The sequence below is a fragment of the Oculina patagonica genome, chromosome 8 (assembly GCF_052425735.1).
Source record: "Oculina patagonica isolate OP01 chromosome 8, crgOcupat, whole genome shotgun sequence".
Lineage (NCBI taxonomy): Eukaryota > Metazoa > Cnidaria > Anthozoa > Scleractinia > Oculinidae > Oculina > Oculina patagonica.
In genome coordinates this window covers 2,620,577-2,680,492 of record NC_135765.1, presented here as the reverse complement: position 1 = coordinate 2,680,492, position 59,916 = coordinate 2,620,577, and the positions used below count along the sequence as shown (strand labels likewise).

The 59,916-nt window shown below is 39.7% G+C and overlaps 4 protein-coding genes across 4 annotated transcripts; 2 read left to right on the top strand and 2 right to left on the bottom strand.

The window, feature by feature from the left end:
• Positions 1-8,332: 8,332 nt before the first annotated feature.
• Positions 8,333-21,050, bottom strand: LOC144662433 (glycogen synthase kinase-3 beta-like). Its single transcript, XM_078523234.1, has 9 exons — positions 20,635-21,050; positions 20,310-20,503; positions 20,103-20,186; positions 13,640-13,750; positions 13,022-13,152; positions 12,060-12,166; positions 11,429-11,622; positions 9,844-10,030; positions 8,333-9,407 (listed from the first exon to the last, which is right to left on the bottom strand). Exons 1-9 carry the CDS (start codon positions 20,711-20,713, stop codon positions 9,250-9,252), a joined length of 1,245 nt encoding a protein of 414 aa, XP_078379360.1. The 5' UTR covers positions 20,714-21,050; the 3' UTR covers positions 8,333-9,249.
• A 136-nt stretch (positions 21,051-21,186) lies between these two features.
• Positions 21,187-45,090, top strand: LOC144662430 (double-strand break repair protein MRE11-like). The gene is made up of 18 exons (XM_078523233.1): positions 21,187-21,373; positions 21,458-21,501; positions 21,642-21,742; positions 22,299-22,459; positions 23,023-23,110; positions 25,656-25,912; positions 27,058-27,249; positions 27,636-27,795; positions 28,687-28,767; positions 38,542-38,665; positions 39,175-39,281; positions 40,141-40,386; positions 41,412-41,517; positions 42,081-42,236; positions 42,518-42,564; positions 43,105-43,187; positions 44,020-44,086; positions 44,767-45,090. Exons 1-18 carry the CDS (start codon positions 21,363-21,365, stop codon positions 44,830-44,832), a joined length of 2,097 nt encoding a protein of 698 aa, XP_078379359.1. The 5' UTR covers positions 21,187-21,362; the 3' UTR covers positions 44,833-45,090.
• On the top strand, positions 33,118-37,403 carry LOC144662436 (uncharacterized). Its single transcript, XM_078523240.1, has 2 exons — positions 33,118-35,128; positions 36,317-37,403. Exons 1-2 carry the CDS (start codon positions 33,324-33,326, stop codon positions 37,290-37,292), a joined length of 2,781 nt encoding a protein of 926 aa, XP_078379366.1. The 5' UTR covers positions 33,118-33,323; the 3' UTR covers positions 37,293-37,403.
• Positions 45,091-47,255: 2,165 nt separating the features above from the next.
• On the bottom strand, positions 47,256-57,578 carry LOC144662185 (follistatin-related protein 1-like). Its single transcript, XM_078522942.1, has 10 exons — positions 57,439-57,578; positions 57,188-57,295; positions 55,978-56,020; positions 55,245-55,505; positions 54,337-54,539; positions 53,383-53,512; positions 52,841-52,861; positions 52,432-52,495; positions 52,197-52,243; positions 47,256-47,562 (listed from the first exon to the last, which is right to left on the bottom strand). The coding sequence occupies exons 2-10, from the start codon at positions 57,254-57,256 to the stop codon at positions 47,318-47,320; spliced, it is 1,083 nt and encodes a 360-aa protein (XP_078379068.1). The 5' UTR covers positions 57,257-57,295; positions 57,439-57,578; the 3' UTR covers positions 47,256-47,317.
• Positions 57,579-59,916: the final 2,338 nt, after the last annotated feature.

The following is a 59,916-nucleotide window of genomic DNA, read 5'->3' as shown; positions in this document are numbered from 1 at the left end:
AAATCACGTTAATTATTTCCTCTTAATTTTCATTCGATGGCAGTACAAAATCATTCATCGTTTCAAATCAGGACTCTAGTCAAATTCATAATATGTAAATTTTCCTATGGCATTTTTTGTTCGTGACTAAAAAGGAAATCTTAAAAATGGGATGCAACACGCAATCCTCTTAATATTGTTCCTCGTAAATAAAGTGAGCATGCGACCCTATTTAATAAAAATCGTAATAATTACAGTTTCTGTTGTGCAGTTCTTTGATTGTAATGTGATTTATAAATTCGTTAACCCCTACCACCCTTTTTCCTTTTTTGTTTAGTTTGTAATAAACTAAAAAAATGGAAATAATATTCCAACTTAAGACTGGAAATACGGCGCGCAGTGGAGCGTGCGCCGAACTTTAGAGAGGAAGGGGAAGGCTACATTGAAATTTTGAAGAGTCACGGAGGAAGAGGTCCTCCCCTAGAAGTCCTAGACAAGCAATCCATGCATGAGAAGGTGCCCAACTACCTCAAAGGGGAGCTTTAATTGACGGGCGTTTTATGCCAGGAATGATAAAGGAAGAGGTTCAAATCTTTCAGATCTTTAACTGCACTGTGACAGAAAGATCTGGTACCATGTGCAATGGTCACGCCACATTACACGTTAATTTTGGACGATTGTGTCATGCTATATTAGACACTTGTATCACGCTCAGTCGTGCTTTTTTGCGATTCTCAGTTGAATGAAGATTCCTTCGTATTTGTGGAGATGCTTTTCTGCTGTCAGTTTTGGCGAGTTTCGCACAACTGTACTGCTTTACGACTTCCAAACATTTATCGTTTTAATTATTAAGTTCGTAGCTGTCACCGGGGGCAAGGTGTCCGGTAAGGCATAACGGACATTCTTCTTTTTTCTGCTCCTGCACCTGCTCTTATTCTATGAGGGTTGTCCCCATTAGTCACCCATCCAATTTCAACCCCGCCCAGCAGGGTTTTACTTAGGTGATCAGATGAACAGTAAATAAACGAGAAAAGAGAACTGGGAAGTACTTGGAAGTACTTGATCATGTATTGTCTAAAGCTTTCCCCCTGTCCACGAGAAAAAATGTAAAATTTTGTGTTATAAAAGGGTCTGTCTGTAATAATCAGGCAAAGAAAGAAAAAAAGCGATTTCTTTCTTATTTCTTATTGTTCCTTATTTAAGGAAAATTAGAAAAAAAATTCTAGCGATAGATGGTGGTTTTTCTTCCCCAGCTGACCAAAGGGATCAGGTCGAAGATTACAGCATAGGAGTTGAGGTCCCAGGGTTATCACTGCTCGCTTCCTTCAGACTTCCTCCTTTAAAGCGACGGCCAACGAGTAAGACGAGGCTGGCAAGGGTGAAAAAAACGATTGTTTTTTGCCCTATGTCTTAATTCCTATTTAATTCAAGGAGAATTAGAAAAAAGAGTTAAATCGCTTTTTGTTTTTTGGTCGGGAATGGCATTTGATGTTTGATGAATTTTTTTATTTTTTGTGCGATGATGGCTTTTGATAAAAAACGATTTTATATATTTGCTAAAACGGTTTTTATAAATTTGTTAAAACGTGGAGACTATTGATATGTCCATTTGTTCTCGGAGCGATTCCTGGTATATCCTCCCTGATGATTCTTCCGAAATAATGTTCTTGAACGTACCGTAACAGTGGTTTTTCGTAGACGCAAGTGCTCTCGTTGAGTCGTGTTCAGATCGTCAAGATTCTGCTAAGTCTCACTTTCAGGTCAAAAATATTATTTTCGCAGCAAAAACGGATAAGAATCATCATGTTGATCTTAATTACGTGGATGTTAACAAATATGATTTAAATAATTCGAAGATTATTTAACAAAAGCCTATAAAAAGTACAGATAATAGTGATAATAGCTTAGTGAGCTCACTAAGAGAATAGTTATCGGTATAGATTGATAAAGAAAAAAACACGCATGTCTGCACTCAGGAAGCCTGTCATTCTCGTCAGGGGCACAGTGACAGACCAGTTAGAGAGTTCATGCATGATTATGAGGACGAACGTAGGGTGAAAGCGCGCGCGGGGAGACGTTACATTATCTTAGTATCCGTTCTGTTCTCAGGGCTCAAAATAACGGCCGGTCAACGGACAATGTCCGGCCAAAATGACGATTTGTCTGGACAAAATTTTGGTTCGGCGGTCATTTTGACCGGTCACGTACATGGCCACACCCAAAAAAAATTACGCAATTACAGTTTCAATTGTCAGGCGGGCCGAGAAAAATACAGGGGCACCCAACGGAATATTTCGTTAAAATATCTGTTCGGATGGAAGGTTGCCTAACAATTTCGGATTTTTCGCAGAAGGATCCCCTAAACTTTTCAAGGTTTTTCGGAAAACCAACAAGCTGCCCTAGAATTTTCGGCTCACGTTTTACAATGTCCCATAATTTTCGGATGTTTCTTTTTGTCGGCTAAAATTTTCGTGTGTCGTAATTATTCTAAAAGCTGCTAAAAATTCCCCCTGTGGGTCGTATTTAGGTGCGACAGAGCGTATAATTTACACCCCCTGACGTTTTCGGATGAATAGGTTATGACGCCTATAATATTCGGATGGGCGTTTGTATCACCTAGTATTTTCGTACAATGCAAAAACGTCCCCTAAAATTTTCTAATCAAATGATCGCTACTCCGTGTCCTTGAACTTTCGACAAGACCCATCAGGATAGCTAAAACTTTCGGATGAGAAAATTCATAGCCCCCTGGAACTTTCGAAAAGACCAAAGTTCCCCTTAAATATCCGAACAGATAAATATTTTTTAGGGCAACTCCAAATTAACCAAACAGGCTTCTCAAGCATAGAGACATCCATTTTAGACACTTCTGACGTATTTAGAAAAGATTCGGCCGTTGGGTGCCCCTGAAAATAGCACTCGCTAGTGGATTTAAAAAACTATATGCACCTTCAGAAAGTACGAGTTCGTAGCGTGTTTTTCACCAGCAAGATCATGAGAAAATAATAAAATCATTAAACGCTTTGAATGTTAAGTCAGCAATGTTTCTTAAAATTTTGCCTATTTCGCAACTGAACATGTCCCCATGTGTGCTGACAAGTTGACCACTTATTTAAAGACGTGGCGCTACTTTATTCAGTCAAAGAGAGTTCCGGTAAACGTTTGCTCGTACTGTACAAAATAAAAAAAATGGTCTCCGCGTCCGTGAAATGGGATATTAGTATCGCATACAGGATACATGATACAGGAAAGATATCTAAAAGTAGAGGACGTAAATCCTTTTTACTGACCACAGTTGACATGAAGCCGTTGGCGTTTCCTTTCTTCCTACATGCCGAGCAAAGGCAAAGTTATATAGTCTATCTCTTAGTGTTCGGTAGTAAAGACCAGTAAAGTTCGCCTCCACCCGTAAGTCGTAAACTAATGTAAAACTATGCAGAGTAACATAACATTACGGCTACTGAGCATTTTGTTTTATATGTAGAGTAGAACGCGGAACAAATGGAAATTCAAAAAGCGAACATGATAAAATGACACTTTTAGCGATCAAAACATTTAAGCTTAAGCCTTATACTCTTTAACAACGAGTGTTTTAGCCTATGAGGCGAAATATTTGGCAGAATAGGTTATTGCTTCAAAGTAAATACTCAATATTTTGACCGGTCAAAACGAGACATGACCGAGCAAAAATTGATTTGGCCGGTCAACATGACCGGTCAGTATCCAAAAATTATTTTGAGCCCTGTGTTCTGTAACGAACTGTTCAACAAAAACCCACCCATAAATATATAATATTTTTGACCTGAAAGTGAGACTTAGCAGAATCTTGACGATCTGAACACGACTCAACGAGAGCACTTGCGTCTACGAAAAACCACTGTTACGGTACGTTCAAGAACATTATTTCGGAAGAATCATCAGGGAGGATATACCAGGAATCGCTCCGAGAACAAATGGACATATCAATAGTCTCCACGTTTTAACAAATTTATAAAAACCGTTTTAGCAAATATATAAAATCGTTTTTTATCAAAAGCCATCATCGCACAAAAAATAAAAAAATTCATCAAACATCAAATGCCATTCCCGACCAAAAAACAAAAAGCAGATTTCAAACGTCTAGTTCCAAGTTTCTTATGTCTTTGATCTGCATTAGACTAATAGCATCACCTGAAAGAAAAAGGCGGATAATTGGACAGTGCAATAAGACATATAGACTGTCATGATGATTATTGAGATGGATGGATCAACACAGGAATGAGGAATGCATGAACGCAGCTGCCACACCCCAAGTATAAACAGCCCAAGAAGAGAAAACCCAAAAAGAGACCGCTCAAGAAAAGACGTCCCAATTGACTTTTTACCATAAATTAATTGCATATTGACTCTCGATCTTAAATTACATGTATATTACCACTATAACCACTACGAAGTAAATAAGAAAGATTTGTTGAGACAAAACTTAACTTTTTCTAACCGTAGCCAAGCAATGTTGGTTCCTAGCTAAACAATGTTGGTATCCTCAGGGTGCCTTTCTAACAATAAATGCCATTACCAAAAATCAAGAGATGTTTTTCCAGAAACAAAATCAAGCCTTTCTAGCAATGAATGCCATTACCACAAACAAGAAATGCTATTTCCCAGAAACAAAAACAACATCCCGGCCCGGCTAAAAAAGGGAAAAAGGAGGAGGGTAAAAGGAACAGAAAGTAAGGTCCTAGAGCCGTTGTACCATTGTTCTTCCGTCGGTATAGCGACGAGCAACGTCAGCAATGAGTTCAAGCTTGGCAAGAAAAGAAATGTCGAATAAGCGAATAAGGCATGGCGGACTGCCGCGGACTGCCGCGTTTCAGTAAGGTTAAGCTCCCCAGGGGATACGGTGAGGCTCCGCCCGAAAAGGGTTAGCCTGCGAACAGGCTTTCCGAAGAGAGCCGTCCGGCCGAGCGCTATCCGGAAAGCCTGTTCGCAGGCTAGGAAGGGGTATCTTTTCCAGGCTGAAAGTATTCACGTTTAAAAGGATAGCGATTACAAAAGGGTAGGAAAAACTGTCATTTAGGTATTTAAAGTGGCCTTTCAAAATATCTCGAACAGGCCAACTGAACTGTCGATTTATTTAAGTATTTTAAGGAGTTATTCAAGTGAAAAATTAAGAAAAGAGATGCAGAATCTCTTCTGTGATATGTGATAGGGGTACCATTTTACTTTCAACAATATATGGAAGGGTATCTTTTTCGTCTAAAATGGTATATGAAAGGGTAAGGGTTTAGACCTCCGGGCCTGGCCTCCCCATATGAACTTTATTTCGAGTAGACCCTCCAGGGGCAAGCCGCGGACATGCTTTACCATGATGGAACAGTTTGTTCCAAAATAATGCTTTTCTCCTTTTGTTACGTTGTTCTGTTTCGCTCCTTCGTTAACACAAAAATGTGGCTATCCTTGACTTACTCTGATCATGACAGTCCATTCAGGTATTCACCTGCACTTATGTCTAACGGTTTCCAGCAATTTTCAACTCTTATACTTTTGATGGGTCAGTACTACAAATCTTTATCAGTTGCTGCTATAATAATGATATCAAGCAGATGTCCAATCAGCGCTGAACAAGTGCTTATAACTCAAAAACGAGCTTGGTGACCCCTATTTTTATTATTGAGTAATGATCAGCATGCAAAGATACAACTTTTTGCAAAGTTAAAAAAAATTCCCTGGAGCGGTTCTAGAGTCACGTGCACCCTAATGATAACTCTGATAACTCTGGAACCTTACTTTCTATTCTGATATCCTCCTCCTTTTTCCCAAAAATCGCTTTCATTTTCAAAATTAACCCAATCCACCAACTTCTGGAGCCTCCCGTATGAATGGAACGGGCCCGGGGGGGGGACTCCCTATATTGGCCTATACGGGGAGGCTCCGCCCGAAAGGGGTACCTTTTTCATGCTTCAGGGTAATATAAAAGGGTAGGCATTTCACAAGTAAAGGTATATGAAAGGGTAAGGATATCGCTTATTTAGGTATTTAAAAGGGCCTTCAATTAAAATATTTCGAACAGACGCACCTTATAGAGGTATCAGTTAAATTTACATAAAAATGTCATCAAGACTTCCTGTTCTAGGCATATGACGTGTCTTTTCGGTATATGAAAGGGGTACCTTTTTTCAGTAAAAGGTATACAAAAGGGGTGCCTTTTTCTGTCAAAATGGTATTTAAAAGGGTAAGGGGTTGGACCTTGGGGTGGAGCCTTCCTGTACAAAACATTTTTGAGTAGCCCCCCCCCCCGGGGGAACGGGGATCATAGCTTGTCAGAAAATTTTAGCCGCCAATGGGAGATCAATCTGGGCGTGGCCGTTATAGCCCTAGAAAAAAACATTTTTGCCTCGCGTCACTTGTCTAGACACGTGACACGAGGATATGTGGTGATTTTCTGCATTCATGTGGAAGAATATCTTCTGGTTCTGGCGGATTAAGCCTGGTTCACACTTGAGAGTCAAGCACATGCTAGTATGTAGCGAGATGAATTGAGCACAAGCATAGAGCAGTTTTCAATTGAGTGTCGTAAAACCAAAACCATAGTAATTACTCTGGCCAATCACAAAGAACATAGACAATCCAGTGAACCAATCAAAACTCGAAGCAAATACATGTAGCCGACACGAAGCGCGGGAAAACGTGCGCGAGCGAGTCACGATTGGTTTTGGTTTTAGTTCTGATTGGCTGAGAAAGTGGCGCGAGATTTTTAAGCCAATCACTAAGCGTAGCAATGCAAAACCAAAGCAAACGCAATTTACTTTCGACACTCAAGTGAAAACCGCTCTAAGCACATAAGCACAAGGAAAAGACACATTGCTTGCGCTTATGCTTATTTCACTTGTGTTATGCGTATTTTACAAGTGGGAACTAACCTGCCATCAGGCGTTATTTTTTTTCGCCGCGGGAGGAAAGAGAACGCCTTATTGTAGGTTAAGTGTTTGGGGCTATGACAAACCCGCGAAAACGTTCTCACAAAGACATTCTACTTGCTGCTTTTGTGACAAGATTCTAGCTTGTGTGAAATGCTGTTTTAGAAACCCAAACTGTTTATGAAACAGAAAAATAAAACAGAAATCTTTAGCATCCTTTACCAAGGGGTATAAACAAGACAGCGATTCACCGTGCTCACGAGTTGCGAATTTCACGCTACAATATAACGCAACTTTTGTTGAGCAACAAAAGCAGTTAATTTTATTAATCAGCAAACCTTCAGGATAGCTGTTTAAAGGGTGGATAGCGCTTTCCACAGGATAAATCACTGTCCAGTGGATAAGTGTTGATAAAACATACTACACTGTCCACTGGATAGCGTTATCCAGCCTTTGAACAACCAGAGCCTGGAGATTAAGCTTCGTCGAGCTTCTTGGAGGAATAATGTATTTGGGGTGTTTAGTCTTCTTTTCTTTAATACAGCTATTTGCTTTCACCAATTTTCACCCCCCCCCCCACCCCCCGTATATGATTGCGCAACCCTGTGTCACGAAGGGGTCTTGTTGACGTTAAAATCTTATGTTAAATGCTGTTGTTCTCCCAGAGCCCACGTTCCCCTTTACCAGCAGTCGGGAAAAGTCGAGGTAGGTACGTCATGTATGGGGACACATTGTTTCCGTTCCGGTGGAAAGGGTCGCGCGGACCCTGGGATGAGATTGACTGAAGACTTGAAGCACCTATTAGCGCATGCGTAAGATGTGAATTATTTAAGACTTATTGATACTCATCATGTCGAGAGAAGCTCTGACTTTTATAACTTCACGCAGGCATGGCAAGGCAATGACCTTAAAAAACGAAATTTTTTTTACTACTGCTACTGATGAAGGCAGCACTGCCGAAACGTTTAGTTTTTTACATTGAACTTTCCAGCGTTAAACGTTACATAATCCAATGTGTTCAAGGCAATGACCTTGTCGACAAACCCCAAATGGCGTCTATGAAGTTGGTGTCGAAAGGCAGCATACTCTGAATGGTCGTGGTTGCTTAGTGATGGTAGCCATGAGTCCCAAGACATTGTTCCCAACCAAGCGAAAAGGGGCTTAAGCGTTCTCCTCGCAAGAGCCGCTTGTCCCTCTTAGCCGGTGAAGCCTGTACACGAGGAACAAGTGGCTCTGGGGACACGTTTTGATTGGCTGAATTTGTACCAGAGATTGTACAACCGGTTGAACCTTTTGTATTGGTTTCCCAATGGTTGATTAAAATCTAGCCAATTAACTCATGTGTCCCCAGAACCACTTGTTTCTGGAGCACAGGCTTCGCAGACTTAGAGGGACAAGCCGCTCTGGGGACGAGAATGGGGCTTAACAATAACAAATATCACTGCAAGTAACACTGATTCATTCTTGACAGCAATACTTTCATATTTTATCTTGGCAGAATAGTCACAAGTATGTGTACAAGAGTAGATTATAAATTTTACACATAAAAGAAGAAAACATAAAATTGCTTAAATTTACAAGCCCATAAAATTTTATACAGACTCAAATGTGACAAATGAAGCTCTTTCTACAGCCATGCGGGGAAATGGCCTTTGGCACAAGGTATGAGAAACGTATTTTACATTATTTAAATATTAATTATGGTACCGTCAGTATAAATACAGTATTCAGTACCACGCTGATGCCTAATAGGATTTGTTCAAATTTTAATCCCCCGTAAATGATTTACCGTCACTAATTTATGGTGCCTCACTATTTTACGTACAAAAGTGTATTAACATTATTGAAATGCACATTTGAAGTGCAGTGTCCTTAAAAATTTCTTGTTTTGGAAGAGTTCATATACATTGCAAAATAAAACAGCACCTTTTTTATTCCTAAAAACAGAGCACAAACTTTAATGAAGTCTGCAAACAAAGCCAGCCCCAGCTAAAAAGAACGCGACAAATGTAAGAAAGGGTACCTAAAATTGCTCCTGAAATAAATAGCACAATGATACTGCGTGGAAGTTCTTTTTTAGTTCTTATCGCTGGCTTTACTTGCAAACACCTTTAAATACTGTACTTTAATCTAACCTACACAAGTTGATTAGGCATGATTTGTACACGAGTTTCAGAAAGTAAAAGTTAAGACTTCAAGCAGAATGGCAACCCTGTGCACTCTCAAAATACACACAAAACATCTCCATTATCAACTTGATTTCAATGCTATTTACAAAAAAACCAATAACAATTGTGCTCATTTTTACAAGGATTAACTTCAGTGTAGGCTCTATGGACAGTTTATATTAATAATAATAATTGATAGTTCTCATTCAGGAGCCACCTGTGGACACTGAAGCCACCGCTCCGTCGACAACTGCAGGACCTGTACTTGACGAGGTCCCTGAGCCACTAGTGCCAGCCCCTCCAGAATTCCTCTGCACATGAGGGGGGATAAGGGTCGAATTAAGTGAGGGTTTGACTGAGAGCTCTGCAAAGGAAGATGACAAAACCTCATATTAGACAAATGCTAGTTGCTTGCTGAGAGAGCAACTTGAGGCTAATCACCAGCGTCAATACAAGATAATAGGGAGGTTAAGCATGACGTTTATTTTTCCCGCAAATGACAAAAATTCTACTTCTGTCATCTGCTGTTTGGCATTCGTATGCGGAAATGAGAAGTTTTTTGTTTGTTGTGAATGAGGGATTTTGTCCCTATTTTCATGAGGGATTAATTTTATTTGAATTGGATAAAAAGGTAGCAAAACAAAAGGCAAGCTCGCATTTGCTGTATAACGTCAAGCTTAACCTCTCTAATGAAGCATTTTCAAAACAAGAAATTAATTAAAAGACAGTCACCAATTACCTTCCAAGTATATTTTACTAAATAAAAACATCAACATTGAATTTATTGAAGCACTAATTACCTTGCGGTGTGAAATTAAAAAGTGGAGGCAGATCACGTCCATTTGGAAGTTTTGTACTGGGATCACGGAGTTCATCAAAGAAACAGTGTGCACAGGATTCCACCGGTATGAGTCTTGTTGACGGCGTGTACTCCAGTAATCTGCTACACAGGTTAATTGCTTCTGGTGGAGTCTTGGGTCTGAACACCTGTAATTAAAAATTTGTCCTTGTTTAAAGTTCTAAAAGAATGCCCTGAATGGTGTTTAGTAAAAAACACACTGAAAATGTTAAGACTTCTACCATAGAATCGGACATGTCACTGATCAACATGGGTCCCACAGTACAGCTCTACCACATGTTAATCAAGATTTCAGAGAAATAATCGTCTTGTAGAGCAATGCACAAATGGTTTCCCTTGTTCGCATACTCTGGGACAACTGAAAATGAACAAGAAGTTTACCCAGTGAATTTGTAAGATAATTGAGGGCAAAAAATGTTGAGGGGGGGGGGGGGGTTGGGTTTGTCCCCCCCCAAAAGGGAGGGGGGGCGGCCAGGGGGAAAAAAAAACAAACACGGAAACGGGAAAGCCCGGCGAGGGCCTCATTGCTTGGAGACAGACTTTACTTTACTTTAAGTATGACAATAAAGAAAGCATATTGCCAGGTGGACGCTACTGCCTTGATATAACAGCACTTACTGCACAGCTCATACCTACCTTACCCTGTCAAAAGGTTCTAAATGAATAAAATGGGAATCTGCAGTGGCATTTCCACAGAGTGGCTCTTCATCCACTGTTCCCAATCAAACTGGAATTTAGAATTGTTTGTTTTCAGGGAAGGAGGAAAACTGGAAAACTTGAATAAACACCCTGGGAGCAAGGAGGAGGGCCAACAACAAACTCAACCCATGTATGACACTGGGCCAAGGAATCCAACCCGGGCCACATTAAGTGGGAGGTGAGTGCTCTCACCAATGCGCTTCAACCCTGCTCAACGTAAAACACTAATTTACCATTACATTTTCAAAAGCATCACTAAAAGAAATGTATCACATCCCCAGGGGGGTACTCTGGCTTGTAAAGACGGGGATGATCGAATGGAGGCAAAACTCAGGACCCAAAATCCCTAGTCTTCCGACATTCCCAATCCCTGTACCAAAAATACCCCCAAAAATATCCCTTGTCAAATTACCCCTTAATTGCCAGGAGGGGCAATAACATAACACGAAGAAAATCATAAAAATTGAACGCTTGTGATTGTTTATTCATCATACCATAAATACGCCAAAGGCAGCACCAAGGCAATTTAGTTCGTTTTCTTCCCAAAAAATTCCCCTATTTAAATCAGTCACCCAAAAATACTTACAATTTTTCCAACCCAAAAATCCCGGAATCGAAAATTTCAACCCTAAAAATCCTTCCATCATCCCCTCATTTACACCGGAGTACCCCCCCCCCCCTGGGATCACATCTTGAAAGATTAACTAATAATTGTAGTTTACTTCCTAAAACACTGAAGTGGAGGAAAAAATACAAATACAAATAGCTGCATAGCATATAATTTTCAGGACAGATTCAATGTTCAAACTGAGCAAGTTTAGTTCTACCTTGCTCCATGGATGAGGTTTAATCTGTGGAAATTTAAACTCTGTGTAGTGTGGGTTCATTTCCTTGATCTGTTCCCTTGTTGGAGTACCTAACACTTTAATTATTTCCACAAGCTGATCAACGCCACTTGCCCCAGGAAAGATGGGCTGTCCAAGGAGAAGTTCTGCCAATACACAGCCCGCAGACCAGACATCTAAAAAAACAACAACAACAACTTCAACATTGGCTATCTACTTAAAAATAAACAGTGGAACTGTTTTAATAGCTTAAATTACACTCCTAACAAACTGAACTTCTGCAAAAATTGTGAGTATTTGTTACTGCTTACAACACTTCCTATCTACACATTAAAGAAGATATTTGTTCCATCAACCATCAAACAGATACAAAATGACAAGAAAAGTGCAACATTTTCTCCTTCTTTTAAATCAAACTATTTATTTATTATTTCAAATTGCCGTTATCACTGTTTTTGTATCTTGACCATGCTCTATTAAAAATTTAACATTACCAGCTAAAGAACTACTTATAACTTGTAAGAGTGCAATTTGCCAAGATCTACACAAGGAAATTAACAACAGAGTCTCGGAGACAAGAAAAGATAGAGGATTTATTGTGGAGTTTAATTACCAATATCAGGCGTGTAGTCTGTTGCTCCAAATATGAGTTCTGGTGCACGGTAATATCTTGAACAAATGTAGGAAACATTTGGCTCTCCTTTCACTAACACCTTAGCACTGAAACAAAACAAAACAAACCATGAATTTCACCCACTGAGCCAGGGCTGTCATAAGAAGCCAGTAGCACTGTTTTGACTAGAACTGCAATGGAGATCACTGGCAAATGGCCGAAAAACAGTAACTAAAAGTGGAGGCTATGTTGAAATCTGTGACCTATTTCTGTTGTCAAACTTTAAGTACAACTAGTCAAAACTAAAATGATAGCTCTCTGGAGAATACACACAATTACTTTAAATGGTCACACAAATTAAGATAAACGATACTGAAGTTGCAGTCAGGACATCTCATTTGTCTGTCACTGACTTTTCCGTTCCGTCTGCGGGTCTTCGGCCTCCGTCCGCTCCGGTCCGGGCGGGTCTCCCCACATGCGCGCGCCCTGCGCGAGCTTTTTCACACTGCGGCCACGCCATCCGCCCCAGCGACACTTCCACCCACACGTCCACCTTTCGTCTCCGTCCGTGGCTCTCCGCGTTCCTGGTGGCGTCTCGTCTCGCGCTCCGGCACCCGCGGTCTTCAGTGTGGTCGGCGGCAGGGCCCTGCCTGCCGGCAGTGGCCTCGTGGCCCAACACGCCGGTTCCACCGATCGGCCCCGTGGCTGGGGACTTCACAGCTCTCCTGGGCGGCTTCTCTGGCCCGGGGCATTGCATCCCGACATCTCGCTGTGTGACATTAGTTCCCGTCGCGCCGCCGTCGCGGTTCGTGGCACTCTCGCACCGCATATGTTCCGTGTGCCGTTGGCTTTTTCCCGAGGAGCCGAGTTCTCGCGGTCTGAGTTTCGTTGTTTCGTTTGATATAGTCAGTGACAGACAAATATTTGAGTTAAGTTAAATGATGTCTAAACCATCTTCTTACCTGCCAAAATCACACAACTTCAACACAGCAGTTTCCGGATCAAGTAGTAAATTCTGTGGTTTGATGTCACGGTGGCATATACCAACAGAGTGGATGTAAGCCAGGGAACGAAACATCTGATACATGTAGAGCTGATAACAAAAATACAGTAGAAAGGTTAGGGGTCAAAGTCTGCAGAAGAATCGTCAACATTTGCAGACAGAACATCACTGACAATGAAACAAGTTCTTTTTTGCACCAATAAGATACAAAGCAAAATTGCCTTGTATTGAGTTCTACCACGCTTTACATGTACATATTGCTAGTTTTGCTTGTGCTCATCCTGCAAAAATTCACTGCTATTTTAACAGCTTTTCTTGTATCTTCAAGACTTTATTCATTTATTCAAGCTAAGTTTTCATTTTTGTGTTGGGCAACTGCTGCAACACAATTAGTTAGAAAATTTAATCTCACCAGTAACAGAAACACACAAACTGCAAACAGTAATACACCATTTAGAGCTTTAAAACAAACCTTTTGCTAAAATGGGCATTGAAATTTAAACATAAAATTAGCTTATGTTGAACTTGTTAAAAAAACACCATCACATTTCTCTAAGACAACCTTCGTCTGGCTTACCTTAATATACAATATGGGGATGGTTTGCTTTGCTTTACTGTAGTGTCTTGCTACTCTATAAACAGTCTCCGGAACAAAATCAAGAACCAGATTTAAATAGATCTCCTCTTTCTGAAAAATAGATAAAAAACAGGGCATTACTTCATTAATTCATTTGATATATCTGTTGTAACGAATTGAGATGTCTCAGAACAGTTTTACTTCCAGGTCAATGGGTCAATCCGCCACTATTTTCGTTCAAATCTGAATCCATATTACTTGAAAACTGTGTGTGGAATAGTTTCACTGCCAATTTTTTAAGAAATTTCATTTCATTGCCTGTTTTTGTGACAATTCCACCAACAAACTGAACGAAGACCGACCAAAGTGATCTGAGATTCGTTTAGCATCCACAATCTGAACTTCCTGGCATAAAAAGAGTCCAAAATCTGGGCCAAAACTCTTAGCTAATTTGCAATCCGCTGTGTTTTAGAAATCCAGGAATCTGCTCAATGTACTGCAAAAATCAACAATCCAAGCGCTTTTTTAATGCCAAATCGTCAATCTGTGAACCTATTCACCCCCTCTATAATAAATGCTGAGTTTGTGGCAAATATAAAGTGATTTTATTTACTTAGTTCACTCCTATCACCAGTGGGGTGGATGGTGGTGACATCTGTGACTAAAAGTGTCACAAAATTTTAACTTGCAACTGTTGAAGAACTAAGCTGTTTACAGGTGGAAAATTTTCCAATTTACCAGCTGGCAAGGAAAGCACTGGTTTACCACAACAAAATTGCTCAATCAAGATAAATTCTTATCGGTAATCACCCAATTAATTTTATTACAAGTCCCTCTATTATACATGTGAAAGCTAATTAATGCATTTGCTACAAAAATATTCTTATCTAACATTCAAAACTTTTTATGACAACAAAAGCAATAATCAAATGCATATGGCAGAGTTGTTGTGGTGGATCTGGAATAACCCTGACTGCAAAAGGTGCCTGTTGAAAACCACAGTGGGTTGATACAATCACAACAACAACAAAAATCAAAACCAAAAGTGGGAAAGAAACAGCAACAAAGAAAAATTTGGAAGATTTCCCACCAGGATTTACTGTACTTCAACTAATTGAGTTTAAGTGAAAAATTTGGCAATTTAACATTTAAGATCAGTTGAAAGGCAAGCAGTAAACTCTGTTGAGGCAATTTTGGTCAAAAATTTCAATTCAAAAGGCTAAAACTGAAGTGAAAATACATTTTTTTATTTACACAAACATACAATGTATTTCCTCCATTGTTAGATCAACAGAACTTGCTTGTTATACTTCTTGTTCACGTCTCATTCTTGCTTCGCAGGGCAAACATCAAACCATTACTTAAACTTCACTATTCCACTACCTTAACTTATGGGGGTAATAGGGGTAGGAAGATGTGGTGTGCTAGCATGAGACTGCAATTCTATTTTATTATTAATATAGTTGGGTATTAAGCTTGATCGTGAATACATTGATTGTTGTTGTGATACAATGTTGTACAAGTCACATATTTGTTTAAAGCATAGTACCAATACCACTTGTGTTAGGAATCAGTGAAGATTTCATAATCAATAAGCAGAAATAATTGGATTGCCCTCATGCTAGCAGATTGTTCATCAATTATAATCAGATAAATCACACTCTTTTTTTGTTTGATGTCAGCAGCCATCATGTTTGATCGTCGGCAACATGTAAATGAGCAAAAATGTAATTTACAACCTACAGTACACATGAAGGACTAGTGATTTTTCAGGATTCTCATAAAGTGCGAGGAGCTTGAATCTTGACATACAAGGGAACTACCCATCCTGTAGGCTAGTTTATTTAAACATGACAACAAATCTGACAAAGAATGGTGACATGAGAATGGCAGTCTTCCTTTCAGCATGAGCGATTCATTTCATTGAGTAAGCAACTTTACATGCATTCCTGCTTTGTACTTAAACTAACCCACCCATTCCCCCTTAACCCCTTGCCTACCAAGGACGTATATATCGTCCCCTCTGTTGTCACCCGCCGAGGACGTATTTCGTCCTCACCAAAGACATCACTGAAGCCTGGTTGTTCGCGTCCTTTTCTCCCTGTTGTTGAGGGTCTGGCACTACTTCCCCTCCGAATTTGCGAGAAGATGGCGAGAGAAGCCTCGATCGTCGGCCTCCATCAATGGTCAGTTCGCCGGGAGCTGTCGGGCCTGTCAGTGAGAGAATGCGGAAGGAGAGAAATTCATTTTTATGCTCACCTAGGTGTACTTTATCTTTCTGGATGCCACTTAGCCAAATTGGAATCTCATTATTCATGGCCACCGGTTGCTTAGTGTGTTTGGCTCTGGTAGGAAGGGGTTAAAGCACCATCATTTCTTCGCCAGGGTAGGTGCATGGTTCTCATTTAAATTTAGTTCAGTTTAATGAGATATAAGGCAAACAAGTTAGATTTCTCTTCTGTTGGTTTAGTGCATATGAGCATTTTTTTTCTGTCGTTTTTAGTTCTTCGTTGTATATAACACTGTAAACATTAAATTTTACTGAAAAAGAGGCGAATTTTGTGGGTATAAAATACTGTTTTTCTGTCAAAAAATGTCCGGAGACTGGGTCGGTTTTGCGTCCTGGCTGTGAAGTAACCTTGGTGGTAGGGTTGCGGGTTTTGTTTACAGTGCGCTGGGGTGTCGGAGCTGTGTGATGGGCGGACTTACGACTCTTCAGTAGCGAAGAGAGTAAAAGAAACAGATGAAGAAGGTACAATATAGTTTGTGCCGGTTTGCCCCTTACGGCGCCACTCGCGGGAGAAGACGAAGATGATGATCAAGACGAAGAGGACGATGAAATAGACGAAGACGGGCTTTCGCGAACGGTGTTGGCTTCACGTTATGAAAGAACCGACCCAGGTAACTCGTTTGATCTGCTCTTCAGTATGCACACATGTATTCTTCGCGTTTCGACGCGTCGGTATTGTGTTGTATAGATCAGATTTATTACCTGACCCAAAATTTCAAATTAGAGCAAGCAATAATTTTCACAATAATTATAGAACATAAGGCGATCGAAAATTGACAAAATGGAGAGATCGTAAATTGAGAACTGATCATCTCTCTCTGAAGCTCGATAGTTTTACTTTAAACATAACACTATTCTTAACATGAATTATATCCTTACTCGTTCTTTAAACACTTCGTGACTTCCAACCGTCGAGCCAGCGAATAACCCTACTTGTTCTTTAAACACAACGCGACTCCGAGCGCCGAGCCGCCATTATACCTTACTCTTCTTTAAACACTTAACGCGACTTCCGAGCCGTCGAGCCGCTGAGCCACCGAATTATATACCTTACTCGTTCTTTAAACACTTAACGCGACTACTGAGCCGTCGAGCCGCCGAGCCACCGAATTATATCGCTTCAAAAATGGCCCTGCATTTTGTAATTCTCCATTGGTGCATTGTGACACCCGGAGTACGTTGTGTTTCGACAACTCTCGTTGTTCGGGCCACCTGCCGCAGTATCTCCCCCTCTTCGTGTAGGTTTTGCCCTTCCCCATTCTGATGCTTTGGAGTGAATCAACAATCCCGCGTCCGAGCTGAGATCACGTGGTATTTTGGCCGTGTCCGCATGGCCAAATGCTGCAACTTTTTGGGGTTGTAAAATCGTCATATTTTCTTTTCTTTTCAGTCAGTTTTCAAGAGTAACTAAGGGGCCGGTGGGGGTGGTTGTTTTGAAAAGTAACGCACACATACTTTTTACATGAACGATGAGTTTCTCGTCTTCTCTGTGTTTATTTTTTGATATGTTAAAGTTTAGTAGATTGACTAACTGATGACGGAACTTTTAGAAAAATCTGTAAAAGCGTTTTCAAGTAAATCAAGAATGAAATTTTCAGAAAAACACCAGGTTTTAATGTAAAATAGGCGCTTTAAAATTGTTTCGTATTATAGCACATTACTCACTGAAATATAAATAATTACACCATCAAAGACCATCTAACTAACAGCGAAAGACTTTTTGCTTTAATTTGTTAAAATATATCGACTGCCGTTGTAGGAAATTATAAGAAAATATTAAAAACTACATTCTTGATTTACTCTAAAACGCTCTCACTGATTTTCCTAAAATTTTGTGTACAGGTAGTAAATCTACTATATTTGAACATATCAAAAAATGAATACCAAGAGTCAATCTAGATTTCGAGAAAATCAAGCTTGTTTGAGAACAAAAGAAAACGTCAATGGTTGCTATGGCAACCTTTGACGTGATGGGTAAAAAATTAAAACTTGGTCATATTTATCATTATGGTTTATTTTGGCAAAAATCGAACATTGGCTTCCTAGTTAATTTTAATTTTCAAAACACCACCCTTCGGCTAAAAAAACTACATCGAGCCTCCTTAAAAATAAGCATTAAAAAATTTTCGCTTTATATGCACTTTAAGGGCTCTCAACAACCTCTGAGTGAGCGGTACGTAGCCAACTGTCTAAAAATAATCCATGACTGACAAAAACTCAGATAAAGTCATCTACCGCTTGCTGCTTGTGCATATATACATGTAGATAGGTATCAGAGATATGGCACTACCTGCCTTCAGGTGAAACCACCAAGATCGTTTTTAAATGCACCCACAAGAACTGTCTATAAGGCATAACAAGTTACGTCAAAGTACTTGTCAAGCAATGCCAATTTGTGGGTTACATGCACGAACAGAAAAGTACCAACTGGAGGTTCCATATGAGTAAAAACATGGACAGGCTTTGTCTTATAGTAAATATCATGTTGAAACATGATATACCGGTAATAATAAAGCATCTAGGACAATATTAAACAGGCAAACTGGTTTAACTTCTTATAGTATACTCCTCAATGAAATATTAGCTATCAAGTATCTTAGTGGGTAAAACTTCTTAAAGTATTCTCCTCGATGAAATATTAGCTGTCAACTATCTTAGTGGGCCACGTATATGAAATGAAGCTTTCTTCTTTCTTTTAAAGCCAAGCGCATAATCCTACGCTATAAAAATTATTTTATTGTCAAAATACATGTACCCAATAAAAAGATTGTTGTGTCTTAAAGATGACTTAACTGGTCATTAATGCTTTTTTTTTCAGATCAAGAACTGGTGCAAGTTAATGTATTGCTACACAAAACATGACAGCCATTCATGTCTAAATAACATTCTGTCGTTTTTCCTACACTGTAGTTTTCATGTTAACAGGTTTATTCTTGAACAAGTTTTTTGTCAATACAGAAAAATAAAAGGGACAAATGTTTTAGTGTTGGGTTGAACTTTGCAGGTAGATCCAGTACACAAACTGATGTTGATGGCCCACAAAATATTTAAATTCAGACTCACATTTAAAATAAACTGTATTTTAGTAAATAAAAAATGCATTTCATATGCATTTTTATAAACTGAATACTTTTAAACTAAGCTTAGAATAACATCTACATCAAAGAGAATTGGACAGAAAAACAGAAAAACCTGTTGTCCCTGTTCTTAGAAATTGACACAAAAAAACATGAAATTTGGCTTGTCAACTTGCAACGTCAACATTTTTACATTAAGTTAAATTCAAAACCACATTTATTTTGAAGTTTTCTCTCTTCCTGATTTCTTCGAGTGTAAAGATTTAAATTATTTTTTCATCATCTTGAAAATTCATGAAACCGGCTGCACTGAACAGCGAACAGACCGTCAAATATTAAAATTAATATGGACGAAAACTACACAGGCTCGACGCCAAAGAACTTTTTTTCATAGACCCATAAATTAATATTCAATCAAACAGTTGTTGCAAAGGAAATATAATTGCAAACCCATCCGTGATAAAGTTATAAACAAGCAGCCGGTAGCCGGAATACAGTTGTGGAGGTGATGATTTTTCCGGCAAAACGGTGTCCCAGATCACGCTTCCAAAAAAAAAATTCAAGCAAGGATTCTAGGTTGTAAAAAGAAGCCGGTATGATACAGTAGAAAAGTAAACAGCTAATTCCATAAAATATGAAGTTAAAAAATTCTTGAAAACGGACTTTGGTACCAAAGAAAAACTGAAAGCTTGCTTATTCGTGTCTTGGTGGTAACAGAAGTGTGGTTTTGAAAAAGCAAACTTGTTTTCGCCTCGAGGGAGTGTACATTCTGAAAAAGAAATAAATTTTAAACGACGCTTTGTTCGATCCTGCCTTCGTGTCGTTAATACAATAGTATGGTCCGTTGTCTAGATATATAATATGTTAAAACTTATGTGAATAGAATGCTAGTTTTAGTGATTTAAAGCAATCAATGTTCTTACTCCCACGTAGGCGGCTAAATTCAAGTCTTACGTACAGCAAACGACACGATATGACCGGCGAAGACGACCCGGTTACATTTCACTAAATGCAAAACATCAAGATATTCAACCATGGATATCTAGCCCGAGAAAAACACCTCGTCTTGCTCAATAATAGAAAAGAAGTTACTAACCTTTTCTCCACTGGAATAAAAGAACCATCGTAACCTGACGATATTGCAGTGGTCTAATTTTCTCATGATTTGCAACTCACGATTCTGAAAGGAAAAATGTTCCCATTATCGAGGTGAATTTCGGCATTTTATGACGGCAAATACGTAAGAAATATTGATTCGTATACACATCCTGCGGTAGAAAGGCAGCAAACGAACTATATTTACCTTAAATCGTTTGTCTTGTAACACTTTCTTTATCGCTACAAGCTCAGTGGAATCGCACATCCTTGCTTGATACACAACTCCAAAAGAGCCATTCCCAATAACTTTCGTGTCAGTATAACTGATCTCTTGCGTCCGATCAGGCAGTGAACCTGTAGTTGCCACGACTGTTGTGACTTTGCTTCCATCTTTATCGCCTACAACACGAACAGCAAAAACATATTTGCCCAAAAGAAATTTATTACGCTTTTCCAGGATGGAATACTAGCGGTTTTCTACCCCCAAACACCTTGAATATTAGGATATGTGATGTGAAGTCTATACTCACGACTTATTTTTACTCCTCCAAAATTCGGCGGATGTGACTTAGATTCGGCAAGCGACGTTGTTCTGGGTCTGCCGCTCATGATTAAAAAATCTCCGATTAGATGAACCCGAAGGATCACCGGACCATTACATCTCCGTCGTCAGCTTATATTCAACATGGAGAGTTGCTTTCAAGCCACCTTACGCCGACAAGTGATAAGTGGGAATGGTCCTGAAACTGCAAGATTCTCCGGTCATTTAGGGCCAAATTATTTGTTATTTGCTTCAGGAGTTCCCGTAGATGATGCCAGACCGCCGATCAAATAGCTCCAAGTACAACAACAGCCGTTTTAAGCAACGGAAAAAGAGCCAAAGGCAAGTGACACTCAAAATTCACAATGGCGCTTGCTACTGCGGGCATGTGCTGTTTAGGGGGCCCCCAACGAAGTTTGTTCAATTTGTTAGCCAATGGCAACGGTGACGAAACAATCCGAAGTAATGGCGACGCCTTCCGAAGTCTTGACGTATTTTGGGCGATAGAAACGTTTTCAGCTGATAATTTAATGACTGAAGCGAGATATAAGTCACCTTACATTCTTGAGATGCGAAAAATTTTTTTTGATCCTTATAAAGCTTATATCGATACTTGAATACAATTTTTAGGCCGCTAAACCAGAGAAAAACGAAGATAAACCGAAGACAGCCATAACTCTTGGTCAGCGGACTTCCACAAAATCGCGGGAATTCAAGATGGCGGTCCAGTATGAACTTTTGCAGTATTTTTTTTTTGGTTTTCTACATTTTATTGGCCCAAATTACTTATTCATGTTTTGCTTTACTCGCAGGCAAGAAGAAGGCGATGCTGCAAATACAATGACCATTCTTGTTGGTTTGTATATATTTCTCCTTCGCTGGCACCCTTGCCTATTTCTCTGTCTGTCATATTTCGGTTATTCGTACCAGAGATTGAACGATAAGGTCATCCCTAAGAGCAAGCTGATTATTGTATGTTATTTCATTCGTTTTTAGCAACAGACTGCCATATTGGGTATATGGAAAAAGATCAGGTCCGAGGGAACGATTCACTGGTAACATTCGAGGAAATTCTGCAAATAGCAAAAGACAAGAACGTGAGTTTGTGCAATTTGTTCTCTTTGATTCGATGTAAGTTTTCCGGTCATCAAGTACGTACAAAACAGCTTTAAATATTCCCATTTTCGAGTGGCTTTTACGTCTATGAGCAATGAACTGAAGTCCACTTTCTTAAGTTCTTTGCTTCATTAAATATGACTGTCCCAGGAGACCAGTCTGCAGAGTATGGCAAGTGCATCCGCGAGTCTTTTTTCTGAAATGTTCATTGTGAACACCAGAATTGCAGCATTGCTGCACGTGAACAACAACTGTCTTCCGGTTGTATTGCATGCAGCGCATTCAGCTAAAAATGGCTTTGCATGTGCAAGATCTCATTGAGTTCCACCATACTCTGCAGACTGCAGGGACGGTGGAGCTGGGGGGCTTGGGGTGGGGGGGAGGCTTATTTTCTGAAAAAATAAAGACTTACTAAGAGAAGAGTCTCTTAAGCCCCCCCCCCACTTCAAGTTGCTTCATTAAATATGCCAGTCCCAGGAGACCAGTCTGAAGAGTATGTCAAAATGTCTTTATTTATTTTCTTTTTTTCCCAAATAGGTGGATTTTATTTTACTTGGAGGAGATCTTTTCCATGAAAACAAACCATCTCGGAAAACCTTGCACGGCGCCATGGCACTGTTCAGAAAATATTGCCTGGGAGATAAACCTTGTCAGTTAGAATTTCTCAGTGATCAGTCAGTGAACTTTGCCAACTCCAGGTACCGGTAACTATGTTAAAAGTTTAAAAAAAAACTGCAATGTTAATCCAGGAAAAGTTTTCCTTGTATAGCAAGGAGGGGAGAGAAAGAGGACAGGGAGTCTGTACTTACAGCTTCCAGACTGTGTGTTTTACTCCCATTTCTGTCCCGTTCCTTAGCTTGGTGGCTTCAACCCTAACAGCTTGTGCTTTTCCAAATATATTTTGAAAAATAATATGCAATGTTGTAGCATTTTGTACTATATCTCCTGGTTCCTACCACCACAGGACCCTTTTTCTTTTTCTCTTGTCTCCTACGTCCTATAGACTTTTCACCCTTTGACTTTTACTCCTGGGTCCCCACCCTTCTATCCTACCTCACTAGCCCATATGGTAAGCAATAAAATTTATCCTGGAGTAATATTATAACAACTGTAGATATTTTCAAACCATACATGAGTAAAATATTTCTACTGCCCTTTGTGAAGACTTGTGAATACTGTCTGTATCCATGTTTAAAATACAACAACAAACAGAAATCCTTAGTATTGTAATAAAATTTTGGTATTTTTAATCATTTCTCAGGTTTCCTGTGGTAAATTACGAGGATCCTAATTACAACATCTCCATTCCAGTGTTCTCCATTCACGGCAATCATGATGATCCTGCTGGGGTAAGAAATAATCACAGAAACATGTTCATATGTGCTACTCCAAGGCACATACATGCAAATATATTTTTACACTGTTGTGACACAGTCAGTGCTAATCCATCTTGTATAAGGATTGGCTATTGAGGACTCAGAGCAGTCACCAACCTCCTTCCCAGGGTCTCTCTCTCCCCGCCCCCCAGAGCTCTGGGGGTGGGGAGAGAGAGACCCTGGGAACAAGGTTGAGCAGCTGCTGTTACACAATCTCTTCTAGCCCAAAAAATTATTGCAGATTCTCAAGGCAGTCACTAACGAGTAAGGTATCAAATCTGCCAGACACACCGGCCAACGTGCCAGCCAAAACATCAGTGGAGGGTCACCTCCTCTTACATATTTGCACTTGGCATGTATTTGTGGTAATACCAACTTGAAGCATTAGTTTACTTAATGAATACCCTGTGAAATCACCGAATATCTCCTGACACTTAGCTGAAAAAGGCTACAGACAAGGGATAACATTCCTGGTTCTGTCCCCCAGATCTGCCACTGAAAACTTTCGCGCAAACCATATGTCACAACTGGGCTACAAAAAATTTATTTCCAGGCTACTGTGGGTTACCAGTCTGATATGGGATAGGAAATGCAATCAACTTAAAATTATTTATTAAGGTGGCTCAACTGGATTTTCAAGGGGTAACACCGCTCAAGTTTGAGAATTAACTACGTCGCCAATAACAATGCTATCGAAAAACGATCACCACAGTTGTATTAGATAAAGATGAAATTTTTTTATGATCAGTGTTATATTGACATCGGAGTTGTCATAGCGACGAAATGACGTCATTACGTTTTTTACTTTCGCTCGTATTACTCGGCATCAGGAGATTTTTTAGAAAATCGCTCAAAGGAGCTTGTACCACACATGGCTCCCTCGATGTTGGCAAAGTTTGAACAAATTCTATGAGAGCGTTTTCGAAATATTTGGGGATGAAGTTTTCGGGCCTATAAATACAGTCAAAAACATACTAACGAGAAAAAGGGGTAATATCTAAAGAAAACGACGCGCCTGTGAATTGCAATTCCATCTTATAGTAGTTTGATTCCATTTAAAATCGTGTGTAAAACAATGGTGGGGATTGCTTTGGTCGATTGCGAGAAAAAATAATTTGATGAGCGTGCGTTCCGGTGCTCTTGTTGCCATTTTTGTTTATAATTTGTTCTATGCCTACAAAAGTGATAATAAATTTAAAACCGCTCGATGAATTTTTTTAAAAAATTGACAACCTTGAGGTTTGTCATCAATTGATATAGCTTGCAAGTTTCAAGCTCATTGAAAACATTTAAGGCAGTAAAATTGGGCCTTCAGTGTACTGATTTTTTCTCGCAGATTTCGTGTTTACAAGCGAGTGTCCTCATTATTCACGGGTATTGTTTTCAAGTTTCATATCCACGTGCACGACTTCAGCAAAAAAATTCATGTGCATTAAATAGGACGCTCGACTGCTTTCCGAACAATTTTCCGAAACATGCTTATATTGCTTAAAAAATTGTAACAGCATTTGTCGGGCTATTGATGTCAAGGGCCTCTGTCCAGAAAACGAAAGCTATTATTCTGCATATATTGTCATTGCTATTCTCACCCCAAGGCAGATTAGCATGCTTCGGAAAAATTTTCGGAAAGCAATCGAGCGTCCTGCTAAATGCAAATGAATTTTTTTGCTGGAGTGGTGCACGTAGATATGACAATTGAAAACAATACCCGTGAATAATGAGGACACTCGCTTGTAAACAGGAAATCTTCGAGAAAAAATCAGTACATTGGAGTCCCAATTTTACTGCCTTAAATGTTTCAATGGGCCTGAAACTTGCAAACTATATCAATTGATGACAAACCTCAAGTTTGTCAAATTTTTAAAAAAAATTCATCGAGCGGTTTCTAATTTATTGTCTTTTTTGTAGGCAGAGACCAAATTATAAACAAAAATGGCAACAAGAGCACCGGAACGCACGCTCATCAAATTATTTTTTCTCGCAATCGACCAAAGCAATCCCCACCATTGTTTTACACACGATTTTAAATGGAATCAAACTACTATAAGATGAAATTGCGATTCACAGGCGCGTCGTTTTCTTTAGATATTACCCCTTTTTCTCGTTAGTATGTTTTTGACTGTATTTATAGGCCCGAAAACTTCATCCCCAAATATTTCGAAAACGCTCTCATAGAATTTGTTCAAACTTTGCCAACATCGAGGCAGCTATGTGTGGTACAAGCTCCTTCGAGCGATTTTCGAAAAAATCTCCTGGTGCCGAGCAATACGAGCGAAAGTAAAAAACGTAATGACGTCATTTCGTCGCTATGGCAACTCCGATGTCAATATAACACTGGTCGTAAAAAAATTTCATCTTTATCTAATACAATTGTGGTGATCGTTTTTCGATAGCATTGTTAATAGCGACGTAGTCAATTCTCAAACTTGAGCGGTGTTACCCCTTGAAAATCCAGTTGAGCCACCTTAATAAGTTCTTATAATTACAGTTTATTTATATTTTTTCTTTTCTTGTGTAGGAAGGGAACCTTTGTGCTCTTGACTTGCTCAGTGTGTGTGGGTTTGTCAATTACTTTGGTAGAGCTCCATCAGTTGACGACATCACTGTGTCGCCCATCTTGATTCAGAAGGGCAGTGTTAAGTTAGCACTGTATGGTTTAGGATCCATCAGAGATGAACGTCTTCACAGAACTTTTCTAAATCAGAATGTTAAGATGCTTAGGCCCAAGGAAGATCCTGACTCTTGGTTCAATATATTTGTTTTACATCAGAACAGGTAGCATGTTAGTTTATTTTGATATAAAGTATTTTTAATGAGGTTAAATAATTATATTTAACTTAGTTAATGACAAGGAGCTAGCTGCTCAGTAGTTAGCATGGCATTGATGTTTATTAGTGTTAATTGGTGTAATATGTGGTGTGCTGAAGAGAATTCAGTGTTCTGACCTTTGCCAGTGTTGCATTACTGTTCTGGGCCTGTTGATTGGGAATTTCCGGTGTTTTGAGGGTCAGCAGTATTCTGACAAGTTTTTGCGTGCACCTTTACATGTGCTTGTAGTTTTACTTTGCTCAACGTTCTGGGCTTTTTGTACAGTTTGAAGTTTTTAGCACTTTTTCCCTCCCTCCTCACCCTTTCTCTCATATTTATGCATGTATGTGATGTTTGCCTTTGTAGTGCTATTGAAGTTGTTTTCCACTAAACTTGTGGTTCATTGCGATGGGTGTTAGGACTGGGGCTGGGTTTAGCGGGCGGTATTCCTGGCTGGGCTGGGCAGGCTTTTGGGGTATTCTTCTTACCTGGGTTTGGGGTCAGCAGCTCCAGCCCCAGTTTCCCAGGAACCCAATCTCCATAAATAAAAATAAAATAAAATAAATGGGAATTTATAGTGGCATCTTCCACATAGGGGCTCTTACGATCACACTGATTCCAGATCGAATTGGAATTTAGTATTGTTGGTTTTTGAGGAGGGAGGAAAACTGGCAAACCAGGAGAAAAACCATCTGTGCAAGGACAAGAACCAACAACAAACTTAACCACATATGACGCCGGGTCCGGGAATTGAACCTGGGCCACATTGGTGGGAGGCATGTACTCTCACCAATGTGCCATCCCTGCTCCAAGTGCGACATCCCGGTAGGCGTTAAAGAGAAATAAGTCAGGACATCATCAAATCTAATGCAAGTTGATTTTTTACATCTCTGCTTCTCCAGGACAAAGTGGAATATTCTTGGTTTTTCCTCTACTCGGCTGCTCACTTCTGATTTCTTGGACCTATTTTCACTTCCCTTGGAGGTTCAAGAAATCAAGATAACACTGTATTATATTTTGCATTTCTATTTGTTGGAGGTGACTGAGTAAGGCAACAGTTAAACTGAGTTCTGAGCATTGATTCCTTCATTACCTTTACTTAATACCTTCAGGTCAAAACATGGTGTGACTAACTACATTCCAGAGAAGTTTCTGGCTGAATTTCTTAATCTTATAATATGGGGACACGAACATGAGTGTATTATAGACCCAAAGAATGCAGAAGACCCAAACCTTACATTTTACATCAGCCAGCCAGGCTCAAGTGTCGCCACTTCCCTCTGTGAAGGAGAATCAAAAACTAAGTAAGTGCAGAGTCCCCAAAAAGTTCTTTTGTTTCCTGGATTTTTATTGATTTTATTACCACATTTTCTACTGCGATGTAACATTACACGCACAGCAATACACATGTAGCTAGAAGAATTGGTCACCATCATTGTTAGTATCATCATCATTGTTGTTGTCACAGTTGTCGTCATCATCATCACCATCATCATCATGGTCATTGTCATCACCGTTATCATGATGATAATGATTATGATGATCATCATCATCATTATCATCACCACCACCATCATCATCACGCATTGTCATCACCATTATCATCATCATCATCATCATCATCATCATCATCATCAACAACAACATCAGAGTGTCTTTTATGTTGATCATCCTGTTATTATTGTCTCAGGCATGTAGGAATTCTTGAAGTGAGAGAGAACCAATTGTTCCGAATAAACAAGGTTAAACTGGAGACTGTCCGCCCTTTTTACATGGAAGATGTGATTCTAAAGGAAACAGACATTGACCCCACTCAGGAGGATATGGTGATGGCCTACCTAGTAAATAAGGTGAGTGGTGAGTCTTTTATGAGTTTAATTAGTGACCCATGTACAAATGAAGCATGAATCAACTGGTTTTAAAATGTTTTGAAGTAGGCGTCAGCAACTGCAAGAGTAGGCTTTTTTGTCTTGCACAGGGTATATATTTCACCCCTTTTTGTCTTAAACGGGGTATCTTTACATGGACCAATGTCAAACAGGAAAGGCTTATATGTCTGCAGAGGTGTAAATTTATACAAACTTACCAGTAGCCACAAGCCAAATTTTTACAAATTCTTCCGTATTGCCAACTTACATTAATTTCAGAATTGATACTTAGCTTAATTCACGATTACAACCAAACCAGTAAGGTACTTGTTTATGTCTAAGACGGGGTATCAAAAATTGGCATTCTGTCTTAAACAGGGTAGGAAAATCAGAGGTTCGTGTCTTAAACAGGGTCAGGGTTTAGGAGGCCAGGCCGCACCTCCCTACCTGAGATTATGTCAAGTACCCTCCCCCCTCCCCCCAATCCCATTGCAGGTCCCTTCTCAGCATTAAGTCAGGTTGCCCTAACAGTTTGCTGACACCCATTTGTCAATGATCCTGGCAGCCAGGGCACAGACCTGGACCACCCTGACCAGAAACCAATGTGCTAACATGCCTCGCTCTCTAAAGATAAAGCTAAGATTTGAAATTATTGAAACAACTTCTTAGCCTTTTTTTGCTCAACAATATCTCAACAATATGTGATGGATTAGCATTGATTCCATCAACGATGTTGTAGCAAAACTACCTGTCACACCTTATGCTACAGAAACTGGAGTTACTCGCACATGCTAAAGGAATTATGTGATGACTAAGAGCAAGCTATCAGACTCACTCTCCTGTTCTGAGTATTATCTTGTTTCCTTATCACAGGTGGAGCAGTTGATTGAGAAGGCTCAACGTGAGCACACTGGTAATCCTCGGCAACCTGACAAGCCCCTCATCAGGTTACGGGTAAGTTGTTTGTGTTTAATTTGCACTTAACTAATAATAGTTTATTAGTTAAGTGCAAATTAAACTAATAATTGTTTATTTAAAACTCTTTTGCAGTTAAAAAAAAACTGAATTATCGAGTGACACTTACATGAAATGATAAGTCTACTATTTACAATTAAAAATCTATCAAAAAGGACTACCGGTAGTTACGAAAAGTAGCGAAATGCGAAAAAGCTTTCAGCGCTCTTTGTCCTACATATTATGGCATTATTATACAGGTAAAACTTTGGCACTTTCTGTCTTACATTATACTTAAACTCTATTAGTGCTGGTCTCGGTAACAGATGGTGAATAGGATGTTCATCTGACTTCATTTGATTCATGTATTTACGGCATAAGTCTTCTCTTCTAGTGTCCATTCTAACTAATTGAGCTAGCTGTAAGACATGAGCATATGATTCGGCTTCAGGATAAATGATGTGAAGCGCCCTTTTTTGTATCCGCTCTATTGCATCAGAGAGGTAGCCAGGGATGGCCTGCCAGACTGGGGCAGCATACTCTAAAACAGGCCGGACTGTACTTAAATAGATCTTCAGAATATTTGCTTGGCTAACGCCGGCTCTACGTAAGACTCTAAGCGAATATAACTTCTTACAAGCTTTCTTAGTTATATAGTTGATATGACAGTTCCATTTTAAGTCTTTGTCTATAATAACACCAAGAATCTTATATTAGGTGTTTACACACTCAATAACATTGTCACCTAATACAATAGGGTTAACAAGACAGTTAGTATTGTGTAAGAAATTAATATGCATTTCTTTACACTTTGCTGGATTAAGTCTCATGTTATGAGTTTCTGCAAAGTTATGGATGTCAGAAGCTACAAAATTAAGCAAGCTTACAGAGTTTCTTGGAATTATCTCTAGAGCACTTGTGTCATCAACGTATTTTATGTGCAGTCGCCAGTCAGAGAGCAATTTGTTAGTCATAACCATAAAGAGGATAACACCAAGTTTGGTCCCTTGTGGCACGCCTCCTTTTAAAGGTAACCAGTCCGACAGGGTCCCTCCGACTCTCACTGCTTGCTTCCGGTTTGTTAAGAATGCAGCAATCCAACTGACCAGCGCTGGGTGAACATCGAGTTCAGCAAGTTCTTGCATCAGGATTGTGTGATCAATTAAATCAAATCCCTTTGAAAAATCGGCAAAAAATATCCGAGCACATGCCTCACCACTGTCCACTGCCTCGTAGATCGCTTGCAACATATATAATAGGGCGTCTGTTGTTGAATGACCTTTGTGGGAGTACTGGCGGGGATCAATTTTGCCATCCAACTGGGGGATTAGCCTGCTACAGGTAAAGCCCTCCATAACCTTCACTACTGTACAGGTGAGGGAGATTGGTCTCAGGTCTTTTTCGATGGATCCTGGTGGAGTCACTTTAGGAGAAACAATAGATGATTTCAGAAGTAATGGAATATATCCCTCCCTCAAGGACTGGTTGTATATATCCCGAATTAAGGGAGCTAACTCCAAAGCAAAGTCTTTCAGGACCCGGTTGGGAATGTTATCGGAACCAGTAGCCTTCGATACTTGTAATGATGACAAAGATCGATAAGCCTCGTACTCCGAAATGAAAAATTCATCAGGTACTGATACGGGAGGATTGAACATAATAATAATATAATAATAACTTGATTTATATACAACCCTCCAAGTAAAGACCATTTTAGTCGCCATGGCGACTGAAATTTTGGAGCTGGCGACTAAATTGGAACTATCGTAAAAAATGTTGTGGTTATTCATCGTGGTCGAGTACAATAATAAAGTATTTTTCGTTTGTCTCACGACGTAGTCACTTGTGATGGAGATCGCGACGTTTCGACTCTGATGAAGACTAGCAGTGTGCAGTCGAAACGTCGCGATCTCCATCACAAGTGACTACGTCGTGAGACAAACGAAAAATACTTTATTATTAAATTGGAACTGTAGTCGCCAGCCTGGCAACTAAAATTGAGAAGAAGGATTGAAGGCATAAGCTTAATTTAGTGACTAAAATTTTTCACTGGCAACCAAACTTGAGCTGTCAGTGGCCAAATGGCCACTAAGGAAAAAATAAACTTGGAGGGTTGATATAGTGAGCCTAATTGCTGCTTTTGTATTTCTGTTGACTCTGACTGTGAATGAATGCTCTGTATATAACAACTGCAACAAGGCCTGCCTGAGCTTAGTATGTCTATATTCCTTCTCCTTGACCCTCCTCTGCAAACCTGTGTGTAACTTTGATATACAATGTAATACTCAGTAAAAACTGGCGAGTACAAACCTGTATTTTTCCAAGTTAGCCTAAACAGGTTCATACGTAAATGGTAATTAGCACAAATTTAGGCTCTTTAGGTTCTTATTTTCTGAAGAAGAATTTACATTGTTGCTAATACAATTTTTAGTGGTATTCAGCCTCATACTAATATGATATTTGCATACCATTTTGTTTATATTTATATGATTGTAGTCTAAAATAATTAACAATTATTCTTTGAAATCGAGGTGAATAGTGGTAGAATATTCACCGAGCCGCGGAGCGGCGAGGTGAATATTCTGCCGCTATTCACCGAGATTTCAAAGAATAATTGTTTTAGTATATACACACGAAGTGATCTCAACAACAAGCGATCTCAAAGTTTTCGGAAGGAAACCATTTAAAGTCGATTTAATTGACCTCTCAATTCATGCGTGGAAAACGTACATATAAGCGGCACTAACCGACATGCGCGAAACAGTTTACAGAATCTTCAAACATGGCAATCTAGTTAATCTTCGATAAAATCCTCGTCACAATCTAGCAAAATGGTCCTTTAACACCACTCAAACCTGCAATCTGAATCAAAAACCTGCTTGCAAAACATTTTGACCGTTGAATCAAAGCTTTTGAAGTTCACTTGAATTGAAAATTGAAAGAGCAGTTGGCGAAGGATCCACCTGAAAGTTTGGATTATACTGAACGTCTGCAGAACTGTGGTGAAAACTGGATGTTTTCTTGCACAAAGACGTTTTCCTGAATATTTGTGGAGGATCTTGGTTGAATAACACTTTGTCGGAGACTGGGTCCGAGTATTGTTAAGATTTTTGATTGACAGATAGTTATGTAATAAGTTGCACGTTGTAGTTATGAAAATCAGTGATGCGAACTCTGTGAAGCGATCAACTCAGTGAAGTGAAGTAGTGAATATAAAATCAGTTTTGTTCACAAGTGACGTGAGTTTTTGTTGGGCAACAATTGGAGGCATTCCCGACAAAAGTGGCACCTCCGACGGGACAGTGTCCTCAAACCAGAGGAAAAGAGCCGAAAAACTACAGTGAATTATAAAACGAAAGATGGATGCTGCGAACCGTGATCTAGCGACGAGATTAACTCAACTTAAAATAACCAGGGACAAAACCGAAGCCATATTAGCGGCTCGAAATAGCAACCGTATCAAGAGACATAAGGAGGCGATACATGCCGTCGTCTCTTCTGTGGAAAAGTCAAAGCGAAAAGTCGAAGAGCTAAAAATTGCCGCTGGGGAAGAAATGGCCGACATTAGCACGTGGTGTGATGGAGTAGAGGCGGATATAGCGGCTGTTGACCAAGATATGGACAACATTTCTACGTGCCTAAGCGAAATCGATCAGGAACAAGTTGATAAAACCAGAAAGGAGCAGTTAGCCTTCGAAAAGGAGCTATTGGAACAGAAAGTCAGATACAACGAGGAGCTAGGAAGACTTCAATCGTCAAACGCAAAGGAAAACACAAGTCACGTGGGAAATCAAGGCACTGCGGCGAAACTACCGAAGCTTGCAATTACGAAGTTCAATGGAACTAACCTCGATTGGACAAGGTTTTGGGGCCAATTTACCGAAGGAATCGACAAGTCTGGCATGGCTGCTATTACAAAATTTTCCTATCTCAAGGAATTTGTTGTGCCTACGGTCAGGAGAAGCATCGACGGCTTGCCCTTCACCGCCGATGGCTATGAGAGGGCAAAGGGCATTTTGTGCGAGCGTTATGGTAATTCAAGCGAAGTGGAGAAAGCCTACGTGGGAGATATCTTGGATTTGCCGAAGATTAGCGGAAACCAGCCTCGAAAAATACATCAATTTTACGAACGGTTGTTGTATGATGTTCAGTCGCTCGAAACTATGGGAAAATTAAGTGAAGTCAACGGAAATGTAGCCCTCACGATCGATAAATTGTCTGGAATTCGTGGCGATTTGGTTAGGAACGATGAGAACTGGCAAAGTTGGGACTTTCTGCAATTGTGCGAAGCTTTGAAGTCGTGGACTCGCCGAAATCCTGTGGAGTCAAATTCAGCTGACTCGCCAAAACGTGATCGCTCGCCCTCACGTGTTTACAACACGCGACAACAAGAAGCCAAAACACGTGTTTGCGTGTACTGTGAAGATACCTCGCACAGGTGTTCTGACTGCCCGCGCGTAACTACTCTTGATGGGAGGAAGAAAATTCTGGCGGAGAAAAGACTTTGCTTTAACTGTACTGGCCCTAAACATAGGGCGGCCGAATGTACCAGTAAAATGTCATGTTATTTCTGTTCAAGAAGACATCACACTTCTATCTGCATTGATCAAAAACCCAAGGGGGAGAGTGTTATGTCTTCGGTTGATGATGATAAGGTTATTTATCCTGTTGTGGTGGTTAAAGTCGGTGGAATTGAATGTCGTGCGTTGTTAGATTCTGGTGCATCTAGCTGTTATGCCTCTGCCAAGCTGTTGGACCTGCTGGGAAAACGGCCAACAGAGATCAAGCCCAAAAAGGTTGTGATGCTTATGGCTTCTACCACAGCGAAAATGGAGATTTACAAGAGCACTGTTTCGTCTAAGTCTGGGGATTACAGTTTAGAAGTCAATCTCACTAAAGTAAACCGAGGAGAGCTCCTTAGCCTGGAAAATCCCAGATATGAACAGTTGATGAAAACCTACTCTCATTTGAAGGGCGTGGAAATGGACGACATAGACACCAAACCATTACTTCCAGTTCATGTTATTCTAAGCGCTGGGGTGTTCGCTCGAATCAAAACTGACACTCGACCACGGATTGGCAATCAGGGAGAACCTGTGGCTGAACGCACCAAGTTGGGATGGGTCATTCTTTCCCCAGGGGAGGAAATCGATACTACACACATGCTTCTTACACAGACCAGTCAAGTGGATTATGAGGAACTATGCAAATTAGATGTGTTGGGACTTGAGGACACACCACAGCATGACCAAGGTGAAGTGTACATGGAATTTCGAGAACAGTTGTCACGCAATGAAGCGGGATGGTATGAGGCAGCGTTGCCATGGAAGGGCAATCATCCCCCACTCCCTTCTAACAAACAAGGAAGTCTCCGCAGACTAGAGAATTTAAAGCGCAAGCTGGAACGAACAGGGATGGAACAGGCCTACAGTGAGATCATCGAAGAACAGAAAGCTGAAGGTGTAGTGGAAGCAGCTGATCAAGAGCCTCGAGGAGTTGAATTCTACATCCCACATAAACCTGTCATTAGAGAAGAAGCTGCGACAACGAAAGTCCGTGTGGTGTATGATGCATCAGCCAAGGCCCACCCCAATGCTGTATCGTTGAATGATTGTTTGTACCCAGGGCCCCCACTGCAAAACAAATTGTGGAATGTACTGGTTAGGTCACGTACACATCCTGTAGCTGTTGTGGGAGATCTCAAGAAAGCATTTTTGCAAGTACGAATAAAAGAGTCTGACCGTGATGCTCTGCGGTTTCATTGGAAGCAAGGAGAACACTCAGAGATTGAGACATTGCGTTTTACTAGAGCCTTATTTGGCCTAGCACCATCTCCTTTTCTTCTAGGAGGTGTGATCACGTACCACTTGGAAACCTGGGAAGCACGTGAACCACATGCAGTGGCTGAACTACGCAAAAGTCTCTATGTGGACGACTTGATTAGTGGGGGCGTGACAGTGGAAAAGGCAAGGGAGCTGAAGCAGCAGGCTATCGAGATTTTTGAAGATGCAACCTTCACATTACACAAATGGCAGTCAAATGAGCCTAAATTAGAAGAGAACCCTGTCCCACCAGTGGATAAAGAGGGAACCTTTGCAAAGCAGCAACTCGTGAAACCCCATGCAGGAGGATCAGGTCTACTTGGACTGGGATGGGACAAGGAACGTGATGAGATAATTATATCCTTTCCTGAGCGGGAAGCAGACCCAACCAAGAGAGGTGTTCTTCGCAAGCTTGCAAGTATTTATGACCCCCTTGGATTTGTTTCGCCAGTAACTCTGGTGGGGAAGTGTCTGTATCGTGATGTGTGTTGTGAAAAGTTGGCATGGGACGCTGAGTTGACGGGCACTCTGAAACTCAAGTGGCAAAGGTGGGAACAGAGTCTACCCAAACAGATAGCCATTACTCGGGCCCTTGTGGAACACAGGGAGCCCATCCAAGCAATTCAGCTACACGGCTTCGGTGATGCAAGCAGCCATGGCGTAGGTGCAGCAGTGTATGCAGTTGTGAGGCAAGAATCAGGCATCACTCAGCGGCTCGTAACAGCAAAGGCCAGGCTAGCCAAGCAGGGCTTAACAATTCCCCGATTAGAGTTAATCTCAGCTCATATGGTGACAAATTTGTTGATGAATGTGAAGGTTGCCATGGAGGGATTGCCTGTCACGGAACTGAATGGATGGCTAGATAGTACGGTGGCTCTCTTTTGGATAAATGGTGGAGGACAATACAAACAGTTTGTGGAGAATCGGGTACAGAAGATTCGTGCTCAGTCAGAGATTACATGGAGACATGTCCCTACCCAAGAAAACCCGGCTGATCTTGCGAGCAGAGGTGGTAGTGTTGAGTATCGTGAGATGTGGTGGGAGGGCCCAGAGTGGATGGCAGATCGTGAACGTTGGCCACCGGAACAAATTATCCAACCCTCTGCAGGAAGTACAGCTGAAGCCAAAGCTACCAAGGAATTATTTGCGCTTGCTGTGGATGTCACTGACAGGCTGGATGCTGTTCTTGAAAAGTTTGAACTGAACAAAGCTATAAACATTTGTGCATGGATTTCCAGGTTCCTGTACAATTCACGCAATCCTAACCAGAAATTAAGTGGCACACTGACAACTAAAGAGATAAAGAACCAGCATACGTTCTGGGTGAAGAGATCCCAACAGTTTTGTGACTATCAAGATGACCGTCTACAACTAAACCTGCAACCTAACCAGGATGGGATTTTGGAGTGCCGTGGTAGGATACAGGGTGTGTATCCCATATACCTCCCAGACAAACACCTGTACACCCAGAAGTTAGTGCACCATGAACACCTGCGCACTCTCCATGGGGGAGTTGGATTGACAATGACAAGTGTGAGAAGACACCACTGGGTACCACGCCTAAGAAAGCTAGCAAAGCGAACCATCCGAGGATGCCATGGTTGCCAAAAGTTTCAAGCGAGAGCAGCAGCAAACCCACCACCTGGTAACCTCCCAGTAGATCGGACGCAAGGATCTCACCCATTCCAAGTAGTTGGAGTGGATTATGCAGGGCCAATCAAATACAGGAAACATGGGAAAGTGGAAGCTAAAGCATACATTGTGTTGTATGCATGTTCTCTGTGTCGTGCATTGTACTTAGACTTAGTGCCCTCACTGGAAACCCAAGAGTTCATTCTGAGTCTGAAGAAGTTAATTGCAAGGAAGGGAAGACCAGAGAAGATTTATTCTGACAATGGAACGACATTTGTTGGTGCAGCACGGTGGCTGAGAAACGCTATGTATGATGAGAAGTTTAACAAGTTCCTTGCTGAGAATGAAATAATCTGGCAGTTCAACCTCAGCCGCGCCCCATGGTGGGGTGGGCAATTTGAAAGGATGGTCGGTTTAGTAAAAAATGCCTTCTACAAGACCATTGGGTGTGGTTTCCTTTCGTGGGCAGAGTTGGAGGAAGTGCTACTTGATGTGGAGATAACCTTAAATGATAGGCCTCTTAGCTATGTGGAGGATGATGTGGCACTTCCAATCCTCACCCCTAATTCCATGATGTTTCCACAGTGCAACATCTTACCAGACCTGGAACCACATCACGTTGACGATGTGGATCTGCGACGAAGAGCTAAACATCTTAGCAAATGCAAGAACGCACTGTGGAAAAGGTGGTCAAGTGAATACGTCCGTAGCCTGAGAGAGAGGCACAACCTCAAGCATCCAGGGAAGCCCTGTACATTGGCTGTTGGAGACGTAGTGATCCTAAAGTCTGAGGACAAAAACCGGGGAAAGTGGCCTCTTGGCATTGTTCAGGAGCTGTATCCAGGAAGAGACGGAGTGGTAAGAGCTGTGAAGTTGCGATCAGGGAAGAGTTTCCTCGAAAGAGCAGTGCAGCACCTTTATCCACTGGAACTTTCTTCTGACTCAGTTGCCCGTGCACCTTCCAGGGTTCTTAATGCTGATGCAACTGTTTTCCGGCCAAGGAGACAGGCAGCTTTGCGGGCTGAGGAAAGAATCCATCAAATTGCAGAAGCCGAGGAGAATTCAGGATAACTCTGACATTGAGAACTTTAATTTAATATTGACATTGAACCATGAATTGAACTCTCGTTATACAAGGTCCTATTAGTGACTGTCTTAAGTATTTTGCAGTATCCGTTGTTGTTGTTGTTGCCCAGTCTCCTGTATTAAGGACAAGTTACATATCTTTCCTTCGGACCGATATGGGGGGAGAGTGTCGGAGACTGGGTCCGAGTATTGTTAAGATTTTTGATTGACAGATAGTTATGTAATAAGTTGCACGTTGTAGTTATGAAAATCAGTGATGCGAACTCTGTGAAGCGATCAACTCAGTGAAGTGAAGTAGTGAATATAAAATCAGTTTTGTTCACAAGTGACGTGAGTTTTTGTTGGGCAACAATTGGAGGCATTCCCGACAACTTGATGTTGCTGCCGATAAATCTACGGTATTCATTTCTGCCGATGCCGGGCGAAGAGCGACTTGACGGTAAGCAATTGTTTATCGTTTTAGTACTCGAGTTGTGTGGACATTGTGCTGCAAATTGCGAAATATGTAGTCTTCTCTTACTTTGAAAACCATCAGGCCAAATTTCTTAGCCTTTTTTTGTCTTTTCTGGTTCAGCATCTTCTTGTATTCTTAGTATTTGCGATTCAAAAACGCCGGCGAAACGCGAGTTTACGCCGGCCATTTTGTTTCAGTTTGGATCAAGCATTATTCACTCCGTAGGGAGTGAATAATGCTCATTAGCCCGAGATAGCGAACCAATCAGATTGCTTGAAACACCAAGATCACTGAGTGTGTATATACTAATTACATTTATTTACATTTAACTCAAGCGAGTAGGAGAGGGGGGCTGGTACTAGCTTCGTTTCCCTGACATGCGCACAGTGCTGTTTGTTCGCCATGTGCTTGAACTAGTCTAGCTTCGCTGAGCTTCGCTGAAGTTTACCTGTTTACCCCAGACTTTACTGTTGTAGTTTTATTTCATGGATGTTTACAAGAGAGAGTTAATCAATAAGTGTTATTTTCCACTGGCTAAGTGAAATGAAATAAGTGGAAAATGTTTTTTTCACACACTGCTGGGACCCTGGAAAGGGTCATGTGACCTTCTACTCATTAGCCTAGTAGTTAGTTTTTTTCCTTACAAGTTTTTTTTTATTTTAAAAAATAAAAAAACTAACTGCGATCAAAAATTAACTGCAACAGATACATGACAGTAACAGAATAATAGTGCGATTCCTGATGAACTAATTAATGCCGCTCCAATTTGTATGTTGATAGGTGGATTATAGTGATGGATTCACGGCATTTAACATCAGAAGATTTGGACAACAATTTGTTGACAGGGTGGCCAATCCAAAAGATATTTTACTTTTCTACAGGAGCAAAGAAAAACATAAAACAGGTATTAAAAAAAATAAATAAAAAAAACTTCATAAAAGTGTCTGAAATGCATTTAGCCAGGGCTGTGCTACTTGGGGACACTGTAAATAGAACAGAAATTGTTAAAAATCCCAACTGACAGGAGGCTTACCAGTTGGCTTTATACAAAGTATGGATGAGTTGAATTTGGGACAAGCATCCATCCAGTGGCAGGGAGCAGGATTTGAACCCGGGACCTCCGGATTACAAGTCTAGTGCGCTTACCACTAGGCCATGCTGCCTTCTTAGTACAGTAGACTTTCATTCTCTTCTTACTGCCAGTTTACCAGGACAAACACTGAGTTGGTAAAGATTGTAACTGACTTATCTCCTTCTTACTGAGAACTTGTTTTGAATGTGTCACTGTTCTTAATAATTCACACTCCCAGAATTGAATGTTATTTGTGAGGTTTGTTCAATAAATTACAGTTACACTCACTGTTATTTTTAGAGATTGAGTTCTTTTGATTTTTGTGTATTTTATCATGATAGATAAAAAGGGTCAAGAAGAAATTAAAGTTCCTCACTTCCGTCCTGAGGTACTTGACACCATAAGAATGGAAGATTTGATCAAAGAATACCTGACTTCAAAGGAGCAAGTATGTACCTGTAATAAAATATGTCAATCTCTTTTATTCAGTTGTCTAATTTATATCATAATTTAAGTGAACACAATCTTAGAGTTAGATGTGTCTTCTGAGCTGTGGTCAAACCTCCCATAAGTAGGCAGCATTGGGACCAGATAAAGAATGCACTTCAGAGAAGTAAAAGGTGTAGTATTTGTATATGTGGGAAAAGAACATGCCTATTAGTGTCCACCTAAGGAAAAAAAAAAGTAAAGCCTTCTGTCGAGTCAAGTGGCTCGTCAGAGTGTAGCTTATCCCGGGTTTCTGTAGGATTAGGTGGCAAGGAGTATTTCTACTCCCCCCTGGATGGGATGCTAGTCCATCCTAGGGTTACCCCCAGCAGTAAATTTGCCAGTACCCATTTATACACCTGGGTGGAGAGAGGCACTTTGAGAGTAAAGTGTCTTGCCGAAGGACACAACGCAGCCCTGGCAAGGACTGCTTGATCCGTTCTCCGGCGCACTAACCATTAGGCCCCAGTGCCTCCCATGCTATGGAAGGTGTCTGTTACTTACTTTTATCAATGGTTAGCGTGATGGACTCCAGATCAAGCAGTCCAGGTTCAAGCCCTGGTCAGGGCACTGCATTGTGTTCTTAGGCAAGACACTTTACTCTCATTGTGCCTCGCTCAAACCAGGTATATAAATGGGTACTGGTGATTTAATGCTGAGGGTAACCCTGTGATGGACTGGTGTCCTCTCCAGGGAGGAGTAGAAATACTCCTAGTCATGTAATGCTATAGAAACCAGGATAAGCTTCGGCCTGATGGGCTACTAGGCTTGAATGCAGACTTTTACTTTTATCTTAAGTTTATTTTTCAATTACATTTCAGTCCTTGGAGCTACGCATTTTAACAGAGGGGAGAATGGCTCAGGCCCTGCGTGAATTTGTCGAGAAAGATGAAAAAGAAGCAATCTCCACACTGGTTAAGTGGCAGTTAGATCAAGCACAGAAACACCTAAAGGCACGTCGAAACATCCATGAAGATAATATTGAGGGTGAGGTACTAAAGCACACAGAACAAATACGACAGAAAGAAGAAGACAATGAAACCAATGAAGCAGAAGATATAAGAAAGGTATTTAATTTACAGTGTGAATCAGAAAAAATGTGAACGTGTACTAGTAAGACCTATAAACCACAAACCATTATGACAATTATTCCTGTAGTTTGATCTGTCATATGATTGGTTTGGGCACAACTAACATACCAAAGTCAAATCAAAGTGTTAGGGCTATTGGATTTGCACAGTAAAAGGACTCTAACTTATGAACAGTGCAACCAGGTTGAAAGGTTGAGCTTTTTATGAATTGGCAAAGGTCAACTGTATGCTTTCGCAAACTCATGTAAAGTTAAAACAAAGGAAATGATTATCATAACTGCTGGTTGGGATTTTTAACAAGTTTATGTTTGATTTACAATATTTGTTTCCTTAGATTTATAGTGTCACTGGATGAAGAGCCACTTTGGAAATGCCACTGCAAATTGCCATTTATTTTATTTATTGGCATAAACTTTTTAGGTTTAATAATAATTGCTCAGTTTACTTCTTAGTTTAAGATTCAATTGAGAAGATGTATCAAACACACAAGACAGTGTTTCAACACATTTCCAAATACCTTGAAGTTCATCAAAAGTACTCCACTATGTTTTGTATATTTAACTCACTTCTTGAAACTCTCTTGACGTAATATATAAAACAAGAGAGACAGTGTTTCATTGGGATATCCAAACACTGAGAAGAGAGTTGAAAATATGACGTGCAGCGGAGTATTATTGACGAAATTCGAGGTGTTTAAAAAGCTGATGAAACACTGTTTTGAGTGTTTGATATATCTTCTCAATCAAAACAAAAACTTACGGAGTAAATGGAGAAATAGAATCTAAAATATCTATGGTAATTTATTAAGACTGGGTATCCTAACCTCCTTCGCGGTTATATTTTCTTTGTTTTAACTTGATGAATATTAATGAGTTTGAGAAATATTACAACTTAATCGGTTATTACCGGTAATTGTTGAAAATTAAACTAATTTATAATTATAGGGATGTGTAGAACCTGTAGTAAAGCCAAATTAAAGTTGTCATGGTGTAAAATATTAGGTCCTAGAAGAATCACGAGCCAGCCAACGGAGTAATGGACATGATGATGTTGACATGGGTGGGAGTGACGAGGAGGATGAGACATCTAGACCAAGTACTAGCAAAGGTAAACAAATGATAACCATGCTTTGCACTTCATACTACCAGGGCTCATAAAAGTGCTGTTCAGTCATGTAGGGCAAGGAGATTCTTCTACTGGGCAGGCAACTTTTCATGCTCATGCACTTGCCTGACTGGCAACTATCCAGGCAAGTCATCTGCCTACTAAATCACAAAAATATTTAATTAAATAATTTAGCATTCACCACTGGTGAAAGGCATAGGGAGACATGGTGGCCTAATGGTTAATGCACTGGGCTCTGGATTGAGCGGTCTGGGTTCGAGCCCTGGCTGGGGCACAGGGTTGTTTTCATATGCAAGACACTTTACTCTCACAGTGTGGCTCTCTTCTCCCAGGTGTATAAAGGGTACTGGCAAATTTAATGCTGGAGGGGGTGGGGGTCACCCTGCAATGGACTAGTGTAGAAATACTGCCAGTCTTCATGCTATGGAAAACCGGGATAAGATAAGATAAGATAAGCTCTGGCTTGATGTGCCACTAGGCTTGTATGCAGACTTTTACTGGTGAAGGGCATAAGAATTCATGACAACTGTCAATTTATTCGTTAGGGAAACGAGGCCGTGGTGATGCTGCAAACACATCCACCAGAGGAACAGGTGAAGGGCGTGGCAGGGGAAGAGGCAGAGGAAGGGGAAGAGGTGGGCGTGGCCGAGGAAGGGCAGCGGCACAAGCAGCTGCAAACACTTCACGGAGTATCATGGATTGTAAGTAAATGGCCAAGCCATTAAAGATGAATAAAAGAGTGTTAATTCAACTTTATTGTTGTGCCTCGAAGATAAAAGCATTAAAAAAAATAATTCTTACTGCTGTGTAAGTTAAAGTGAATGAATTATAATTTTAATCATCTTGCATTGATGACAGTATATTGCCATGAATTTTGCTATCAATGACATCCATTTTTTGCATACATGCAATTCTCCATATCATGTTTCTTTTACAATGAATAATTATTAAGTTAAAACTTTATGATAATCGTTATTTTTAGCATTTAGTTCAGCATCCAAGAAAAGACGACAGCAAAGCAAGGAAGAGGTAACAAAAAATGAAAAACCCTTCTTTTTGTGATTGTGTTGTCTTAAACTGCATGTACACATACTGGTAAAAATATATAAAATTATGATGCCAGGTAGATTCCAAAAATTATGGCTTCAAGTCCCATTTGATGCCTAAAGATTGGTTGTTTTGGTTGAAAAGGGTGGGTGGGGGAGTAGATGAAAACTTTCTTTGCAACCATAACCAGCCGTGACTTGCAGCAGAGATAAAATAAATGTCTTTAAATTTTGACTTTTGTCATACCACTAGTGGCTGCATTAGGGGTATCAAATGGTAAATGCGACAGAGACTTTGCGAGACGGTGAGACTGATATCTTTTCTGCGAGCTCGAGACCTTTAGCCTTGCAAAAGAAATCGAGACTCTGAGAAGGTGTCAAAGAAAAATTTGAGGCAACGAGACCCCTGAAATTTGCTTAAATTTTGCGAGACACACATTTTTTGAAGGACCATTCACCACCCCTTGCATTCTTGCACAAGTTTTTTGTCAACCAATACTTTTTCTTTATTTTTATCATCAAGGAAATAATATCTGATGATGATGATGATGATGATGAATTTAACATTCCTTTGTCATCTTCTGTGAAGAAGACGAAGACTCCACAGTAAGTGCCTAAATAAGTAACAAACTGTTATCTTTTCACTGTGTTTCTGACAGGATAATCATTGAGGATAAGCTAGTCCTTACTCTCTTTCTCCATCCTTCCCTCCCCAGATCACTTTGTGTGATTTGTCCACCTTTTACGAATTAGCTGGCATCAGTGTTGGTTATGTTTACCAATTTTAACAATACATACAGTTTATTCATTTATTTATTTTTAATATTCACATTAAATTAATTATATTTACTTTAGATCTAACATCCATTTCGTCAGAATTTCTTCCATTTGTTCATTTATTTGTCCACCCATCCTTCGGTTTGTTTGTATGTTGGTTTGCATGTTTTGTTCATGTGTGTGTGTTTGTTTGTTCGTACCCCAGGGGGTGTACTCAGGATTTCAAGTGACAGGGATGATCAAATGGGGGCAAAAATCAAGACACAAAAATTTCCTAGGGCTTCCAACATAACCCCCTAAAATTCTTTATATCAAAAAAGACAATTCTTTTTATCATAAAAGACAAGCCATACAAAATGCCTGATACAATTGTGCTACACAGTGTTGCAACATTTATGCCTAAACGGCCATTGTTATCATTGTCCTTTCGAGAAAAGAAAGGCATACAGTTCCATTGCGTTACATTACACAATCAAAGTAAACAGTAACGACCCAGCGAGGGCCATGAGCATCTCGCTCCATTAACTGCGCTTTAATGTTTGGCCTTAAAGCTTAATTTATTTAATTAAGTATGCTTTTCTTTTTTGCGTTCTTTTTATTTTCACTATCATCAGTTATAACTACTATTGCTTGCATGTTAACACTGATACTTAATTTATAGGTCAACACCACAAAGGTCGACAGGGGTCAGAAGCAAAGCCTCTGTTATCAGCACTCAGGACAATGATGTATGTTTTCTAAATAATTATATGTACATCTGACATAATTTTTCGTGAGTCATTTTGTTGAGAGTTGAACTTCTGTAATACAGAGACACCAAAGGGATAGGAAGTGTCCGTATCACAGAGCTAGAGTAGAGTCCTGGGGGGGGGGGGGTGGACTCCTATATGAAGGGGCGCAGATGCATGCTCATCAGGATTTTTTAAAAGAACCCCTTAAAGAGACCAATCTGGGTGTGGCTTAAGCTTTTCTTGACCCCTAAAACATACCAAAATATTAAAAATAGAATTTATATTTGTATATTTTATTGTGTCAGAGCCTTAAATGAGACCATTATGGCAAAAAGGTTTGGTGTTTTGCGTGGAACACCCCAAGTGAGACCAAAAATCTGGAATGGGGGGGGGGGGGTAAGAGGGGGGTTGAAGCACTTGTAGGTAGTTTGACTTAGACAACGAGCAGTCCCTATTTTTTCACAGACTCCACTCCGTTGAGTGCGAAGCAAAAAAATGGCCTCACCTTACTCCGACTCGGCCCCATTTTTCGCACGGTCATTTATTTTTTTGCTTCACACTCCACAGACTCTTCAAAAAAATAGGGACTTCTCATAGTCCAAGTTTGAATTGGATAACATCCATACACATACATGTACAAAATTAAGTACTGAAAGTTGTTACTTTATTTCTTGCAGGATGAAAGTGAAGATTCAGATGATCCATTTTCAATGCAGCCAAGCAGTAAAAGAAGTCGAAGATAGCAACAGATGAGTTCTAGTTACTCTTTAGAGATCTTCAAGTTGTGTGAAGTATTTTTACAATGAACAGATCTGCGAGAGTAAAACTCTGAGCTTACAAGACAAGTAAAGACACTTATTACACCATCAACGCAAGCCAAACTGGACTATTAATAAGATCTTCATGAGAGATGCAGACTTGTCAAATTAATTTTACATTATGGTCTAGTTGAAAAACTGAAAGCAGCTGAGGTTTACAGAGCCCTCAAAGAAATTATTATTATAAGGATCATTGGATGGTGTGGAGTGTTCCAGGAGAGACTGATGAGTGGTAGAAAACACCAGTCAACAGGGGCACTTGTTTTCAGTGATCTTGGTCAGGTAACACATATAAATCCACAAGGATAAACTCTTGGGCAATGAAAGTCAGAGTAACCTTAATAGATAGTGGTTAGTAAGTGAAATGATTCCAAGGGGAGCTGGAGAAAAATGCCCCCTCTCTCCTCTGCTGAGCTCGTTCGTTGACTCAAGTATTTGTTTAACTGTAGTGGAGGTTTTCTAGACTTTTCATAGACTCCAGACTATTATCTCTGATCCTTGAAGGTGCCAAAATAACCATGAGGGAATGGAAGTCGGCTGTAAGAGGGGGTGGGGTCCCACCCTCTTGTGCTAATAATTTATTATTTACAGCTCTCTCATTTTTGCCTGTGAATTTTTTTTCACATTGAGAAAATTACTGATCGTTAGAACTTTTTGCTGAAAAATATGATTGTTCAAATTAGTTTTTATTACAGTGGAACAAGAGTCAATTCAGTTCCTGTGCATTGAAAATCAAAGCAACCAATTAGGGTTGTAATTATCAGAATTTTATATCTTTTATATATCTCGAGTTTATATTTGCAAAAGTTTGTAGAAAAGATTTAATGAAAATAGAAACAGAAAAGCAACAAAAAATATTGAAATATTTTGTATTGTACTGACATTTTGGAAGTTGAAGGTTAACCTTAGAATGCCTGTTAAATGTGTTTGATAATTATGCATTACAACTTTGTCACATATTTATTGGTATTGTTGTAAAAGTAAGACCTTAGTCTCAAAATACCCTCAAAATATTGTAAGTAGCCCTTTTTGGTCGGGAACATTATAAGAAGTTACTGTTATTTCAGTTTTGATAAAAAGAACAATTCACTCATTAAAGACATCAATCGGAGTTGGTTCAAAAATTGTCTGAAAAACCTTGGATAAAATGAATAAAATTAGAGAATTCACCATTGTGCTAAGATGTCACTGTTCTTACGTACTGTAATGTCAATATTGTGTTTGGAAAATGGAAAACTGGATGGGCAAAGGATAAACAAGTTATGAAAAAAGATAACACAAGCAACACAAAGCAATATTTTGTTTTTTGTATTTAATAAACTTGGAGTTGCTTTGAGCTTAAATGTCTACAAATATTTTTTTATATAAAATAATAAAAGTGAATACATATCAACAGTAAATATCAACAGTAACTAGTGATTTGATGTTTACAACACTGTTGAAAACTGTGCTAAAGTAAAATAACTGACATGTTTATTTCTTTATTTTTACAAAACAATGGAATTTTTGGTAGAATGTTTTCTGTACTAGAAGGTCTCTTTGAAAGACCTTTTTTACTGATATGGTGGCCATTTTGATTTTTATTATTTTGAATGACATTAGATAACTCTTTTATTAACCCATTGACTCCTGAACCGGCCTAAACCGGCCGTAAAGGATCCGGGCACTTGTCCCGCTTGTGACGTCATCACCTTTCACCCAGAAAGGCGACATCTATGCTCAAATTGTGAGGCAGAACAAGACCTTTCCAATGATACCGAAACCAGCACGATTAGATTGATGGAGCTTGAAATATGCACCAGAACGCTTCAAAATTTTAGTGAGAAACTCAGAGGAAAATTTCCCATTTCCACCCTTTGCTTGTCCATGGTAAGTAGTTCTTGCCTCGTTTGTGCTTTCGCGGAAATTCTTCTACTAGAATGAAGCCTGGTAGAAGGCCAAACACTGCAGCAAAAAGAAAGGAAGAAGAGAAAAAGGAAAAGCGAAGGAAAAAAAGAAACGAAAAGCCTAAAGTGGTAGGATGGTTTATCATCCAAAAACTATGTCAAAATTTTGATTTGTGCGCATGCACGAGCTAAAAAGTTGTTAAACGTGATTCTGGAGGGCCGTTTTGAGTGATTTGGAGCTATTTTAGCTTATAATAGACCTTAAAAGGTCAAAAACGTCTCAAAAATGCGTTTTTTTGGAAAATCTCCAGGAGTCAATGGGTTAAACACCATACAATGCAGTCCGACGACTGAATTACATACAATATAAAAATGCTAATTACAATAAAAATGCAAAGATCACTACAATAAAAATTGTTTAAAATTTTAGAATGGGATGCCCAGGGGCAAGTTATTATAAATTCAAAATGGCCACCACATGGGTAAAAAGGTCTATTGGATCTTCTCTTTGAAAACATGTCTGCTTAGTTTTCATCATGACCCCTCTCTCTTGAGCCATGCTTGCCATGTTTATTGTGCCTGCGGTGATGCCGTGGTTTGTGCAGAGGCAGGACTTTCTTCTGATGGTGATGGCTTCTTTCTTTCTGGTCATGTTCAATAATTTCTCTTGTAAGTTGCTCCTTCGCTTCTGGTTCATTCACAATAAACTTGGGGTTCTCCTCTGTTTCATCCTCACTTGTTTCAGCAGCTGGTTGGTTTGAGTCTCTCCCTGTGAATAAGGAGAAAACATTTCACCACAACGTTTGAGAACACCCCTCCTACGCAGGCGTTGTTTGTGTGCATTACACAATGCTTCCTCCTCACTTTGCATGACAACCCCAAACAATAGCTGTGAAGGAGACAACTAGAAACCAATAACCTTAATAATTTTACGTGTCATTGTCAGTAAGAACCGGGCAAGCTCCACGGATCGAGGTTGGCCGTTTCCCTTCAAACTTTTAGCGTTTTTTCTCTATCGAATAAGATTACGATCGGTGCTATTCTTAGTAAAATAAAATAAATTCCTTCGGATTTTGACCACCCCCTAGTTTTTGGAGCAAATTAAGCAAGAAACAGTGGCAAATTTATGTCAACTTCCACGGCTAATTATACTAACGTCGGATATCCCTTGATCATTTTTACGACTGTTACGTATTGTCCGGCATATAAACAACTCATTTCTGTAATATAAACGATTTTGGATAAAAAGCTTTACTTTGGCTCGACTCCAAATATTAGCATTTTTTGGTTATCAGATGCAAGGAAATTTTTTGCAATTTTTAAAGCCAATTTTCTCCAAAGTGCGGCAGTCTCTTTTGAAACCAAACATATCTTTTATGAGTCCGTCCATAAGTCTAAATAAATCCGCAAACTCTCATTTGGCAAGTCAAAATCCCGTCGCGTGAACTTCCTCACGAATTGACCTAATTAGCATAATTTGATCTAATTTGCATAATTGTTGATTTTCCAGAAAATTGTCACGCTTTTTTTGTTTCATGTTGAAGGTGTTTATTAACTTCTTTTTTAGTATTAATAAGCACAATAGACTACTTTCTGAGAATAATAGGTATATTTAAAACAATTTTGCCACTTACAAACCAAAAATTCTTTCCTACAAACTTCCTAGAAATTTGACCAAACTTGATTTGTCATCGAAATTCATGTCTCCCGGAAAAATCGTCACGCTTGAGTTATTACATGTTGAAGGCGTCTATGTTCTCTTCAAGTGTTAATAACAGTTCTTTTTTTCAGTTTAGTGGGCATGCTTACATAGAGCTTTTTCGATTGTTTGTTCGTTTGCTTTTTTTAACATGGAATGTATAATTATTTCCGCCGCTCCTGTAGTGACTAGTATGCTGTGGCGTTTTCTGTAACCAAGAATGTAATAATCCGAATTATATTTTTCATACTAAAAGTGAAGAGGGGAAGCTAATTAGGAACAACACGTTAAAATAAATTGTAGTTTAGAGGGCACACAATCGCAGATTGTACTGGTGACTAATCTTTAAATAAGGAGCGTCCGTCCGTCCGTCCGTCCATCCATCCATCCATCCATCTATCATGATTAACCTAGCTATCTGACTCACGTCTTATAAGCCTGGGTGTCAGCTAAGGGCTCATTAGCAAGGTTGATCTCATCCTGAATCGAGCTGGGCACATTGTTATTTCAAATGGCACATAAATTCCCATGATAATTTATCCTAGACATAGAAAAAATTGAAAATATGTGCTCCAAATATAAGGAACTGGGTAGGCGTAAACATACATGCATAGTTGGAACCTATATAATTTGTTGCTTGTTACTTCTATATTTATTCGAATATCCACGTTGGGAGGGAGCCAATTGTTAGGGAAACTTACCTTGTTGATGGGAGGGTGAGCGTGACAGGGAGGTAGGGGGGATAATGTACTCTGCTGTGGGTTCAGAGGTCGACATTTTATTATATATATTAAAGAGAATCTCAATTGCAAATGAATAAGATTCTCTACTGGGCCGATTAAGGCTCTTCCTTGTCGTATTCTTGGGGCGCTTTCATTCAAATTTGCCGCTTCGCTGATTTTAAATAATTAATAATATGATGTCCCTGCATTCTACCCTATGATTGAATTTAAAACACGTTCTACTAATAGGCGGTCTGGAACAAAAACGTTACGTGGGTAGCCGGCGTGAGGTCTGGAAGGAAAAGCGTTTCGGAAACCGTTCGGATTTTTTTCTCCCCTTGCCTCCTTTTTACCATTTTGGAGGCTAAATTATACTACATGGGGGTTACCTGCAAACGCAAATCACATTAAAACGTGGTACGATAATGGTAAAGAAGTTGATGAAATGCGAAGAAGAAGAAGAAGAAGAAGAAGAAGAAGAAGAAGAAGAAGAAGAAGATGATGATGATGATGATGATGATGATGATGATGTTGATGATGATGATGATGATGCAGCGCTATAGGGGTATTGACCCTGAGGAAATCACGAAGGAAGACATTCACCGCGGTGTCGGAGATGGCCTCGGACACTCTCAAAAGTTTGGTAATGGATGACATGAGCAAGCCAAGCCATCAATTTTTGTTTCTTGTTTATTTGCGCACCTTGTTAAAACCAACAAAATTGACAATCTCAAACTAGTTGTCCTGAAAGAAATCTGCAAGCAGCTACATCTGATGACAAGCGGATCGTTATCAAGAAAAGACTTTCATCGAGCGCCGAAATTTGTACATGCTTTCAAAAGGAACTTAACTAAAAGCTTATAGCTAATAACAAATAATTTTGGCACAAAGGATTTCGAAAGGAGATGTGGGATGGGTGGGGGTGGTGGAGGACACTCTGCCAAGGAACCTACGACATAAGCTGAATTGTCCCAATAGCACCTATGTCGGTTTTTGTAACCCATCGTCTCCATTAAGGCTTGTAAGCTAGGTACACAGAGTCTCTGAGATGATAGGCATTTTTGATACATGTAAAATCGCGAGGATACCCATTGGCTAGTTTAGCCCATGTTTGACATTGCGTGCCAACAAACCGCCAGCTACGTAGAATCGTCAGTGTTCTCTTTTGTTGTTTAGATATCAAAATTGGATTTGCGAAGTTTTATTATTCATGCCATTTGTGTAGTTGTAGTTACCAAAGACATCTACTGCCATTTAGGTTAAAAACGCAAGGGTGAAGAGGAATAATTGAGTGTTCATTAACCAGCTCTAGCATCTCCATTATCACAGCTCTATTAAAATTACGTTATACCTTGCTGGTGCCCTATTCTATTATTCCATAGTAAAAATTCGTCATTCTTATTCTATTATTCCCTATCGATGTTCGTACCCAAATTAATCATTCGGACTCAGCTCTGAACTTATCTTACTAGTTAGGTGAAAATCTTAGTATTTAGACTATAGTTCTACATGCTGTAAGAAATGTCACTGTATAGACGTAATCAAGGATAAAAACTATTTCATTTTTCGTCCCCGGCAGAACAAAAGTAAATACGAAATAGCTGTATTAATCAGCTTTGTTGACACAATCTCTATATACTGTTACGTTGTCAAACAAAAAAATTGAAACAATATTGAAACATGTATTAAATTCTGGTTTACGTTTAGTAACAAGCTTCTTGCATGCAACGCGTAACTAAACTGGTCACCTTTTTAGCATGATGTTTGGTTATGAAGATTAACTAGTTCTGTCAATCTTGTTGCTTTATTGTAGATTAAATACAACACACGATGTTAGTTATAAGTGCCATTTCAGTTCAGTCGTATACTCTATATAGCATAAGATCAGACACCGAACAGTCCGAACGTTCGGACTTTTTTTACGCCTGAAAAACCAATCAGTTTCATAATAAACAAAATACGATGATGTGTATTATCGTTTGCATCTGAACAGCTCATAAGTAAAGTTTTCCCAAAAACTGAAATAGGCATAGTGCAAGTCTGGTCAAATTCTTAGGAAGCCTGTAGGATAGACTTTCACTTTGTAAGTGGGAAAATTCGTTTAAGTATACCTACTATTCTCAGAAAGTAGTCTATCGTGCTTAATAATACTAAAAAAGAAGTTAATAAACACCTTCAACATGAAACAAAAAAGCGTGACAATTTTCTGGAAAATCAACAATTATGCAAATTAGATCAAATTATGCTAATTAGGTCAATTCGTGAGGAAGTTCACGCGACGGGATTTTGACTTGCCAAATGAGAGTTTGCGGATTTATTTAGACTTATGGACGGACTCATAAAAGATATGTTTGGTTTCAAAAGAGACTGCCGCACTTTGGAGAAAATTGGCTTTAAAAATTGCAAAAAATTTCCTTGCATCTGATAACCAAAAAATGCTAATATTTGGAGTCGAGCCAAAGTAAAGCTTTTTATCCAAAATCGTTTATATTATAGAAATGAGTTGTTTATATGCCGGACAATACGTAACAGTCATAAAAATGATCAAGGGATATCCGACGTTAGTATAATTAGCCGTGGAAGTTGACATAAATTTCCCACCGTTTTTTGCTTAATTTGCTCCAAAAACTAGGGGGTGGTCAAAATCCGAAGGAATTTATTTTATTTTACTAAGAATAGCACCGATCGTAATCTTATCCGATAGAGGAAAAACGCTGAAAGTTTGAAGGGAATCAGCCAACCTCGATCCGTGGAGCTTGCCCGGTTCTTACTGACAATGACACTTACAACCAATTAAGTCACAAACAAAATAAAAAGTTGGACTAAACATGCATACCTGACAGATAAAACTAAAAACTCTGATGTATTAAGTGTAATTTTGCATTGGATTTGTATAGCCACGGTTTTCTTTCACACAAACAATTCTCCTTACAATGTTGAGTGTTAACAAATGAAGCTTCTATCCAGGGATTTAATACTTACCATCACATTTCAATGCAGTACACACCCAATGGCCACAGGCACAGACACTAAGGGAAAAAATCAACAGAATTTGTTAAAACCCTAGTTTATTTCTTTATATATAAACCTCAGTTAACGATCACAGCATGGCAAACATGTCATTATTTAAATAATCCACTAGCCTTATTTCTATAATTTCTAGCCTAGCCAGGCTGAAAACAACCTAACCAATGCACTATGTAAACATTAGCCCTACCAGCTGTTGCAGTCTGTTGGAATCTCTGTGCCGTCACTGTAAATCTCACTGTCCAGCTCACAACCTAAATCAGAATAACCAGCTATATCTCAGTACAGAACGTTTGATCAAATGGTACATACTTGGGAGAATCAGCATAGGAGAATTCAGTGTCATTTTAGGGCTTACTTTTCACGGTTATCAGTTTTTTTTTGATTATGTGACCTGCAGCATTGTTTTATTTTTTTACCTGTTATGAAGGAAAGCTAGATAATCATTATTTCAAGGAACAAAAGTACTTAAATTGCCTCATACCGCAACCAGAATCTGACGCTATTAGTAGTGTCAGGGATCTGTTGGATGTGATGCAAGGGGGATCAACACTAAAACAGAAGGTAAGCATCATGCACCATCACATCATCATATTTACCTTTCTTTGGTGGCTTGAATTCTGTAAGAGAAACACATCACATCAGTTTTGATTGACATGTTATGAGTTAAGGTATGTGTGAAGTCTATATTCAAGCCTTGTGGCCAATCAGGTTGGCAGTTATCTCCGGTTTCCATAGCATGAAGTAGCTAGGAGTATTCTAACACCCACCCCACCCCCCTGATTTCATGCTAGGCCATCACAGGGTTACCTAGCTCTCCAGCATCCCATCCCATCCCATCCTCTCCCAGGCTCTCTAGTCAAGGATAGGGCAGATAGAAAGTGAGAATAAAAAGGAGGGGGGCTAGTTCCTTCTTGGCACTTCCAGCTGTAGCTTGTTCCTTCTCTGCACTTTTGGCCAAGGCCTGTTCACAGGCTAAGAATTACCCCTGGGTGGATTAGAGGTACTGTAGTTATTATTATAGTAAAATGTGTTGCCCCAGGAACACAACACACTGACCCTGCCCATTGGTTGAACCCGGACTGCTCTATCTGGAGTCCAGTGCAATAACCACTGACATGCAAGCATTTTCTTTACTCACCTGGATCTAAACATTTCATGAACTCTGTAATATTCAGTTCCCAGTCAGAATCCTCATCACTTATTGACAGCAGGGCATCAGCACAAAGGTTTTGTAGCACAGGGTTGATGTACTCATCAGAAGTAACAATCTGTAATTTAAAAGGCAAAAAATCATCTGCTTGCCATTACCTCCTAAATAAACCATACCTCAGGCAAGGATATGCTATCTTAAATCTTCCAGGCCAAGAACCCAGAAATCTATCTGCCTTGGAAGTTGACAGTGAAGAGGGATCTGGCTTCTAAGACTACAAGCTTTTTCTAAACTGTGGTAATAAAATTTATGCTCATGGTTATCATACAAAATTATATACTGGTATGTTGTAGGCTTAAGACAGGGGGAATTCACTACTTACTTACCTTAATTTATTTGGATTCGGAAAACAAAGTAGCTGTCATCCAAGTGAAACCAGATGACAGAGGACTGTATTTTCAACCAAAACCAAACTTCACTGCATGAACATGGTCACCATCCAAGAAAGGCCCACACACTTTCACATTATGTGACAATAGTGACAATTTTGTAGGCATGCAATGCATACTCACTCAAAACAAAACATCAAAATAAGGTCAACATAAATTAAGTCAGTGCTAGTCACCCCTGTGGCAAAGTATGTGAGGATATGCACATGGTACAGTTTGGTTCATTTTAAAGTGTAGTGTAATGGACCAATTACAGTCAACTCTCGCTTTGCGAACACCCCGCTATTGCGAACACGCGCTATTACGGACAAAATCCAGATCCCTGGTGAAAGTGGTTTGACTGAAAATGACTCCCGCTATAACAGGCTCTCGCTATAAAAAACGACGCCCCAAGCATGTCCGCTATAATGAGAGTTGACTTTATTTTGAACTCAAGATTCAAGTGAGTGAAAAATGAAAGAAATTATATAGCAATTGAATAGAGGATGCATACCTCAGCTATTGATTGATTTGCCCCGACAAACTCTCGGAACTCTGTTTCATCAAGTTTGCCATCATTGTTTTCATCCACCTTGTCAAAGTAAGACTGCAGGAGGCTTCTGTAACCATCTGATCCTTCTGGTGACTTGTTCTGGTTCTTTAACCATCCAATCAAATGGCTACGTACTTCATCGCGATCATGTTCATAACAAACAACTGGATAAAAAAGAAGTTAGAATATTTTTGGTCAGTAAAGTTACTGTACATAGCTATCTGACAGAGCTAGACCATTAGACCTTGAAATATGGAACCTGGTCTAAGCTACCGTAGGTAGACTGTCTTGTACATGTGGAGCTAAAGGCACTGTGGAAGTCAAGTGTCTTGTCCAAGAACACAACACAATGACCCCTGCAGGGCTCAAACCTGGAACACTTGATACAGAGTCCAGCACACTATTATGAAATAATTAGGACAGTCCATTCCTCCCAATAAAGACCTACTTATAACCCAACCATTATCAGCATGATGGTTGTTGTCGATGCTGTCATTGTCATTGTTACTGTCATCAGCGTCATCATCATCATCATCACCTCCATTTCAGTCCTCATCAATCCACCAATTGACAAATTTATTTGTTAACCTTGACAAATCAGGACATTCGATTGCTTAAAGCACCAATCTCATCCCCAGAGCCCACTTCTTGTTTGGTCAGCAACAAGAACACAAAACTCTGGCCAAGTTCGATTTTTTGAGCATGCACAAAGTGCACATTTTCAATTCAAATTTGATCATAAACCACCGCATGGAAGTCTGTGAATTGTGGACTTTCACATCATACTTGGCCAGAGTCGGCATTTTGGGTGCTTACCAAAGATGAGATTGACAAGATTGCTCAAAGCACAAACACAAACTTCAACCTACCAGGTTTAGACTGATTAATCTTTACAGTTGGAGGTGGTTGGGTTGGTTGTCCTTTGCATTCCCCATCGTACTTGATGGAAATTTTCTTTCCCTCTAAACAGGAAGTTCTGTGCAACTCACAGTGGTTTGGAAATGTGATACCATTTGACCCACAGACTGGATTCTCGTGATCAGGGCATGACTCTTTACACACACAGGCAGCATTGTTATCTACAACAACACACTCCTGGCCGGCATGACATAAGACATTGATGCATGGATCTAAAAATTTAAATTAAAATCACAGCCATATGTACTACGCTAATCCACATTCCACATCTGTTTAAACAATATATTAGCATTTCTGTCTAAGGACTCCAGCTTATGTTTGAGAATTTATTTAATGGGTTTCAAGGAACACTTTCACCGTTAACAAACTGGTAACAACCTAGCCCGTTCTGGAACAGGCTATTAACAACCCAGTGACAGGTTACTGGAAAATTTGGGTTTCACAGACAATGTCACTTGTTGACCAGACATTTTGCCCTACTGATGTTTTTTTTTTTTTTTTGGGGGGGGGGGGTTGGTCACAGGGGGGGTGCACTCCCCCTTAAAATTTTTGGTAATCTGTGACCCAGTTCTAGCAAGTACATTGTGAAAAATAATGTTACAACCCTGGCACTCTTCACTCCTTTAGCTTGTGCTAACACATAATTTTATAATTTACAGTTAAAGACATAAGCTTTGAAGATACCTTCATTTGTTGTGTCACGTGATTCATATTTTTCAGCAAAACGCTATTAAAGGAGACAAAAGTTATTACCAGTATTAAAATTTGCTTAACACCTCCTGTAATGAAATATCAATTATGTATTTTAAAATGCCTTTCTCGGGCGTGATTTGGCAACAAATCAATAGCTAATGAAGTTGAAGTATTCAACATGACACGAGCATGGGACAAAGAAAAAATCTGAGTACCCGACGGGAATCGAACCCATGGCCTCCCAGATACCGGTTGGGCGCTCTAACCAACTGAGCTACGAGAGACTCGTTGTGAGCTGGGCCATTTACTAGGTTGATTATAAGGTTATTAGAAGGACTACAAATTGAAGAAAAATTTGTCTGTTTTAAACAACTGTAATGATTTCGACATTGCTGATCCTAGCAGTATGCAGGACGCGTGTCACATATCAACCTAGTAAATGGCCCAGCTCACAACGAGTCTCTCGTAGCTCAGTTGGTTAGAGCTCCCAACCGGTATCTGGGAGGCCATGGGTTCGATTCCCGTCGGGGACTCAGATTTTTTCTTCGTCCCATGCTCGTGTCATGTTGAAAACTTCATCTTCATTATTTATTACCGAGCTTGAAATTTACCATCTTTATTATTTACTACACATTTGATGATTTCGACATTTCTGATCCTAGCAGTATGCAGGACGCGTGTCACTTATCTTAAAGTAAATCCATGTAGGCTGTTACGGGGTAACGCTTGAAAATGACATACAATTAAATTGATTGAGTTATCTTATGACAAAAGAAAACTTTCATCGTTACATCACATATATATTATTGTTCCTTTCACTCCGTTAAGCATGTACTATGTGATGACCATTTCATTTCTGCTGTAATAGTAATTCTGAAGAGTCAATTGTCTTAATTGCTGCGCGTTTCTGACATAAACGCAGCGACATTTGTATTCAAATGTTTCTAAAAATGTTAACTGGTTTTTACTACAGATCACGCGAACTCCGTTTACCAAAAAAACCTTCAACGTAAAAGATCTCTTGCGCGTCGAGAGAAACCAACGACTGCCAGACGACGAGAGGGAGAGAGAGAAAAAAAAAAATCAATACAGTAACTGCTTTCGTTTTGCTTGATAGATGGTATTTGACCTTTCCTGAGTGTGAGAAATCACGAAAATTTTTAAAATCGCTTCCCCGGGGCAATGATGCATTGACACTCACCGATTCTTCTGTGCTAGTTGCAAGGAAGGCCAGATTGCACAGCAGAAAACTGACAAGAAACACACGCATCTTGCTGCCGTCTGTTATCCCTCGAGCCTTTTGAGACGTCTGAAAAGAAATCAAGCGTAATCCCGGCGTGAATACTTTAATATTCTGTTGCTTTGTTTACTTTTTTTCAGACGCTGTCCAAGACAATGTCCTCTAACTCAAAAGGATCCACAAGCCGACAAAAGAATGGTAATTTTGCTCACCAGTACAGTACAAAGAAGTAAAGCCCGCCGCTTCGCTCACTGACAACCAAACACCTTTGTTCTGAAACTTGCATTCCTGAAGTTCAATTAGTTTGTAACCTGATCCCATCACCGAGGAGTATTTGATCTCTTTTGTCAACAATTACTTCTCTCATCAATGTCAATTACGAGCCTACTTTAATTCATAATGTGCTAAAATTTGTGCTAAAGTTTCTTCTCAAAGTTTAGTCCTGGAAAATTAATATGAAATTTTTATATACTATACAGTGTATACAGAGTCTTTCCAGTGTTTGGTATCGTGTTAACGTTCGCTTTGTGTTCTCTGAAAGAAAGATTGTCAAAAACACCGGAAATGGTTCATCAGCCCAAGGTGGGACCTCACCCCAAATAGCCATGCACATGTTCTCCATATGAATGACCCAGTATATCTTTGTCATTGTTGTGATTAGAATTGGCATATATCCACAAAACCACTGCAGTTCAGTTCCGGCTAGCCTTTTGACCGCCTTACACCGCTAAGATTAGACTGTCCACAGCAAAAAAGCAAACGAAGCGAGCGCGAAGCGCGAGCGCGTCTTCCGTTTTGCGCTGGCGTCCAGTTCTTTCGCCGTTCTCACCGCGCGCTCATCGATTGAAAAACACGAAAAAATAGAGGGCTGTGGACAGTCTACGCTAAGATCTTCCATGGGAAACTCCTTCCTTTATGCCCGGGCCTGTGTGATGACATTTTAGCAGAATCTAACTTGCAAAACCAACCATTCTTCGCAACGTCATAAACTTTGCAAAAAAATAAATGCGTTCTTTCAACTACAGTAATCAAAGACTGCATGGACGATGGTCAATAGTCTCTCGAAAAAATTTCGAGACCGCTTGTTTCGCATATGGGCGTAGTCAGACAAAAGAATCGAAAGGTACAAAGTTCTCACTTGTTGGAGTAGTAAGTGCCATAAATACGTGTAAAGTTCAGACGTTTCGGGTTTAGCCCTTCATCAGTGGAAAAAGTCTTGATTTCGGCACCGAAATCTAGACTTTGTGCCACGCAGTACACGGAATTTTTTTTCCATTTATCACTGATCAAAAGAATCGAAAGGTTTAAAAAAAACCGCTCGTTCATATTTCAATAAATGTTGGCTTGCAAAACTCCGCAAAGAAATTCCGAGTCACTGATTAGGATTTGAGGGTATTATATTATTATAACGGTCCTTGAAAGATAACTTTAAAGTGAAAGGTTAATTACCAGTCTTAAAAAAATCGACGTTGTTACGCACACATTCAGGCAAGCAAATGATAACCTTAACCCCAAGTCTTGACAACATCCGATATCTACCTGAATTAAGCTTATAAGTTAGAAACAAATCATATGGCAATCCGTGTCAATAAGATCTACATCTACATTTATTAAGTTGATAACATCGTTTAAGACATCACATCAACTATAAGAGTACAAAATAACAAAAACAAAATGTACATGTATAAATAGGATATAAAAATACTTAGTTACAATTTACTTGTTTACATGCTTCCCTAAATTTAATTTAAAATTCGATAATGACTTGCAATTAACTAAGTCAGCTGCTCCAAAAATTGCTGTCCCAAAGGAGTGAATTGGCACAATCTCATCAGCATAAGATGCTCAAAGCAAAATCTGCTGAATGGTAACAATAACAGAAGACTAATGGACTTGCCAAAGAACAACAGAAAGAAACTAACCTGCATGACAATGAACTGTCGGAGCGCTAAAAACAAAATTGCAGACATCGCTGCTGTAGTAGACCAATACAAACCTGACATCATCCTTGGTACTGAATCCTGGTTAAGTTCGAACATCGAAAGTAACGAAATATTTCCAAAGGGCTACAAAATTTTCAGAAAAGATCGCCCTGATGACTGTCACGGCGGAGGCGTTTTCCAAGCAGTGAAAGACGACATTATAGTAACACATCGTTCGGACCTGGACACCGACTGCGAAATTATTTGGACCCAATGTCAGCTAACAGACAAGAAAACAAAATCAAAAGATAAAAGAAAATGCAATTTTAGTAAACTGAAGATTGAAGATAACATATGCATATGCTGTGAAGATGATTTGGTGTTTTATTTTATTTTATACTCCAACACGCAATAACGTGAAGAGATGTGACCGCCTCTGGATTTTTCAGAGGTGCGCACACCATCTCGCTTCACCTGAAAATTTTGAGTCTCGGAAATGGCCTTTCCTTTTCTTGCGTTGTCTACGGCAGATTTTCCGAAATAACTTTGGAGAAAGTTGAATGTGCTTCAACTTTTTCCTAGGACTGTCGTTTAAAGAGCGTCACTAGATTCAGGATTTGTAAACAACTGAGAAATTTTATCGCTACTTGCGGGGAGGGTGGAGGGGGTGGCCGTTACCTTCGGACTTTACGGTATGTCATTGCATTGTGGTAAAAAATAACGTACGTGGTGGTCCATTACAATAATTGAGAGAAAGAACTTGTGGGT

What these genes read in the sequence shown, in the direction of transcription:
- LOC144662433 (XM_078523234.1), bottom strand. Translation starts at nt 20,713, where the DNA reads ATGAGCGGCAGACCCAGAACAACGTCGCTTGCCGAATCTAAGTCACAT. An exon ending in AAGTTGTGTGATTTTGGCAG is followed by an intron (nt 12,167 to 13,021) that starts GTAAGAAGATGG and finishes GTTTTGTTTCAG; the next exon opens with TGCTAAGGTGTTAGTGAAAG. An exon ending in TTTTAATTTCACACCGCAAG is followed by an intron (nt 9,408 to 9,843) that starts GTAATTAGTGCT and finishes CTTCCTTTGCAG; the next exon opens with AGCTCTCAGTCAAACCCTCA.
- LOC144662430 (XM_078523233.1), top strand. An exon ending in AAATAGCAAAAGACAAGAAC is followed by an intron (nt 21,743 to 22,298) that starts GTGAGTTTGTGC and finishes TTTCCCAAATAG; the next exon opens with GTGGATTTTATTTTACTTGG. An exon ending in AAGCAGAAGATATAAGAAAG is followed by an intron (nt 40,387 to 41,411) that starts GTATTTAATTTA and finishes GTAAAATATTAG; the next exon opens with GTCCTAGAAGAATCACGAGC.
- LOC144662436 (XM_078523240.1), top strand. Translation starts at nt 33,324, where the DNA reads ATGTCATGTTATTTCTGTTCAAGAAGACATCACACTTCTATCTGCATT. An exon ending in ACGGGCACTCTGAAACTCAA is followed by an intron (nt 35,129 to 36,316) that starts GTGGCAAAGGTG and finishes AATCAAATACAG; the next exon opens with GAAACATGGGAAAGTGGAAG.
- LOC144662185 (XM_078522942.1), bottom strand. Translation starts at nt 57,256, where the DNA reads ATGCGTGTGTTTCTTGTCAGTTTTCTGCTGTGCAATCTGGCCTTCCTT. An exon ending in GATTAATCAGTCTAAACCTG is followed by an intron (nt 54,540 to 55,244) that starts GTAGGTTGAAGT and finishes TTTTTTATCCAG; the next exon opens with TTGTTTGTTATGAACATGAT. An exon ending in CAAATCAATCAATAGCTGAG is followed by an intron (nt 53,513 to 54,336) that starts GTATGCATCCTC and finishes TTTAAATTACAG; the next exon opens with ATTGTTACTTCTGATGAGTA.